The sequence below is a fragment of the Salvia splendens genome, chromosome 2 (assembly GCF_004379255.2).
Source record: "Salvia splendens isolate huo1 chromosome 2, SspV2, whole genome shotgun sequence".
NCBI classification, from domain to species: Eukaryota; Viridiplantae; Streptophyta; class Magnoliopsida; order Lamiales; family Lamiaceae; genus Salvia; species Salvia splendens.
The window spans coordinates 21,217,677-21,289,765 of record NC_056033.1 but is presented as its reverse complement, the minus strand read 5'-3'; the positions used below and the strand labels follow the sequence as shown (position 1 = coordinate 21,289,765).

The 72,089-nt window shown below is 38.4% G+C and overlaps 3 protein-coding genes and 2 long non-coding RNA genes across 5 annotated transcripts; 3 read left to right on the top strand and 2 right to left on the bottom strand.

Moving 5' to 3' along the window:
- The first annotated feature begins 7,059 nt into the window (after nucleotides 1–7,059).
- Nucleotides 7,060–7,743, top strand: LOC121775822. The gene has a single exon (XM_042172891.1). It carries the CDS (start codon nucleotides 7,060–7,062, stop codon nucleotides 7,741–7,743), a length of 684 nt encoding a protein of 227 aa, XP_042028825.1.
- A 9,289-nt stretch (nucleotides 7,744–17,032) lies between these two features.
- LOC121791411 lies at nucleotides 17,033–23,598 on the bottom strand. Its single transcript, XM_042189369.1, has 6 exons — nucleotides 23,111–23,598; nucleotides 21,428–21,607; nucleotides 21,175–21,300; nucleotides 20,799–21,002; nucleotides 19,829–19,993; nucleotides 17,033–17,739 (listed from the first exon to the last, which is right to left on the bottom strand). The coding sequence occupies exons 1-6, from the start codon at nucleotides 23,333–23,335 to the stop codon at nucleotides 17,386–17,388; spliced, it is 1,254 nt and encodes a 417-aa protein (XP_042045303.1). The 5' UTR covers nucleotides 23,336–23,598; the 3' UTR covers nucleotides 17,033–17,385.
- Nucleotides 23,599–27,157: 3,559 nt separating this feature from the next.
- On the bottom strand, nucleotides 27,158–40,379 carry LOC121791399 (E3 ubiquitin-protein ligase listerin-like). The gene is made up of 14 exons (XM_042189364.1): nucleotides 40,175–40,379; nucleotides 39,621–40,055; nucleotides 39,200–39,283; nucleotides 38,958–39,049; nucleotides 38,224–38,326; nucleotides 35,627–36,273; nucleotides 35,024–35,501; nucleotides 33,789–34,243; nucleotides 32,173–32,845; nucleotides 30,168–30,858; nucleotides 28,919–29,925; nucleotides 28,351–28,809; nucleotides 27,947–28,177; nucleotides 27,158–27,765 (listed from the first exon to the last, which is right to left on the bottom strand). Exons 3-14 carry the CDS (start codon nucleotides 39,251–39,253, stop codon nucleotides 27,538–27,540), a joined length of 5,118 nt encoding a protein of 1,705 aa, XP_042045298.1. The 5' UTR covers nucleotides 39,254–39,283; nucleotides 39,621–40,055; nucleotides 40,175–40,379; the 3' UTR covers nucleotides 27,158–27,537.
- A 6,597-nt stretch (nucleotides 40,380–46,976) lies between these two features.
- On the top strand, nucleotides 46,977–48,103 carry LOC121769340. The gene is made up of 2 exons (XR_006043532.1): nucleotides 46,977–47,328; nucleotides 47,403–48,103. It is a non-coding gene; the product is annotated as an uncharacterized LOC121769340 (long non-coding RNA).
- Nucleotides 48,104–55,944: 7,841 nt separating this feature from the next.
- On the top strand, nucleotides 55,945–56,915 carry LOC121770597. Its single transcript, XR_006043770.1, has 2 exons — nucleotides 55,945–56,284; nucleotides 56,359–56,915. It is a non-coding gene; the product is annotated as an uncharacterized LOC121770597 (long non-coding RNA).
- The last annotated feature ends 15,174 nt before the right edge of the window (nucleotides 56,916–72,089 follow it).

Sequence of the window (72,089 nt, the reverse complement as noted above, 5' to 3'; positions counted from 1 at the left end):
GCAGGCCATACCCAATTAGCTTTTATCTAATTAAATTGAACTCTAATTTAATATAAGCTTGAATTGGACTATTATTATCAGCCACTACGGTAATAATATTGATTTACTCGTCCAAATCCGAAATTACAAGTAATCTGGGCTTCCTCGTTTAAATAATTATTTCCCTCATTTAAGATATAAATGTCCATTAATTAATTGAAGTTTGTTATGGACTTAATTAATTAACATCTTATTCATTCCAATAGTAAACTCAACAAGAAACACTTATTTATTATTCATGGAATAATTAAATTCCAATTGGTCAGGTTCCGAATAATAAAACCTTGTTCGAGCTCCTCTTGAGGACATTATCAAACCAGACTCACCAGGCACGTGATTCAACATAATAGCAATCCTAGCACAACTAAATATTAATATCACTACCCAAGATATCAGGATTATTGGGTTATGAAAAACCTGCACCATTTGATAAGTCAAAGTAATGCATAATTATTAACGTATGCTCAAGGATAAATATATTGATTAAGAAATGTAATTTATCAAGACCTAGTCTTTCAGTAGATATCATAAAGACACGCCTTGCTGTTAGATCCATTCAGTGCTATACCACACCAATGTCATCTTATTTCAGTAAGACTTAGAAATAATCGGACTAACATTGCAACCTTTCACGATAGGTAGCCAAAGCCTATCTATGTTATGAAATTCTTATTTCTCTTTTGCAAAGCATTGCGTAGAATCGACTTTAGTTACTTTAAAGTGGACGACGCTTACAACCAGTCTACTGAGCAAAATACTTAGGCTTTGTTTGCTTCTTATACATTTAAATGTTTGTAAAATATCTTATAAATGCACAAGCAAACACAATGTAATAATAATGCTGATTCTATTCGTGCGAAACAGCTCGAATTATACTGAGTCGGGTTAAAAGTGGATTGTAGAGTTTTTGTATACAAGCAAGATTCTATTCGTGCTCGAAACATGCTTTTCAGTATACCAAACCTAACAAAAGCTAAGGGGCAGACTCTGAAGGATAATAGTCACTTGAGACTCGGGATCAATGATCCCTCCCAAAACCTCAATTTGATTGAGGTGACTCATCATTCGAGGACATGGTCCCTCACAGATGTGAATTCCTTCATAGTCTCTGTCATGATACTCCGAAAGGTCTGAGACTTGGCCGTTTGATTCTGAGTACCAAAGAGATTCGTGAGGTTCTGCATAATCTCGGTAACAGTCACCATGACGGCATACTGATGCTTAAGTACTATTGACATGGAGGCCAACATATAACACTTAGCCATCTCATTTACCTTATGCCACATCCTTTGCGCTCACGCAGTCCCGATGCGGAGTATCGAGCACAAACTTGTACTCTTCAGCTATAGAACGATGTCCAGATTTTGTTTCCATTCTATGTAGTTTTGCCCCTCGAGTTTGTTTTCTTTTAGGATTGCAGAAAGAGAATTGAAAGACATTTTGACGATTTCGGATGCACTGTAAAACATAAGATTTAAAACATTTGTCATAAACTTATGTAAAAGAATTGAAGAGATTAACCAAAGAACTTTTCAAAATCTTACAACTGTAAAATTAAAATTTTGTACCCTCCATAAGAGGTTAATACGCATTAAAATTTTAACATTTTTCTGGTCACAACACCGACGAATAGTCCAGAGACCACATAATGGCATTGTCGTCTAATGTTGCCTAAGAACGACCATCAGATTTAGGATTATAGAATTTTATTTCTACAACAGACTCCCTTAATGATAAAGCCTATTTCATGTATCGGTTTATGGGTAAAATGTGCACTACTTGATCGGTTTATCACGCAAAACAAGCAACTAAGCCAAATTGATCAAGCAAGTACAATCGGCAGAAAAGGCCAATAAATCAGGGGAGTTGATCAAGGGGAGTAATCAAGCAGTTAGGCAGGGACCACTGGCTTCCAGAAGAAGGGCACGTGAGGAAATGAGCTGGATGTGGCGCACCATTCTGTTATCAAGGACAACGTTCTAGAAGGGGACACGTGCTGGCATATGAGACGCAAGGACAGAGCAGAGTCATGAATCTGTTACTCAAAAGCGTCGACATTCTAGAAGGAAAAGCACGTCGCAATCAATGAGTCGCTCATCCTCAGCGTGAGTGAATATTCCCTGTCAAGATCGTTATCCAGCTGGAGGGCGAGTAGAGCTTATAAATAGAGGATGTGTCATCACAAGAAAGGAATCTGATCCTTTACTTTCCATCTAGTTTAGCTTAGTTCAGTTCTCTAGATAGCTTAGCATAGCTTAGATAGAGTGTTGCTTAGTTAGAAAGGGCGATTGAAGAAGCGCTACAGAATACTTGTTATCTGTCAGCGTATTCTGAAGTTTCCCGCCGAGATTCTTCTTGGTTTTACTTGCTTTCGTAGTTTCCCAAAGTGTTAGCTTAGTTTAAACTTCTCGTTGTACTGTTCTCAGTTTTAGTTTAATCAAAGTTATTTCGTTTTCATCCTCGCATTTACTGTTACGTTTTCGCCTTCAATTCACTTGACCCAGTAGTTAAATTTACCTTGATCAATACAACAAGTTTAATTCTGCCTAGAGTAAAATCAGTAGTCAAAAACTCCTAAGTTAAAGCGTGGCAGCAGCCAACCCCCTGTTCACTACTCACACACTCGACACACTAACTTCTCTGTGGGATCGACCCCGAACTTGCCGCTTTACTGTTAAAGTAGTGCAAAATTGGGAGTTTACAAATTACTATGGTAGGAAACGAGCGAGAGCGAGTTTGCATCGATCAAGTGGCAACGACATTTACTAACTGATCCAATCTGTTCGGTTATCTTCAATATAACTTGGTCTGAATTCGCGCCCCTCTCGTGGTCCTTCCAAAATGGCGCCGTTGCCGGGGAAGCAGGGTGTTACTTCATGTTTGTGCGTAGTACGTAGGAGTAAATAGTTTTTTTTTTGTTTCTCATTTATTTTTTCTGCTGTTGATGAGAAGGTACCACCGCGGCGGCCACTGGAATCACCCTCTTATATACAGAAGCGGTAACGCTCATTGGAGAGTCCAAGAAGCCGGCGTTGTCATCACCCATTTCAGAGCAGCATTAGAAGCAGCAGCAACAGCCGCTGAACAGAACACACTACCACCACCACCAGAACGAACAGAAGCAGAGATTTAATGACTCTGGAATCGGCTCTCTGCACGCTCATGATGAGAAGGAGCCCACACATGCCATTGCCGCTACTCCTGGGATGCGGACCATCGCGATCAAATCAGGAGTATTGGCCGTTTTGTCCCACTTCTACGGTCTTTCAAAGGAATGTCTGTACGCCTTCCTGAAGGAGTTCTGCCGATACTGTGACATTCAGCCCGTGCCGGCTGGATCCACATCCGAAGATTCCAGGCTCAAAGCTATTCCCTTCGTTTTGAAGGGCGATGCAGGTGTCTGGCTGTCAAGACTGCCAGAAGGATCCATCAGAACATGGGCCGAGTTCCGCATGATATTCCTAGACCGCTTATTTCCAGCATCAAAGACGAGTGCCCTCAAACTGGAGATTACCGAAGCCAGACAGGAGTACGACGAGCCCCTCGGTCAATACTGGGACAGATTCCAAGGGCTGCTTCAAGCATGCCCCAACCACAAGCTGAGGGAGCGGGAGATCTACTCGATCTTCTATGGCGGACTTACGGTGGACAGAAAGAACGACCTCAACCTCGCAGCTCAAGGGAATTTCTCGAAAACCCCGTTTAGCCAAGCCAAAAATATATTGGAGAGGCTGATCGAGGCTAAGCGGTCGTATGAGACATCTCGAGGCCAGTATAGAAGAGGGGTAGTGCACGCAGCAGAGACACGCAATGATGAAAAGTTGGAGGCTCGCTTTGAGCAAATGGAGAAGAAGTTGCTGGAGGCAGTAGAAGAAGACCGCTATTGTCACGCCCGCATTTTCTAAGGATAGAAAACACGGTTTATCGCGACTAGGGGAAGATTAAAGTAGCGGGGAAGAAAGGGGAAAACAACACAACTCAACCATAGCCCAAAACAAATGGGAATAGCTCGAATAAAATCATAGTATCTCAACAATCGACAACTCAAAAGAAACAATATTTAGCGGAAGCATTTCGAGAGTAGAATAATGCTATGTATGAAGACACAACATATTCTAGACATTTGATTGACATTCTTCACTTTTATGCTCAACACCCACCGCGCTCGTCACTGCTCAACCTGCACATTTTTTAAAAAGAAATGCAGGGCTGAGTACTTGATGCACTCAGTGGACTCAAGCCGAAAATATTTTATAAAAAGTATTTATCATGCCACCATTGAGTGACCTTGGGGTTTTAACTTTAGAAATCGCCCAAGACACTAAAATCATTTCCATTGTAAAATTCGGTTGATCAACCATTTTCCCATAGCTATCTCCCATATCTGATCCATTGATGACAAGGAACGTGGCCACATTCCTAGTCACTAGACCGGCCGACCCAAAAGATGGCTCACAATCTCCATAGGTGTACAGTAGCCTGAATAGAGACTCACTCCCTAGACAGACCCGAATTCGATTATCCATTGATGGCAAAAGCCACATCAGATAGGTTCCATAGAATAAAACAAAACACGGCATGACAAATATTCATATCATTTTCACATAAAAATAAACTTAGGGCATTACCCTTATTTAAAAAGAAAGCCCACGTCAAGTTCTTAATCCGAAATTATTTCCTTTCCCTTGATATCACGTCTCTCTTGCAAGGAATCACCTTTAGCATTTAAATAACACATAAATCAATACAATGAATCAAGTAAATAAATAAGATGCATGCACCCTAATTAAAATCGTTTATCTCGTTTCTCGGTTTTTTATTATTCGGCGGCCGCGTTCCTCCGTTGGCTCGGCGTATTTTCCATCATGATATCGAAATAAATTCCCAAAAATTAGAAAAGTGCATAATTAAATTATCACGATCATTTCCCTTCGAAAATATATTTATTTTGGACTTAGGATAAAGATTATTCATCCTTCGAAATATTCTGGGATTAATTAAATAATTCATCACGATTAATTATCGGCTCAAAACTTAATTATTCCCCCACCTTATATCTCCAATTTAATTATGAAGCCCCAAACAAAATAAAAGAGCCAAACAAAACATCCAATTTTAATTAATGAGGCCCAATTCTTTTAAAAACCAAAGGCCCAAAATTTGTAAATGAATTAAATGGCCCAAGCCTTTAAACAAATGAACTAAAGTACTCCAGGCCACCAAACACGTCTCCCAACCTCTTTCTTCTTCATTCAATTTTATTAAAATTCCTCTCTCTCTCAATCTCACGTCTCTCTCTCCCTCCGCCATTCTTCCACAAATTCACCACAACAATTCCTCTCAACAAGCTCAGGTTCTCGTCTCTATATCATCCAAGTATACACAAAAACCCCTAAAACAGATTCTCTCCCTCTCGCTCGCTGCTGTACCAGCAGCCGCTGTCCATAGCCATTGCAATTCACAGCCGTCACCGCTCCTTCGCCGCCGAGCAGCACCGTTCGCACAACAGGTAAGTTCCATCCCCTTTTCCCCATTCTCACCTTTATTAAATTTCTGATTATCCGATTCCAATTTTTAGTAGGTAGGCAGAAATATTTTCCAAGAATTGAATTGAAGGGAAAACAAAAGGGCAGCTTCTAATAGTGTTAAAGATCGAGGCTTTTACACGAATCCATCATTCAACAGTTTCGAGAATTTCAAAAGGGATTTATTCCCGTGTGTGATTATGTGAAACTAAATCATGGAATTGAATGCAGAGACTATCAAGGATTGTGTATATACCATCCGGAAGAGGCAAGACTTGCAGAAGAGAAGATATTGAAAAATTGCAACTCTCTTGGTTTCTCATTCAAACTTCAATGAAAGGAAGAAAACTGTAGGAACGACGGTTTTGCTAGATTGTGGAAGGAGATGTATAAATAGAGTTAACAGAGAGTATTTGGTTGGAGATTTTTAAGGAGAGAAGGAGATATGGAGAAATCGTTAGGTGATGGTGTTTGGAGAAATATATTTGACCAAGTAGATGACTACAAATTTGGAATAAATAATTATTTTTTTTTCTCTTTTTTTTACGGGGTATTACAGCTACCACCACCTGCACCAAAGGAGACACAGTATGTGCCGCAACCGTCCCCACCAGAAGAACATCATTATTATTACTGTGAATTACCCCCTGAGGTAGAGCCGCAAGCCCAAGTGAATGCCGTAGGTCATTGGAACGCAAATGGCAACTGGATCCAGGGGAAGCAGAGAGATGCTCCATGGAGGGACCACCCAAACTTTAGGTGGACTGATCAGAATCAAAGCCAACCACCCCCGACGCAGTCCTTACAACTCACCGAAGGGCAGCCCAACTGTCCTGCTCGGATCCAGGAGATGGCAAACACTGGAGGGAACAGAATGCAGGGAGGTCAGGCAGGATGGTCAAGTGGACCTCAAGGGAACTGGTCAAGTGGAGGACAGCCTAACTGGTCAAGCCGACAACAGGAAGGAGAGTGGGGGTACCAGCACCAAGTCCCTCAGTTTAGCAACCAGGGAAGACAGCCAAATAATCAAACGGTGAACTATGTCCCGCAGTACCAAAGAGGAAACCAGCAGAATCACTTCCAAATAAAGTAGTATGACCCTTCCGGTTACCACCAGCAAGGCAATGGAGGAGGTCGTTTAAATCAAAGATATAACAAGCAACAAAATGAAAGTCCAGGAGATGTGATGATCCCGCATCAGCCCCAAGATACAATGCGAGAAATACAAGAAGCTCAGAAGGAACAAAAGGCTGCACTAGATATGCTTACGAAGCAATTATCTCAGGTCGCCATGTCACTGAGCGAGCTGAGAGGGAATGAAGGAAAACTTCCGGCCACAGTGCAGCCACCTGCGGGGGCGAGAGAATGTCAATACAGTCTCTCTGAAATCAGAAGCAGCTTATCAAAGCTCATCTGCGAGTTTTCCAGCACCGAGACTCAGTCATAACGGAAGCTTTGAGTCTAGCATCCGTGAACAAGACACTGAGAAGGGAGTATGGTCGAAGCAGAAAGTGTGACCGGTTTGGTCCAACCTAGTGACCTTCCGCCCAAAAAGACAGACCCATGGGTATTTACGCTCCCAATTTCCATCAGAGACATTCTAATGGAGCAAGCAATGTGCGACCTAGGGGCTTCCATCAATGTTATGCCCTATTCTATGTATGAAAAGCTGGGGAAAATAAAGCTTGTCGAAACCGATATGGTGATACAACTGGCAAATGGGTCCTGCATTTACCTCGGAGGAATTCTGGAAAATGAAATCGTCAAGGTGAACAAATTTATGTACCTCGCCGACTTCTTTGTCATAAAAATGACGGAGCCAGGAGCGGAGGAGTCCATTGGAATCCTCTTGGGAAGACCTTTCCTATCCACCGCCAGCACAGTCATCGATGTCCGCCATGGGACGATAAATCTGGAGTGTAATGGAGAACGACTTACAGTCGACATTAATGAAACTGCAAGGAAGCCGCAGGATGGCGAATGCATATTATCGGTGGATACTGTCAGACCTCTGGAGCGAAAGTGTCTGGAAAAGGAACTCTTCATTAAGTCCTCCGATTTCACTGATGACGAAAAACTTAAAAAGGAAGCAGCTGACTGGTTCGAAGCAACAATAACTGGCAACTTGGATGACCAGGCCATTGAAAGAGCAATTATGGACTTCTGTAAGCCAACATGACCAGCCAAGACAGAAGAGATCACTCAAGGAGTCGAAAAACCACCTGACCAAGCTGGCCCGTTAAGAAGAGAGCCGAAGGAGAATCCCGCACCTACAAGGTATCCATCCTCGGAGGAAAAAGGAGTGACCATTCCCTCTTCGAGAAAGGAAGAGCGCTTCGGAGAACAAAAAGAGCCACCATCCCAGTGTCAAATCAAACTGATATCTAGGAAGCAGAATTCGGAATGAGCATACCCTCATACCACCATGGCAGCACACACATTGGAGGCAAACATGCACAAAGGAGACCCCCCCAATTCGTTCTCTTTCACCGTGAAGGGTAATAGGGTTGATCCCTATAGAGATAAGGCCAAAGCGGGAATAGTGGAAGAGATTCCAAGAATTAAAAATCAGAAAAATAATCCTTTCATCGATATTTCCTGTTCGAGGTTTGGACGAACGATGAACGATGAAGAACACCTATGAACATATCGTTGGGATGGCGTCACGCCGTCAAGCTTCCGCCGGTAGCCCGCGACAAACGTGGCTGATCTCAGATCCCCTCCGCGATGAATTTTCGCCGAAAACCTTGATGACGCAAAATGCATCGCCAACTCCCTCTGTCGCCGCCGTCAACAGCACAGCCATCACCGCACCGCTCTTGACTACTTCGCTCCTCCGCCGCCAACCTTGCTTCGGCCAGCAGCGACCGCACAAGGCAGCGCTGCTCTCGGACGGGCGTCGCGCGGCTTGGAGCTTCAACTAGGGTTTAGGGTTCCGCGTAGGGTTATGGTTTTCTCATGGTGGCACTGCTCTCGCTGGTCTCGGACGAGCCACAACTCCGCCTCCCGCTCCCACCATCGACCGCAGCTGCCGGAGCTGCTGGGGAATGACAGCCTCGGTCGGTGCCGGCGCTGCGCAAGAGCCCTCGCTCGTTAGCGCGTTGCCCCGTGATCGTTGTCCTCAGCTCCCACTATTTCGACGATCCCTCTTCGAACGCACGTAGCGCGATCCGTCTCGCCGCTAGCGCCGACGGATCGCACATCTCGTGTATTCGAATCATTCAAGTTCTTTAATTCGATTGTTCTTGAGTTCATCATACATAAAATAACAACTATATACAAGAACATGCTTCGAAATAAAAAAACAACATACATACATGAATTTTGCGAAATTTAAATCCAAATAATCAGAGCCAAAAATTGGCTCTGATGCCCATTGTTGGAGGTTCTATACTGGGCCCAGTCCGGGATCTATGGAGGTTTGGATGTGTGGCATTCCCCAATTATCTCTTCTAATTAAATTGAACCCACAATTTACAAGCTTATATTAGAATATTATTATCAGTCACCACAGTATTAATATTGCATTGCCCATCCAAATCCGAAAATACAAGTAACCGGGTTACCTCATTTTAAAAGTTTATTTCCTACGCTTAAAATATAAATGTCTGTTAATTAATAAATGTCTGCTATGGACGTAATTAATTAACATCTTATTAATTCCAAGAGTGGACTCAGCAAGAAACACTTATTATTATTCATGGAATAATTAAATTCCAACTAGCTAGGTTCCGAATAATAAAACCTTGTTTCGAGCTTCTCTTGAGGACATTATCAAATCAGACTCACCAGGCGCGTGATCCAATATAATAGCAATACTAGCACCGCCAGATATTAATCACCACTGCCCAAGATATCAGGATTATTAGGTTACGAAAAACCCGCACCATTTGATAAATCAAAGTAATGCGTAATCAATACCGTATGCTCAGTGCTAAATATATTGGTTAAGAAATGATTATTTATCAAGCCCTCATCTTTCAGTAGATAGCATAAAGACGTGTCTTGCTGTTAGATCCGTTCAGTGCTATATCACACCAATGTCATATTATTTCAGTAAAGCTTAGAAATATGCGGACTGACATTGCAACCTTTCGCGATAGGTAGTCAAAGCAAGTCTATATGAGTTGTGAAATTCTGCTTTTTCTTTGTTCAGAACTAACCGTATTACCTTAAGATGGACGCAGACAACAACTGGTCTACTAAAACAAAGACTTTGACTTGTTATGTTTATTATAACATTTAAATAGATGTAAAAATAACCATTAAATATAAAACATAATATCATTATGACAAAAATAATCTATTTTATTCATTGAAATATAAAATAAGAATTTTTACATTACAAAACTCTAATATAACTCTCTATACAATTAACCAATAAGTAATGTTACATGTATGTTGAAAAATAAAAGGCGAACTATTAGCCGAAATAGAAAGTATCTGGACTTTTGTCAACCGAATATTTTACTTGCTATGAGTGAATTTAATAATATTGATAAGCAACATAGGATTCCTGATAGGTTTATTTGAAAAGTAGATGGCAGTGCACGTTGTGTGGAGACAAAAATTTGTGGTTGGCAACAACCCTTCCAATTATTAATATCACACCCCCTACTCAAAATTAAACTTATTATATTCTCAAATATACCGACATTATGCATGGTTTTCATCGAGGTCGAGATTAAAAATTACTTCAATTAATATGATGTACTTATCGGACTCCCATAATAATGAGACTAACTTTCATTTTCAGCGAAAATTTGCAATATTTATTGATGGTCGTAATTATTTGATAACCAATTCATATAGTAGAACTACAAACAACGAATAATTTACACACTAATAGTGAACATTTTACATATATGTAATGAACTTCCCCCTTGCATTGAACATTATTTATATAATGTTCATTATTGCAATATTTATTGACGGGTCGTAATTATTTGGTATTGATAAAATTCTAAACGCTACAATGCAACATAAATTAGTAGGCGTGGGATTGCATTATTTTGTAGATTGTTTAGTTTTGGATTATAGACAATTTTGTCTCTATGCATAATAAACTGCCTATAAATGCAATCTGTTTATATCTATAATATAAATTAAACAATTTATGTCTACGATGCAAGTCTAAACAATCCATAACGCAGTGTGCTTATGTTTAAAATGTAATATGCGGAAATATTTCTACAACACCTATTAATATATATTGCATTGTTGAGTTTATAATTTTGCATTCTACGTGCCATGTGGCAGTACGAGGTTGGTGGTGCGTTGTCACTTTAAAATTTGTTGTCAAATTATTTTGATAAAATGTGCTAGTCATTGTTTATTTTTAAGCATGAAATTATGGTTTGGACGAATGTAATGTAATACCCATTGAGCGTTTCCTGGCACTTAACCAAATACTTTTTCAAATATTTTCAGGTCATAGAGATCAAGCTGGGTAAAGACGAGCTGATGTTGTGGGTTCAATGGTGACCATGATGTTATGTGGGTTTTTGCTTAAACCATCTTTAAATTTGGGTTTGGATATTAAATATCTTAGCTACAAAACAATTCAGTTTGAAACTTAAACACATAGCTGATGGTGAGTTTTTGATTGTATATATTTTGGTATGTGAAAACGGTTGATTGTTGAACTTTTGAAGTCTTCTAGTTGGGAAGAAATCTTCGTTGTTGGCAGATTTTAATAGGTTTATGGGAGGTAAGGACTTTGAAAAAGCCTTGTTGGAGTTGCATACAACATTAAGCTTTCTAGTTTTAGAACTTTTTCAGTTGAGGTGTGGTCTGTTTCAATTTTTTTTTAAAGTCAACTGAAATTTTCAAAAAATAATTATTATGTAAGCATTTATTTTATGTATGCCTTTTTGGTACTGAAACCGGGCCGGGCCGTTACAGCTTTAACGTCCGCCAAGGACGATCTACGGAAAAATCAAATCTAGCTACGATAATGAAGAAGCGACAAGGAAACTGATGAGGAAATTGCCTAAAATAAGAAAATCTTTTGGGAGAGAAGAAGAGATGAAGAATGAACGTAAGAGCATCCACTACGATGTCCCCCAACCGTCCCTTAAACTACTATTTGAGGGCCCCGCTGTACTTTTTTACTTCATTCCTTAACTAAGGGACGGAACCTGCAACGCTCCGTCCCTTAACCGTCCCTTAAACCGTCTCTTAAATTACTATTCATTCAATTTCATTTTTTATTTTTATTTCCAACCCAATTCAATTTAAAAACACACTGCATTAAAAAACACCCAACATAAAATAAAAATACAACTAAAAAGTTAATAAAATAAAAAAACACACAATTAAAATCCTAAAAAATTAAACGTTGCATAATTTAAAATACAAATTTAAAGAAAATAAAAAACTACTCCGCCGGCGAATCATCCCCCGAAGGCGGTTGGGGTGGAGGGGGAGTCGGAAGGCCAAGTTGTGCTGCCATATGCACAATTCCGTTCCACCAGGCCGCGTATTGGGAGGGAGAGAAGCGGGAAGTGTCGGCCATTGTGGCGGTCATGTACACCGCCATAAGGGTGTCCGAGCCTCCCCCGAGCCCGATCCCGAGCGCGCCTGGCTTGATTCGCCTCGGCCCTTCCTCGCTCTAGCCGCTTTCGCCGCCTTCGTCCCTTGCGGCCGACGGCGCCCACGGCTGGATCCCCAGTCATCGCCGGCCGTACCCGCAAACTCCTGCGGTGCACCCCTCTTGTCCGCCGCTGCCCTCACCGGTGTCACCAGACGAGTATTTGTCACTTGCCGTGTGCTTCGTGCGCTTTGAGGTTGAGCCCAAGCTGGAGCGGACACCGCCGGCCCACCTTTCCTCGTCATTGACAGCCTGCCAAACATCAACATATTTGAATTGTTTGTCGGTGTCCTGGTTGTAGACGCGCAAAGCCTCCCTCAGAATGTCGGCTCCCGTGGCGCCGCTTTGGTAGTGCGCAGCTTCGGTCGAGTAGATGCCGCAGAATGTTTTGACCTGTCTGTCGACTCGGTCAAAGTGAGAGCGGAGCATTTTAAATGTGCGCTTGCGGGAGCCTTTCGGCTTGATCTGGTGGTAGAGCTTGCAGACCTTTTCCTAGAAACACTTCCGGGGGTTGTTGATTCCCGACGATGGGATCGAACGAGACGGTAACCCAGGCGTTGTACACCGCCAGCGTTTCGAGGTTGCTGTACGGATGCCGACCTAGATCCTCCTCCTCCTCCTCGCCCGCTTGGGGTTCCGATCTGGAGCTTCCACCGCCTATTCCCGGCGTGGGATCAACGGGAAAATCCTCCCGAATCTGGGATAATCCCTGCAAATACCGCGGGGCGGGGACAGACATATGCATCCATGTCAAAATTGGGTGATTGGTACCCCCCGGCGTCGCCGAACCATGGGTGCCCGACATCGACGAACCGGAACCACCGAGTGTGTTGATCGTCTCCCAATCGCCGAACGCGTTGAGATCCCACCCGCCGGAGCCTCTACCGCTGGAGTTGCCGTCGCCGGACATCTTGTGATGAGTTGTTAGATGAAAATTGGAGAGGAAATTGAGATGATTTAGGAAGAATAGATGTGTAGTTGTGTGTGAAATGAGGATGAATTAGGAGTATTTATAGAGTAAAAATATTAATTAAAAAATATTTAAAAAAATGGTAATAAATAAACGGTAATATTACTGTTAGAAATTTTTTTATTTATTTTTATTTTTGTAAAAAAATCAATTTTTTGTTTAAAAAAAAGATTTATTGCGTCAGCACGTGACAACGCCCACTCGCTAGCCGGCGAGTGGGCGTCACGCACGACGCAGGGGCGCGCCACGTCGCCAGGGCGCGTGGCGAGACAGCCCGTCGCTTGTCTCGCAGGCACTAGGGGTGTGCATTCGGGTTTCGGTTCGGTTTTTTGTCAAAACCGAACCAAAACCGAAAAACCGAATTTAGTTCAAAATCCAAACCGAACCGAACCCGAAAAACCGAAAAACCAAAACCGAAAAACCAAAAACCGAACTTAAAAAACCGAAAAACCCGAACAAAACCGAAAAAAACCGAAAAAACCCGAAAAAATAAATATAATATTAATATATATATGCGTGTGTAATTTATTTTATTTTATATATACTAATAGAATATTTATATATAATATAAAATTAATAATACATATAATATATATAATATAGTAGAATTTATTAAAAGAATATACTATATATTATATATAATATAATATATTAAATTAATAGAATATATATATAATTCGGTTATTCGGTTTTTTTCTTCGCCCGAACTGAACCGAACCGAAAAACCGAAATTTTTATATTTTCAAAACCGAAATAACCGAACCGAATTTCAAAATTTCGGTTTGGTTTGGTTCGGATATTCGGTTTCCGGTTTTTTTGCTCACCCCTAGCAGGCACGGGGCGCGGGACGCGCTGGCGACGGGCGCGGGACGGAACGGCTTCTCGCAACGCGTCGCGCGCCGGATCCGTCTCTCCGCGACGGCTGCGCTCCGTGTAGTGGATGCTCTAACAAGTTTGCAGAAGCTGAAAGTAATTTAGCATTTGAAAATATCAAAGTATAATTGGAAATGAAATTAAATTGAGAGCGACAAAACAGATTCCACTGCAGCTCTGATAGTTACAAATTCCCCTTCCAATTAAATGTACATTATTTTATATATTTCCGCATTAATGAATTTGCAAATAAACTGTATTTTATATATTTTTGTCACCTCCTTTTATTTTTGTCGTCCCATGAAATGTTTCATATTTTAACTTTTACTACTCCCTCCGTCCCTCTGTAGCTGAGTCGTATTCCTTTTTGGATTATCCAATGTAGCTGAGTCGTTTCCATTTTTGGCAAAAAGCAACAACTTTTCTTCTATCTTACTTTACTCTCTCTTACTTTATTTCTCTTCATCTCTCTACTTTTTTCTTTTTCTACTTTATTATTCATTTACTTAACTCACTTATTACAACTTTTCTTAAATCCCGGGCCGAAAAGAAACACCCCTACTACAGAGGGACGGAGGGAGTACTATTTTTTACAGTATGCCACACATTCCACTAACGTATTCACATTCACATTTTATTATAAAAAACAACTACAAATGTAGTCCTTCAACAAAATTATTGATCAGATACCTTCTTTCTTACCTTACTTTCTAATATCACTTAAAGACTTTTGCAATTTTTTAGATTTTAATAGACCAAAATACATACATACTATAAGAGTTACTCTCTCCATCTCTGATAAATATGAACTTTTGGTGAGGTACAAGTTTTAACATAAAATTATTAAAGGTAAGAGATATGAATATAAGTTGTACTCCCTCCGTCCCATAAGAGTATTGACTCTTTCCTTTTTAGACCGTCCCACAAGACCATGCATTTTCTAATTCTGTAAACTCTTTTATCTCTAATAAGGTGAGACTCAATCTCTACTAACAATACTTTAATTATTTTTTTTTCTAACATATCTTACTTTACCAATTGTGCATTAAAACATATGCCCAACTAAAAATACATACTCTTGTGGGACGGAAGGAGTAATAGAAGTATTGTTAGTAGATAACGGGATACACATTATTAGTAGTATGGTTTATATTTCCTAAATTTGAAAGTTCATAATTTCTAGAGATAGACTAAAAAGGAAATAGTTAATATTTATGAGGGATAAATAGAGTATTATTTATGTCATTTCATGAAAGCGAAAGCACTACTTCCGGCTACATGTGCTTTATTCATTTATGTTGTTTTCCCCAATATGTGGAAAAGACCTACTAGTCACAACACACACTTGAATGAAAATGAATAAACCAAAATGACAATTCCTCTCTCAAAATAAAAGACATAAACCCTATAGCATGATTTGGTAAGAAAAAATACAAGTCAATCAAGTGATATTATTATTATTATTATTATTATTATTATTATTATATCAATATCCAAAGACATTTTGGTGATATTTTTACAAAATAGGGACCGCTTTTGATAGTATTCCATAAACCGATATTTTTACAGAATAGGGACCGCTTTTGATAGTATTCCATAGTTTAGAAACTAAAGTTATACTACTTCTATCAATAGCCAAAGTGCAAAAATGCCCCTTGAGTAAAAAAATATCAAAAAGGCAAATTAACTCTCGAAATAAAGGAAAGAGGACATCAACCGGATATTACATCAAATGTTAGACCCATCTAGCGATATTTTTAAGATTCAACTACGCAAATGATCTCCGGACTTTGCGTTTTGCACGCCAATAGTATTTGACTTTAAAAATATCATGGTCCAAAGCCATTGTTATAGCGGCATACATTATTGTATGAGGTGCCGAGTTCGAGTCTTCTTAACATCAGTTGTAATTTCCCCCTTTCTATAGGAGTTTATTTGTAATTTCCTCCTTCATACAGGAGTTATTAAAAAATGACTTTAAGAATATCATGGGTAATCTATGGACTAAGGTGCAGTCACATTTGTGATAAATTTTCACTATTCATTACAATTTTGCACCAAAAATGCCTATAAGGCATATTTGACATTTTTGGACTTTTATAAAAATGAGATATAACTAGGTACTGGATATAATATTTTCTCTATCTCTCTCTTTAGTATTGAATATGATATATTTTTTTTAAGTTTGAGTGTCTGAAATGATATTTTTCACTTTACTTTTTCAATCCCTTATGTCAAAATGAGTCTCATTTCATTAAAGAGAAAGAAAATTCCTTAAATAGAAAGTTTTTATTTTTTTGAGACGGACCAAAAAGGAAAGAGTTTCTATTTTTAGGAGACGGATGGAGTATTTAATTCGTAAAAACTACTTTGAAATTCTTAAATGTATTAATTATAATTATTAAAATTATAAATTTTATTATCAAAATAACTTAGTAGTTAATTTAATTTTGATTATGATGCGATTATTTTTTGAAACTTTTGAAAAGACACAGGTTTTAAAGCACAATTGGTAAAGTAATAAAGAAAAATTGGTAAAGTTAGAGATGATGAAGAGAACAATTGATTAAGTAAGAGACAGGGAGAGAGAATGTAGTGGAAGTAGTGTTAGTTGATTGTGGAGTCCATGTCTCAAAATATAAAGTTTAGAAAGTTTCTATTTTTAAGGGGCGAAGATAGTATATAAAATTAGGACTCACCTTCCACTAACTTTTTCGCATCCACTTTTTACCACCCCCTCCGTCCCTAAAGAATATGCATTATTTCATTTTTTGTCAGTCCCCAAATAGTATGAACTTTTCAATTTTGGAAACTCTCTTCTCTCTAATGAGGCATGACTCATTCTCCACTAACAATACATAAAAAACACTCTATCTATCTCTGTCTTACTTTACCGAACCCAAAGTTCATACTCTTTGGGAACGGAAAGATATATTTTCTTAAAACCCGTATCATGTCAAATGTGGACTTATAATCGTGGGTGGAGTGAGTATCATTTCAGTACAGAATGCAAGATAAGTAGAGTAGGCAGAATTAGAGTTCATAAAGACGAAGATATAAATTTACAGTTCTCAATCGCCAATTTCACAATGTCATAAAAAAGCAGACACGCTTACAAGTGTTGGACCAGTTTCTCTCTATATAGGAAAAAGAAGAAACAAAACAAAGTATTAAATCATCGGAGCATATTAGGCTCTTCATCTTCAAATGAGAGAGGACTGAGAGTGGAAGATCATCAGAAATACAATAATTTACAGAAATAAAACCCCACAAAAAAAATTTCCAAATTCACAAAAATGAGAGACTGAGATCAACTCAACTACATTTATAAATGGATACGATGAGAACGCGTAGCTGAGACCCATTCAACTTTTTCTAACATCTTCTCATGGCATCTGGACATACGGGTTGGTCGCCCCAATAGTGTTTGGAGCCTCTTGGAGCTCTTCAGATGGGGCAGTTTTGAGAGAGACATGCTGCTGTGGTTTGGACATTGCCCCGTGGGGAACTGTTGGAGTTGGAGAGACTGAAGAGGGTTGTGTATTTGTGGCTGTGGTTAACTTGATGGGGTACACTTCCGTGACCTCTTCACTACCTTCATCAAAATACACAACATCCTGCATTGTAAGCTGATGGTATTCGACAATCTCCCTCAGGAAACGGTTCTCCCGTGCGTAGACTGAATTCTCTTGGGCAAGTCGAGCTTTCTCAGCCAAAAGGGACTCGAGTTGGAGCCTTATCTGATAAACAATATTGCAACACACTTGTTAATTATGTATTTATAAATCCAGAAAAAATCTGTACTAGCAGTTGAATGAACCTCCCCTTTTAATATATGATGGATAAGGGGAATGTAAAGTGTAGAAACACCTAAGCATGCTGTGAATATTGTAGTTAAAACTTAACAAGGCATATAAACTAAGCACCTTTTTCAGTGCTGAAAACACATATATGTAATAATACATCACTGATTTTCAAGTAAAACAAAAATATCACCATCACTTTTAAATGATGAAATTTCTGGCAACAGTAACTAGACTCTCAGATACATAATTGTGTAAGGAATTAAGAAACTTCAGTTTTGGGCCAACAAATGATATTTCTAGTTCTGGTAAGCAAATGACTTTCATTTTTCTCCCAGAGGATCTCAAGGATATTCTGTTTATCTAATAAAATTTCTATGTTCAACCAAGTCACATTTTCCAGTAACATGCATAACTGTACCATTGACCCTCCGTCCCATAGAAATAGGCTGAATTTCCTTTTTTGTCCGTCCCATAGAAATAGTCCATATCCATTTATGAAAACCTTCTCTCCTTTTTTTTTTACTTTATCATTTATGGTCCCACACTCCCACCATCCACTACATTATTTCGACTACTTTTTCTCCTCTCTTATTTTAGCAATTACGCATCAAAACCGTGCCATCCTAATCAGCCTATTTCTATGGGACCGAGGGAATATATACAAAAGGTGACTGGCAAAAACATTTAAACTAAGTAGCAAGTGTATAATACTCCCATAAAACATATACATGTAACATAATTATCGAGGTTTTGAGATGGAGGAACATATTCAAGAATTTTCTTCTTGGAAACAAGCATAGTTAGAAAGGATATATTTACTCATAACAGTGACTAACTGCTGCATTAATTAAATTTGCATGCGTCCCGCCATAAGCGAGCCACTTCTTATGGCACAAGATTTAAGGAATTGATATTAAAGAGTTAATAAAGTGGAGAGGGTAAAGTATGAGAGAGGGAAAAAGCAGACGGGTGAAGAAAACAAAGTAGGTGGGAAAATAAAGTAACTAAGTAAGAGAGATGATTTTTTGCTTAAAATGGAAATGGCTCACTTATAGTTAGCCATCCCAAAAAGGAAAGTGACTCTCTTATGGTGGGACAGAGGGAGTATAAAGTGTTTATATTTAAACCAAAAATGTACTCCATCCGTCAGCGAATCCGTCTGCAAATAGGAGTCTCATTTCTTTCTGGCACGGGTTTTAAGAAATGTTAAGAAAAGTGGATACGAAAAAGTTAGTGGTAAATGGGTCCCACTTGAATTTATTAGTTTCAAATTAAATGTGAGGGGAATGAGTTAGTGGATGTGGGGGGCCTATTACCATTTAGAGTATAAATGAACCGGGACTCCTATTCGCGGACGGACTAAAATGGAAAAACGGGACTCCTATTTGCGAACGGAGGGAGTATATTGTAACTTGATACTGGAATATGAAGTCTAATAATGCAAGCATTTAAAGATGCACACTTAGTGCTGAACCCTTCATCGAAGGGTAACATTCATATGCCTACAGACAAACAGACAAAGCAAATTGTTGTGCAGAGTTTTACTTACGCAACTTACCACAATATTCAACAAAAGGTAGAGGACCCACAAGTTACAAATATGTTGCGGAATTTTACTTATTTTTGAGCTCCAACAAGAGTTTATTATAGTTGTTTATGGTTCAAGAACTTTGAGTCTTTGACAAATTGTCCTCAAAACATCAAATATACTGGATACAACACATATTGGAACATAAAATATACACATTCTTTGATATCTTCAAACATCAGACTTCGAAATAAAATAAAGGATGATAGCTCCGTCGATCATGATGTTTGGGAAACGGATAGGCACTTGATAAAATGATTTTGATACGAAAAAAAGAGGAGGATTTCAAAAACAGTGAAAAATGACACTGGACCAAGGTCAGGGTTTTTCAAATTTAAAATCTTCATTATTTAAGTTTCAAACCTCCCTCCCCCTCCCAAAGAAAAAAACAAAAGAGAGGGTGGATATCCTTCTTTTGGGTGAGAGATTACTTACCAAGTCATCATTATCTGTGTCGTCTCCTTTTTCACGGCTTTCCCTAAGCATCCTGTTTTCTTCTTCTAGCTGGGCACATCTGTCCTTTGCAAAAGAAAGATCAGCTTTGACTGTCTTCAGCTCTCTCATTAGAAGTTTTGCTTTAGCAGCCATTGCACTTGCAACCTGAGAGTTTGGAACAGAGACTATCATGCATCTAATAAATATTACCAAAATTCTGATTTCCATGAAGTTAGATGGATCAGATGCTTCCAGTGACAAACAATATCTACTGTATACTTCACATTACCACCAAAATGTGTGGAAGACCTAACAAGCATAAAGGCAAGCAACCAATGACACACGCACAAATGCGTGCAGATGAATTTCTGATCAGAAATTTCAAAAAAAAAGAGAGAGAGAAGCAATCTGACATGATAGAGCCAGACACAAGATTAGAAAGAAAATGAGAAGATGCTGATTACTCATCTCGTGACCAAGTTCCAAAAGAGAATTTTTTTAAACCCCATTTTATATTGCAGGGTTGCCTTGAACTTGCCAGTTTCACCAGTAGGAATGGTATAATCAATTAAGAGTTCACATTGAGGCTATTTGAGAATACAAGTCTCTTTAAATGCATTTTTTCTCTATTTTGTTTCCTTTAATCAAGCATGACTTGTTTACGATTTATTGTATTACATAATACCAAGCAATCATCTCTACAAATCTTTCTATGCATTCTAACTGAATAAGCATCCAATGTATCTTGAACACAATTATAAGTTTTGATACAAGTTATTGAATACAGTATAATCAATATAATTCCATTAATATTAGACACCGCTGTAAAAGTTGTATTCATATGCCAGATATTATAGTGTGCATCATTGGTTCAAAATGCTGGACTAGAAAAAATAGCATAAAGAAAAAATTATGTTAGCTTAAAAATTTCTTGTGTTCTAAAACTAACACTACAAAGTTGCAACCTTACGTCGCGAGATGCCTTCAGCTGTATTTCCACTGTACTGTGATTTTCAGGTTGCACATGACTCTGTTGCAAAGGTTGTCGTCTCAGGCTGTCAAAATTTGACACCTGGTTTTGTGATCCAGAGCTATTATTCTTTTTTCGTATCTGAATCTTACGAGTCTCTTGAATTAAGCCTGCAGTACGGTTCTCAACGGCTGTGATACCCTCCTGCAACCGAGTAGAGCGAATGTTTGAGATACCAGCAGCTGCTGTCTGATTAACTATGTAGAACAGTTATCAATAAAATCTCCACCAAGGCATAAAACTAGAGTTACAAGACATAACATGACAAAGCATACTCGTGTCCCAGTGAATCAGAAACAAGAGAATGAAAGTCTACCTCAAGAGATTTTCCAATAGTGCCACCAATATAATTAAGGGATGAAGCAATAGCATCTAGTCCCTTCTGTATCCCAGGACCTTCAGTCTTCCGACGGTTGTCAGCGGAATTGTATGTGCTATGGTACTGAAGAAAGGGTAACAGAAATAAGATGAGTAAAAGAGTCATGTGAAAAAGTAAAAAATTCCATAAAACAAGGTTAGGGAATTCACAGTCTTCCATAAAGTTAAATTTTAAAGCAAAATTTCCGCACCTGACCCTTTTTGCTTCTATCGGATGACTCAAATGTAGTCTCTGTGGGTGTCTCATGTTGCTGAGCTGTATCATCATCCTCATCAATAATTGATTTAGCTTTACGAGCAAGGGCCCCCCAGAATCCTTGTTTAGATTCATTTATGCTCTTCTTTGGTGCATGGTCATAGATGTATGGATCCTATATTTAATACTGACAATATTACTTCAACAAGTATAAGATGATCGTAGAGATCTGCGCCATCAATCTGGTACTCAAACCACATATTATCAAATCAATATAGATTTTTGTTACATCAAAATTCACTAACCTATATAAATGAAGCGGATGCAAGAACAAGTCAATAGCTTTTTATTCAATCGATATCCAGTATTAACTAATACTACCTCCGTCCCGCTCTAAGTGGAGCATTTATTATTCAGCACAGGATATTGTGCAATGTTGTTTTGTGAGTTAAGTGGAGAGAGAATAAAGTAGAGAGTGTGATGTTTCAATTTTAAGAAATGTGTCATTTAGAGTGGGTCATCCTAAAAAGGAAAATGTATCACCTAGAGTAGGACGGAGGGAGTATATAATTCTGTAATTATAAAACTGAATGTAATGATGTATCATGCATTGAAGTGAGACACACACACACATAAGTTAGAGAGAGGTTTTAGGTGGGGAGAGACAGTGCTACAGAAAGCCAAGGAGAAGGCAACTGGTTCAGGTATGGGTGGAAGAGTGTGTTCAGATAGATCATTCACTCTCGTAAATTAAGCCACCAAGCTGTTAACAAAGTTTCTACTGCCCAATATTAAGAGCAATATGCACCTTGTGATATGGAAGTGTTAGAATTTGTTACTTATAAAGTATTGATGTATTACTATCACAAAAGGTGGTTTAGTATGTTTACGAAGTATAGAGTGCTTTTGGGAACCACAGCGGGGTCTGCCTCTATAAGACTATATAACTATAGAGCATAGGGATGAAAAGTGGACATATTTGGCTAGAACCCAAACTACCACCAAATCCAAGGCATCCTTGCACCAAAACCCTTAAACCCATCAACTGACTTATGTAATCAAGAGCTATAAGCATGTCAAATATTTCATCTAGAGTCCATGCACCAAACTTAAGTTATCAAATGATAAAAGTTTCTAGCTTATTCCAAGATTCACACATTTTTATAAGTGTACCCTTGCATTTCCAACTACAACCAAGGCTGTAAAATTTCAATGGAATTCCCAATCCAACATGTATTCTCCATGCGTGTCCCAATTCAGATCATTCTATAAAAATTCAACCAAGTTTCGATTGGAAACGAGATTACTTGCTTGAATCTATCATGAATGCATAAGTCATACCCACTCACTTCATCCATCTATAGCATCACTACAATTATTATCCAGCGGAAATATCTAACCTAGAGCAAATCCTACGTTCCACACACAACATATTGGAAATGCAAACCCTGCAGATGCAATTCCACCAGGGGGGGAGGTTGTCGATTGATCTCACATTCATCATTCCAGAAGCACAAAACATCAAACCTCAAGGAACATTGCACCGTACAGTCACATTAGGGAACAGAAAAACACATTTGCTATTATAAAACAATATACATAAAATAAAAAGAAGAAGAGAGAGAACAGGGAACAACTTCAGTTCAAAAAATGAGAAGACCAAAAACCAAAATCGCACCTTAGCAGCGGAAGGAGCAGAGCCGCGCGGAGAAGAGAGAGCCGACTGTTCGTAGACGGAAGACAGCGACGACTCCCTGTACGCCGAAGATGCTCGAATAGCTTTAGTGGCGAGCGAGGAGGCGGAAGAAGAAGAGGAAGAACTGTCGGCGGAGGGCGGAGAATCGTAAGTGAAGGAGAAGCCGCCGTCTGGCTTCCCGAGTTGCTGCCTCCTTCTAAGAGCCATGGATAAAGATCTTCTCCTTTTGGATCTTGTGAGGAAATAGAGGGTTTTTCTTCTTGGAAAATTGAGGAGAAATCAACTGAATTGGAAGGAATCAGAATCTGACTGATGATAAGTTGAAACTCAATTGCAATCCAGTTGGAGAGAAATAGGAGAGAACAAAAAGAAGTGAGTGTCAACGCGGAGAAGACGAACAGTAGAGTTCACGTTGGGGACTGGGCATGGAATCTGGATCTGATTCCTTTAATTGCAGTTGCAGACGCATTGTTTTTTTGTTTTTCAACAAATCCATTATCCATTTTTTTTTATCGCTTCATATGTTACGTGTACTGTACGTTACTCTATGGTCAATTTGTTTATCTCCACAATAGTTATAGCCCAGCCATAACACGGCCACAAACTCCTCCTGCCACATCATCAATATTAAAAATCCTCCTGTCACATCAGAAATAGCCCAGCCATAACCTAGCCATATCATAAATAGTCCAGCCACATCAATAGCCACATCACTAATAACACAATATACGGAATTTAATTTACGAGACATATACGAGAAACATTAATAATACTATTTTAATTTTTTAAAAAAGTACAATAAATTAAAAAAAAGTACAATAAATTAAAAAAAAGTACAATAAATTAAAAAAAGTACATTAATAAAAAAAAATTACATTCATAATCGAAAAAGTACATTGCTTAAAAAAATCACACGTCGGCTCCCTCGCCTCCGTCGTCGCCGTCGCCACCGCCACCGCCACCGCCGCCTCCGTCGCCACTGTCACCGCCGCTGCCGCCTCCACGCAGATCGTCATTCATGCTCTCGAGCAATGTGAAGAGAAATCTCTTCTCCTGGGGGTCCGTCGCCGCTCGCCATTCGGCTAACGTCTTCACCATCATCTGGCGCGTTTGTTGACGCGCGAAGTACTTGAGATCCTCTGTAGACTGGCGGTCAAAGGGGGATGCCGACTGGACCTCCTGGGAACCCCCGGCGACCCCCCTCGCCTCTCGTTGCGCCCGCTTTTCCCAGCGGGGCGAGGTCGGCTGCCGAACGAACGAGGGTTGGGGAGCACCTGGTCCGTCTAATGAGGTCGTGGGAACCACCGCTGCTGCCGCTGTAATCCCCGGTATAGTTCAATCGTTGCTTCTTCGGCCAGCCAGCGTCGACACCTACTCGGAATTTCTCGGAGTCGTTCAGCACAAGATAGCAGTTCCAGTAGGTGAAGTCCTTATACAACCCGGGCTGGGGGAAGGCTTTCTCCGCTATCCTCCTGCAGTCGTCCTCCGTTTGGCCACTACTCTGCATGCGGAGGGCGTTGGCGTACAAACCCGAAAATCCGGAGACGGCAGCTCTGATTCGGTTCCATGCCTTCCGGCAATCCTCCCCGTTGTGTGGCCTCCCCTCCGGGCAAAATAGCTGGTAGGCTGCTGCTACCTTGCCCCACACGTTGACGATCCTCTGGTTATTAGAAACAAGAGGATCGTCGCAAACACTCACCCACGCCTTTGACAGCGCAACATTCTCCTCGTCCGTCCACCTTCTCCGTACCGTGGGGTCATCCCCACCCGGCTGCGACGACTCCCCGACCTTCTTTCCCTTGCCCTTCTTCTTTGGGGCGCCACTACCCTGCACTGCTCCCCCGTTTGAACGGGAGTTTCCGGAACTCCGAGACTATCAAACCCCAAATCCGACAACGCAAAATCATCAAAACCGCTCGGCGTGAACTGCGCATCCGTTGGGGTCGATGTGTGCGACGAAGCAGTCAAAAAATCAAAACTGGGGCGATAGACGTCCCCCAGCGTCACCTGCGTCGCCGGTACGCCCCCCCGGCGTCCCCTGCGTCGCCGAACCTCCCCCGGGTATCATCTGCATATTGGGTGCCCACCCCGGCATCATCTGCATATTGGGTGCCCAACCCCGCATCGCCGGGAACCCCCCCAGCGGACTCCCTCCGGTCGGCATCCCGGGTAGCATCTGCTGCCACTTGTACATGTTGTAGTACCCGGGCATCTGATTCCATCCGCCTCCAACGGGGATTGGGGGAGTTTGAGAACCGCTCGTCCCTGAACTAGGCTCGTTGTTCAGATCCATTTCTCGGTGTTGATCTTGTACAGAAATTAAGATAGAGAGAGTACTCGTTAATACAAGTGGTGCGAATGAAAATAAAGTGCAAATCGCGTATATATAGTGTTTCGAAAATTTTAAAAAAAAAATCCGTTAGGCTATGCGCTGGGCGATCCGGGTGCTGCAATGGAGCCGAGCGGATCGCCCAGCGCATAGCCCAGCGGTTTTCGACCGCCTAGCGCTAGGCGAAATTGATTTCCGAAAAACCGCTCGGCGGTTTTCGGATTTTCCAATGGTTCGCCTAGCGCCGGCGCTCGGCTAGGCGGTGCGCTAGGCGCCATTGTGGATGCTCTAAACGTTCGATGACTGAATACTGTCTTTATTAAAATAAATACTATACATTCCTTCTTTAAAAATAATTACTTCCTACGTTCCATTGGCATTCACACATTTATTTTTCGCACTCATTTTGAAATAGTTATACTCCCCCAATCCCATAAAAATGTGGCATTTGAAATGACACAAGAATTAATACACAATTGGTAAAATAAAAGAGATAAAAAAATAATAATTAAAGTAGTGTTAGTGGATAATGAAACTCACATTATTCTTATGGGACATATGGAAATGAAAGTTCATATATTCTTATGGGACGGATTGAGTAATAAATAGTTAAAGTGGAGAGAGTAAAGTAAGAGAAAAAAATAATACAGAGAAGAGTCCTAACTATATTATTCTTTCTTCACTTTAACATTCAAACAAACATTGCAACATTTCATGATACATAGTCAGTGTACAGTTTTACTTCCGCAAATAACCAATTGTGTCACCTATTCCACGACCACTCTACAATGCCTAAGACCTCAACTGATTTGTTTATAAATGAGTGAATAAACAAAACAAAACAAAAGAAAATTATTTCTTCTAATAAATGAATTAAAGTGAGTATAGAGTTATTCATTTAGAAACATGCTGTTTAAGAATATAATCAAATTGAGAACAAATTGAAATTGAAACAGTGATGATTAAAATAAGATCAAATTTACCAAAAATTGATCAAGATTGGTAATTCAAATAACTAGTTGTCCTCATTAACATATGTTGTATCTTGCCAATGAAATATGAGGCAAAACTGAAACATCTAAAGATTGTCTTGGTTTGCATGTGGTGGTACCACCGTATATATTCCTATATTATGATTCTATAATAATCCCGCTGATATGCAATATCAAATTTACAATTGTAATGTATCGCATTCTACATAAATTATAGTAGTACTACTAAATTTAGTTGTACCGGTAATATTGAGCATTAGGAGTGAGTATAACTAAATTAGGTGGACGAAATGCATTACGTCATACAATAATAATTTTCAACTTTAATTATTCAAATTGAAATATAAATACTTCCTCCGGACTAACTAAGTTAAGTCATTTCTTTTTTTCTTTTTTACCAAAAAACAAAACATGCATATTCACTTTTATTTTTACTCCATCACCTACTTTACTATTTCTTTATCATATTTTATTCATCTATCTTTTAATATAATTTTTTAATTTTCATATCCAAAAGTTTTGATTGAGGAATGTAGTAGTAGTAAATAACTAATAAAACCGCCAAAACAGCCGTGTAGGCGTTTTATAACTAATGAACTACTAACGCCTTTGCTGGCATACATTTAATATCCAATTGTGTTGGACTAAAAGTTTGTCAATCCTGAAGATTTAAATATTGGAGGTCGAATTCAGCCAAAAAAACTCTAAATCAAATACGTTACAATTTACAAGTTGGGGAAGGGAAGGTATAAATTCCATGTAAAATTTAAAAAATTTAGCATGCACCTATTGTCTGTCACATCTAATTACTTCTTCGTCTCTTCACATACAAAATGGGGGATTCCTCGTGATTTTATAAAAGTGGGTGGTTTCAGATACTGAATCAAATCATTGCTTCTAGGCACAACAAAAGGAGTTAAGAGACTTACCATGCCATTAAGAAACGGGAAAGACTCCGAGGACGAGTTTGCTCAAGGATCAGAAACATAAGAGCGATCCCGTGATCATCACAACTCGACTTTCAGAAGCACAGTTCTGTACTTGAGCATTGCAGGGCGAAAGGGCTCTCATTGGAGATATATGATGCATCAGAAGGGAGACTGGCACAATGGACAAGTTGATTTGTGAGAAGTCGAGAACCACTTGTAAAGACAAGCCGAATGGAATTTATGCTTGCAGGTCTTGCATGCAAGACGTGGAAAACTATGGCTGACGGTATGGATGACACTGTAACAAATGGGGCACTCCTCGACTCCTTCGAATTCCTTGTCGAAATTGTTTTTCCATATCCTTATTGCCTCAGCTAAGGCCCCATTCTGCACACATTATCAGCATGTGATGTTCAAGTTCGACGTTTTAAAAGTCCCAAGTGTTATCAATAAGCATCAACGGAATGATGTACATACTATATACTAGTAAGTTAATACCGTGAGGATTTAATAAAAAAGTAGGGGAAGCTCTCAAGAAGGTACAAGTAACTGAGTCTGCCGGAAATACCTGATTGCGGATAAATGTCATCAAAGACATTAACCATTTTCTTCGCTTGACCTCACTTATGCCAAGGCTCCTGGTACAATCTACATCAACGGGTCTCAGGGGATATGACGGAGGAAGGTGAATCACTAGATCCATCCCTGTTTCATCCTTCTTATAGGTGGCCACAACCTCATTAGCTGACTTGCTCACGACAATGGAGAAATTCTCATCCGCAAAACTAGCTTTCTTAATCTGAAAAAAAACAAGACTCTCCAGTCAAACAAAAATGTTAACTCAACGCACAAGGACAATACCACTGGAGTAAAAGACAGAAGAAAGCTAAAAATATTATTCTTTCTTGGCCTATATAATAATAGCCACAATCATGTGAAAAAAAATGAAAATCTAGAACAAGCAACGCAAACCTGAGATAGTTCATTTGAGATCAATGTTGGGCTACACAATGCTTTTGTGAAAGATTCAATAGCAGATAATGCTGAGCGGTCACGTATATCACTAAACCACCCTCGGACGTATGCTGGAAGATTATGAAGCATCAAACCATATATTGCACCAGCAAGTGAAGCCATTTTTGCAGGTGCAATGGGCCAAAGCAACTCTACAGAAAACAAAACCGAACTCGATGTGACAGCTCGTCTTGCAGCATTAGCTGCTTCAGAGACTTCTGCAGGAAGCTCTATATCTTTTCTCTTTGAACTGGTGCCCATGTATGGGTCCAAGGGAATGTGCTGGAAAAGACAGTCCAGTATTGCTGGGTTCGTAGAATTTTGCACATATTGGATCAGTCTCTCCCTTTCAGGTGATGACGAGGGCAAGGATACTATATGTGATAGCAGTAAAGACCAAGCAACAAATACATTTACCTGAGAATTCAACATAAAACCAATGATCGTTACGAATAACAGTATAGGATAACACAAAAGTAAGAAAGCATACAATCAAATGCTATTGCCTGAACAAGATATTACTCACCCGTTCATGTGCCACCAAATCCATTTCGTGAACTTCATGAGGTAATTTTTCTAGTTTGTGTGAAATTTCTTCCCTTAAACGAGCATTTTCTGATGGTGTATCAAGAGAATCCTCATTATTAGTTGTACCATCATCCCTACAGTACGTAATAGCCGATTGAGCCACAGGCTCAGTCGATAGAAGAATAAAAGCCGCATATTGCAGAGGTGGGAAAGGTTTGCATGAAAATACTAAAGCATACAAAGAGCTTATAGCTCCTTCATTTATCCCCCAAACCTCTAATGATTTAACAGCTTTGTCTCTTGCGTGTGGACTCGACTGAACAGAACATGAAGCAACCAACTCCCAGAACCTATGATGATCAAGTCTAGACAATGCAATAATAGAGGAAGCCTCAGGACAATGTGAATTCGCCAATGCCTCTGTGACAGCAGTGCAGAAAAACAAACGTAGAACACCTTCGAATATACGATCAATGATGAATTCCCATTTATCATCCCCCAAAGGATTTACATTTCCATCTTGTAACTTGTCCCATGGTTTGATGAGGGAACAAAGCAAAGAAAACCCAACATGTGCATTTCTTGCAAGTTCTATGGCAAAAGAATCAATACTCACTACATTTATTTTAATCTTATCTAATGAAGCATTGGAATCATTAGGTCCATCCGTTAAAGTTTGATTGATATTTTCAACAATTTCTTCTATCATGACTACTGCTGCTTCAATCCAAAATCTTAGCTGATGCATAACAAATTTCCAGTCATCTTCGTCAAAATCTTCCCAGCAATAACCAACTGAAATAACAACCAACTCCGACATCAGCTTCTGCACTAAAGGTAGCTTATTTATAACAGCCGAGGCCCCCTGCCTCTGCTTCAGAAACAGCTCATACAACGTGGTTCTCTCCACGTGGGAGGCATACCTCCCTGGTTTTACCCCACCTATTAACTCTGTTATTTTGACAGGGAAACAAGAAATAACCAAATGAAGCCAGTCCTTCATATCTGCAGAAATGATAGCAATCGGTGCAATTAGTTATTACTGATAATGATTGGTGAAACAATTATAGCTATTCGGCCCTTGTTAAACAAATAACTGGGTATTACCATACACAACTAGAACTCGGAAAAAGACAAGCCTTAAAATATAATAGATGAACTGCATTTGTTAAAGAAGCTGATTCCTTTTAATTCAAAACTTATAATTATTCATGCTGTAAATGATGTATTAAAAAATTAAGGACTACCTTCTCCAGTATGCCATGTATTCAGTGGGGGGAACGATATGGCTTTCTTGATCCAGTCAACTGTTGCACTATGGAATTCACTTAGTCTATACAGATCATGCTGATTGTTCATAGAATCTCCATATCCAATGACCAAAGGGGCAATAAGTATGTTAACAACAGATGGTAAAACCTCCAAGCAATTTGAATTCACAGCATCACCGATGTAGAGTTTCTCCAGTAATAATTTGAAGAGTGATGCAGCCTTGTCATTTCCCCACACATCTTCTTGGAACAATGTAGAGAGCAAAGATGCTAGCGCTCTCAGAAAGGGTTCCTCAACAGCCTCTAACTCATCAGCTGAAGCATGCCATAAGAGATTTAACCCATTTCCAGCTCCATGGACAAGGGCACCATCAAGCAGAATTCTCAAAATTGAATCTGACAAACCATGATCTCTACTCTTCACATAGCTGATTAAAGAAGGTAAAAAGGAACTGAAAATGCTGCTGCCTAGCCATTTCCATGTGCACAAAATTTCAGCGGCAAGCCAAGGCCGATAATAATGTGATTGACTGATTGCCAAGTTACCCACAGAACACTCAGCAGAAGAAGGTGATGCTTCAAATACAGAACCAGCTATTATTCTATCAAATCCAAGTTTAGATATTAGTTTGTCAACCAGAGCAACAAATTTGGAATTTTTGGGTACCTACAAAACAAATTGTTGTTGTAAACTTCCATTGCCTATATTTAAGAGACTAAAGTCCAAAACTGGTCATGTACATTTGCTCAATTAACCTTTTTGGTCCTACACATTAAGTGTGTTAGCTTTTGGTCCTAAACAATATAGCATGTTTTATCCATAGTTAATGGTTCAATAAAAAATTAACGATCAACTGCACTTTGACCTGATTGATTAGTTAAATATGGACCAAAATATATTGTCTAGGACCAAAAGCTAACACTTAAAATGTGTAGGCCCAAATAGGTTTTATGCTTAAATGTACGGGACCAATTTAGAAATTTAAAACGCAGTTAACCGTTAATTTTTTACAGAACCATTAAATATTGACCAAAACATATTATTTAGGACCAAAAGCTCTTTTTTTAAGAAAATGTACAGGACCAATTTTGGACTTTTGTCTATTTGAGAAATAAAACTGCAAAGCATCTAGGATATGACTATATAAGCATTTATGGGCAATATGAAATATTTCCTAAATAAATTACTCAAGCAAACAACTAAATAGACGACTTTTACTAACACAGACTGTTACAGCAAGCTGAGAATCACTGTCATCTAGTTGATAAATAAACTAATAAAAATTGGGAGCAAGTTTAAGTGGGTATAGACTTTATGAAGTCGAAATCTATGAAGAAATAAGAAAACCAAAGCAAAATAATACTCCCTCCGTCCCCCATTATGTGTCCCAGTTTTCCATTTTGGTCTGTCCCATATCAAATTTCACCACTTTTGATAGTGGACCCTACATTCCACTAACTCATTCTCACTCACATTTTATTATAAAAGGACCACATTCACTAACTTTTTCAACTAACTTTCTATTACATTTCTTAAAACCTGTGCCGGGTCAAAATGGAATGCATATTGATTATTGGGGGACGAAAGGAGTATTGGTCAACTACAGCTCAGGGGAAGGAAATACAAACTTTGCTATGATAGTAATCCAGACATGACATTTGAAAGTTTGAAACTTCCAATCACGTAATTCAGCCTTGAATGCCTACTACCTCTTCAGAAATTTCCTGAATGAAACATGGATATAAAATTTCCTGAATGAAACATTCTTCAGAAATATCAACCAAGGACATTCAGGCTAGAGCACTATATAGTGAATGAAAATTTATTAGAAGCTACAATAGTTTGCAAGGTCTCTTATATCTTGTAATACAGAGATAGTAAGTTCAAATAAAATGTTTAGTCTGGCCTAACTAGATAAGGGGCGTAAGTAAGTGCAATTTGATAAAGCAAACAAGAATAACAGAGCACAACACAACTCACTTGAGTAGGAACATTGTCAGTTCTCAATCTGGCTCCAGTCTTATCTGGTACGACCCACAATGGCCACAACTCATTCTTACTCAATAACTGGTCCAACAATTGTTGTTCCTCAACTTGGTCTTGACAGAAAAGTTCAAAAATATCAAGTGCCCAACGGCAGCAGGAAGAAATAAAATTCTCTGAACAATATATACTATCCATAAACAACATGCATTTTATTGCCTGAGTCAAAGTAGTTGCCAAAACCTTCTGGCTATTTACGGCAAACACTTTCAATAACTGTCCGCATGCTTTGCACCGGAAGTCATGGACAGCCTCATAAAATGTCAACCTGGTCCCAGTCTTTCCTGAATGCTCTTCATCAAACTTGTGCTCAGAAACATTGACCCAGTTAAATTCCCAGTCAATTATGAAAATAGCAGCCAATATGTCTTGAAGAAGCTCGCTTTCAGCCTCAACTGTACTGAGAGAAAAAGAACTACCACGGAGAACATCCAGGGCAAAATGAGTTTTCTCCAAAACAGTATCAGAAGATCCCATACTCCGGTGTGAAAGATTTCTCCCGTTAAACAAAAAAGAACCTAGGACAGTGCTGTATAGAAATATCCGAACCGATGTGTTCCATGAGACAAACGAAATATTATCATCCTTTGATCCTCCACCGAGGACAGTGCTGTATAGAAAAATTGGAACGTATGGATTAAGAAATCAATATTCTACTACTCAAAGATAAGGAAAAAAATAGACCCTCTATCTCACATCCCACCAAAGAACAGGCCTGTTCAGAGTCAACAATTCTACGAAGTACATAAAAAATGGTAACTTCTAAAATTTTCAAAACACAATTAGCAAAACCAAATTAATTGAACAATTAATTATATTGTTCTGCAGAAAGAAAGTTACTGGTCAGCAGTCACTGCAATTATAAGGGAGAATATGGTTTCCACAAACTAATATGCTATAATGATAGTGTAACAGTAACAGGAAAAGAGTCATGAATTTACAAGATCCTCACAGCAAAATATATTGTAAATATATTACTAGAGTTTACTAGAGCAATTTTTTTCTGGGATAGGACATGAGTAACTATTTTAGATTAGTTTTTACAAAGGGATAAATTATCCCAATATAATAGATAACACCATAACAAGAAATCCAACTGTCTGTAGCTACATCTGAAATAAAGAAGTGCCTTGAATTCTTTATGATTTAAAAGTAATGCTAAATTTACCTACAAAAGAATCATTAGAGGATCATTGAAAATAATTGGTTGATAGTCTCACACCCAAAAGATGCTGGAGCTTTAAATTCTTAAAGCTTTCCCACATGCTCAGTAATTGTTTAATCGTTTAAATTAAAAGGTTCTATATGCATGAACCTGCTTTCAACCTATAAACAGCTTTCAACCAATGCACTATAGCTGATATATGAATTGCCATTTTGCAGTTGTCAATAGAAATAGTAAATGAAGAATGTATTCACATCTCAGTCTACTCAAGTAAAAGAATTATCAACATCTTAAAATGCAGGTAGGGGAACAAGAGACCAAACACCATTTCTTAATGCAATTGCAAGCAATGTAAAGGATGAAATATATTTGAGAGAGATCAGCCTACCACAAAAATTGAGCATCAGAATTTCCGACCGGGGGATAGGCTTGTGCAACATGAACAGCAACCAAATCCAGAAGTTCATGATGCCAGTTGTCTTGACACAATGCAGTCTTCCTAGTTCTCTCCCTTACCTTCTCCATTAGAATAGCCAAGACAGATATGCAGTTTCTATCCACAGCCGCAGGATCAACACCAACCTTTTCTCTGTCCACTATATATGAAACAATTGCATCCCACTGCTCTGAGAAGCACTCATCATCAACTAAGGCAAGCAAGAGATCCAATCTAGCAGCAGTAGTTGGACTAAATATTTTTAAGCACCAAGGAACAATTATCTCATTGAATGATTTCAGAAACTGTTCTTCTCCCAGTTCACTACATGTAAGCTCTTGAGTTATCTTGCGAGGTCCAAATACAGATACAGAAACCAAAATTATCTGAACTGCGTCCGGTGAGTCCTGATTTAAAGCAAATATGTACAATGATGTTATGAATGACTAGAAAATTCGTTAGGTGACATAAACAGAGTTTTGTTTTTGAATGGGTACATAACATGGTATATTAAACTAACTGTAACAAAACATCTGTATGAACTAGCACATCATTTCCATAAAAGACAGCACAAATCTCTAATTGTCAACCCAATGAGCCAGAAACCAAATATAGCTGCTCGAAATAACGAACATAACGCTAGTCCTCATTTTGTGGAAAATTAATGGCAAAGTAATACAGTGCAACATCACCTCTCAGATACAGTTAAGAATTTAGGGGTACAATCAGTGGCCTAGCGCTAGCCCATAAGCTCATGTAAATAAGAGGAAATAAAGGTCTTCCCGTTTGTCACATAAAGCACGGGTCTCAATGTTTTTAGTTTCTTATCTTATTTCAAGCTCTAACCTATTTAGCGATCCAGAGCACTCATGCATCTACCAGTAAGGAAGCCTTTCCATTTAATTGAACTTTTATCAAATCTCATAGAAGATGGTTTCTATGATTCTATCTGAAGCTTCCCTTTCTTGGCCATTTAGCACTCGCCACATTTTGACACCCTGACATGACTTTCATAACTCAAGAACTAATCATATGGATTATTAAAAAAACACCTACAGTCTGCCTATTCTTTCCCAAAGGTCAAATTTAAGTTGGATTCAGAGCCTGTCAGGATAAACCACTGTAGAATATGAAAATCCATGCCATATAACTAAACATAGAGAGTAATGTATCCTTCTTTAACTTACGAGTGTCCCAATTAATGGGAAAGACTTTGCCAAAGTGGGTCCGACTAAGTCCAGCAAAGGCCATGTCTCTCCTTTCTGCACCCCATCAAGTAGTAAAATAAATTTGACAATCTTCTGCATTTTTTGAGAAGAATACTCTGTTTTCTGAAACATATCCAGACAACCCGCTTGAAATTTTGAACAAAAAATCAAGAGCAGATCGTGTTTTATGCTGTGAATCCCAGAAATGATCTTAATGATGCATTTCCCAAGACTTTCCTTATGATCCCTCGAATACTTACTGTTCACTACTTCTCTTGACTCCTTATAAATAGGCTGGATGCTACTATTTGAATGGCCCAGAGAGTATGATGAAAAGAGTACATCCTGGTCTTTTGAGCAGGCTGACGATAAATAGTCATGCCAGAATAGGCCTAGCAAAATCTCTTCTACAAGCTTACACTGTAGATGGTAAATGCCATCTTCCCCATCAACATATCTGATACCACATAGGCAGAATTAGCTGTTACCTCTTTAAAAGATAAAAAGGAAAAGAAACTACCAAAACCACAAGTAATTTTATGGATAGTTATGTAGAGTAGATAACTGCTGTATATTCCATACCTGGAAGCATTTCGCAAGCTCCAAATAAAACATTCTTCTGCTGCAAGAAAAAATGCAAGCTGATCTGCTTGTGACGAATAAGACAGGCTTCTCCCTTCCCAGAGGCTTCTAAAAAACTCAATAAGAAATTTCTCCCCATTGATTGCTTCTGAAGGTACTATTTCCAAAAACAGAACCAGAGATGGATATGATACTTGCTGAGATCCAAAACAGCCATTCTTAAGGAAATTTAATAATCGGTTTACTATGGTTTTTTGAACATTCACAGAGGCCCAACTGTTTGGAAAGCTTTTTGTGAAAAGAAACAAAGTTTCCCACATTGATGAATGGCAAGCTGGGTTCTTTTCCTGGAAACAACCAAGTATGGTTCCCGCAAGCACTTTCATATCTCCTCCACCGATTGCATGAGGAATGTTTTTCAAACAACTTCTAATAACTGAATATGCAGCTGACCTAATAACTGGGCTTTGAGACTTTAAAAAATCTAGAAAATAATTATGATTTGAGAACCACTTTTCTGCAAATGTAAGAGCTACACTCCGGGATTTCACTCCATACTTCGATTCACCAATTACATATTCTGAACCAGACCGAGCGAAGAAAATATCGTAAAGAGCTGCTACTGCCAGTAATGATGAAGAAAGCACCTGCCATTCAGTATAATATAAGAGACCTTGGAAGACGAAAACATAACAAGAGTCAACAATATGACAAGAACACCAAATTCACAGAAGACTATCAAAGTCAGTGTTGAAGCATCAAGAATATAAGAAACATAGATTTTTTCAGAGCTCAAAAGATAAGACCATTATGAAACGATTGTTACATGTAAAGAAAACAACAGCGGTGATTTGGTATCTTCCCCCTATCTAGGTGGTAGATTGATTTTATGGTCATGCAAATATATGCACTTGTGAACCTGCTTAGCACCAGTTAACCACTCAGCTGAATTCGCAGGAGGAATGAGAGGAGGACATGAGAGATGATCAATTGATAGTATATATCAAGTTTATCTTTGCATATTCTGCCTCCAGATCATGTGCCAGTTTCAGATGACAGTTATAATGGATGCACAGTTCAAGTCAAAATATGATAAATGAAGAGCTGAGATAATTGCTACTTGGAGTGCTTAAATTCCTGAATTGCATAACACAGACTCAAATGCAGACAGCACGAAGAGAAACAGCAGCTTCTGTTTTCATGTGAAGGTCAGACAGTTTATTTCCTATAGCATTCTTTTGTCAAAAAGGTAAAAACATTACTTCTTTTTCCTTGTTAGGGCATAAATTCACAGATATCTGGAGTAATGCAGAGTCCTTGAAGTGGATAGAGTGGAAAGGAATAAGCAGAAATAGTCTCCTCAAACAGATTGAACAATATAAAATTTACTCCTCCGTCCCCAAAGAATATGCACTTTGGGGTCGTCACGGGTTTTAATGTTAAATTGGTAAAATAAGAGAGAGGTAGAGAGAAAAGGTAAATAAAGTATTGTTAGTGGAGAATGGGTCCCACCTCATTAGAGAGAAAAGACTTTCCAAAAGTAGAAAATGCATATTCTTGTGGGACGGACTAAAAAGGAAAGAGTGCATATTCTTGAGGGACGGAGGGAGTATGAATTTTCACCCAGTTTAAAAAATATATATGCATCATAACATTCAAAAAACAAATCGAGGGGTAATTACATGTTTCATACAAAATGTTTTACCGTTGTTTCAATTTAGTACAAAAAGTATTTACATATTTCATACAAAAAGTTACATTAGTGTTTTAAATTAATACATTCCGTTAAATATTTTAAACACCTTTAGTTAGGTTATAATTTATCCAACTTATCATCATAATAAAAGAATAATTAGAGATTTAATACAATTATCACTCTAAAAAAATAACAGTCAATATCAATTCTTCCAGCAATTGATCGTGGTTTAAAAAAATTATGTTTCTCAATATACTCTATTTTTTTTATTGTATTCTTTATAGAACACAGCATAAAATAAGTCCATATTTCATATTTACAAAATGACTAATCTAAGCTCCAAACAGTCAATAAGTCAATATTTAATTTTTACAAAAAAGATTCAATATCTTTTTAGTTGTATTCTCCATTATTACATGAGAAAGCTTCGACAATAAAATACAATTCGCTAATTTGATGGTGAAGAGTGATGTTTTTTTTCTATGTGTTTTTCAATTTTGTGAGTAATAAAAATAACTGTGTTTGAAATAATTAATGGAAAGTTTTAATTTAAAACTTTTTGTACAAATTTGAAACATTTATAAAACTTTTTGTATGTATGATGTAATTGGAAGTAACGGTGTTAGTAGGGACTTAACGGAATGTATTATTTTGGTACACTAATGTAACTTTTTGTATGAAATATGTAAACTTAATACTTTTTTTTACTAAATTGAAACAAAGGTAAAATATTTTGTATAAACATGTAATTACCCCAACGTTCAACATTTTGGGAAACATTTTGTATGAAACAAAGGCATTTCATCTGGCTAATGTTTGGAAAGTAATACAACGTTCAACAGGTTTCAAAAACCAAGTTTATATATAGTATAGCAACAACATGCTCCAACCATATATACACCTGAAATGACCGCTTGGCAGCTTGGGAAACTTCATATATTGAATCAAACTGCGAAAACCACCATGGTCCTATCAAAGGCTTTAGGTGTGGAGCCAAGTCTCTTCTGGAAATGGAAAAAGGAAAAGATGAACATAGTAGATGCACCACAAATAACGTTAAAAAATAACTTGAATTCATATTAAACTGCATGCAAATTGATAACCGGTGTTACTTTTATTCTGTCATCCGTGGTCTGATCAAAACCAAGTTTTTGCCCAAATTGGAAGTGTATATTTTCATCATATTTTTCTCACTCTAAAATGTTTTTGTAGTCTTAAAACATACTAAAATGTCCAGTTAAATAGAAAAACAAATTGTGTACTGAAACCATGCTTCTTAGCTGCTGAATAATTATACCAGTTTGAAGTATAAATAAGGAGAAAGTGAGGTGAGTCTGAACATTTTTATTATTGATAATCTTCTAAATTTACAATAAAAAAATAGCATTGAATTCAAAATATATTCTAAACAAGTTTTTGTATGAAGTTACATGATCCGGTTGGATTACCAATGACTGGGCTGATAGGAATTGCAAGATTTCTAGATTGTAACTGACTAGATCTACAAAGCAGCATCTCCATATAGGCATATACATAAAAATATATAGCAACTTTAAATTTTGTTAAATTCTTAAATTACAAACATCTATGACATCATAAAATTATATCAGTAAATAAAATTAATCAAGCACAAACCCCACAACAGTAACAAGATTAGTCATGGTATCATGCGTTGCTCGTCGAACTTCTCTGTTGTAGTCGAGCAACAGCTTCTTGTACTCAAATGCCTGTGGAAGAGAAAATGAGCATTAATGTGTGAGAATTTTCAGCAGCATACTGATGAGCCCTTCAGTACGAACTGGTGAATGAAGATGGACCTAGTCTTTGAAAGTCCAGGTTTACAAATCAACGAGAAAATTTATCGACATGAGCTTTACCTTTACCCACTGAGGAATGATCACTACTAATTCCTTTGCAGATTTCTCTTCCATAAGTTGAGAAAGCGATGTCAAAGCTTTAAGCTGTGTAACAATCAAAAGTAAGCAATCCAGAGCAATATTATATGTTCTACACAGTTGAAAAAACATTAACAATTCAATATTCTGATCAGCATATTCAATGATTCACAACAAGGTAACCTATCCGACATTAACTTAATATGCACAAACTAGGACCTATATGGAAGTAACTATATTTCATCCAACGGAGTAATTTCTCTTTATCACTAGCTATGAATTTATCTTAACAAACACCCAAGATTCCATCATCAACACAACAAACAACAATCAACAAAGCATAAAGGCTCACAAAATCCAAAAAAAATAACAAGCTCAAATTGCAAGAGGCGTTACATTTTACCTTGGTTGTGGGATCTTTCCGCGACAGCCGCTTCAAATGCAGCGCCAGGTCACCATCAATATCCTGCTCAATCAACAAAATTCAAACGTAATACTCCCTCCGTCCCGGGCTACTCGCTCATTTCCTTTTCGGCTCGGAGATTAAGGAATGAGTGTATAGGAAAGTCAAAAATGACGGCTGTAGGTGAATTTTTTTTACTAAAAATGGAAAGAGTGCAAGTAACTTGGGACGCCCAAAAAGGAAATAAGTGCGACTAGTGCGGGACGGAGGGAGTACTTTATAATTGAGCTCTCGAAAATAGAAACTGAATTAAAACTGACTGTTACAGGAACAGCATCTGGCGTCGATGCGAGTCATGAGTCCAGACGTGAACTCCCGACGTAGCCTCCGAACCCTACCACGGTGGCGCCCGACGGCAACAGCGAAGCAGCCATGCTGCAAAGTTTTGAATTTTTAATTTCCAAACCAGTTAATTATTCTTTAATAACCATAGAGGGTTCAGACAAATCAAAAATTATTTATTCTATAAATTTGGGGTGGGGGGGGGGGGGGACCTGCTGCTGGAGGGGCGAGATTTGGTTCTTGTAGCATCTCCCTTCGCTTTTCCCATTTTCTGCAACTCGAATTGAATCAGATCAAAAGCACTGAGCTAATTAAAATACTACTGTATAAGTTCAATTTGAACTGAGAAATCAGCTGCTTGGGGTTTTGGGTTTGATGGAATGAATGGAGACGAAGGGATTTTCGATTGAAGACTGAAGAATTTCTGAATTACAATATTGCCCTTATTTTCCATGGACTTATTTATATTTGAGCGACACTTTACAAACATTTTAAATATAATTGGTTAGGATTACAAAAATTAATTTGATAAAATTTATTTAGATTATTTTATGCTAATTAGCTTTCAACTCCAATAGGATTTACCCATAATTTTATGAGGCATTATTTATAATTATTTGTTATTTTTCTAATTATTTGGCAAGTTATTCGACACTGCAATATAATTTTGCAAAATAAATAATTACATACAAATAAATTGTAATTTATATATTTATATATATATGTTAGGAAAAATGATTAATACAAAAATTGATTTCATTACAAAATCCAGACCAAATCAAGACTATGCAATTTGTCATCTGATGGTCAATAACTAACTAAAAACAAGGAAGATCATTATTAAGCAGGTTTGTGTCATATTATAAAATTCGGTTTGAGGCATGTTAAAATCATTTTAGGTCATCCTTACTATAATGCCTAAAATAAACTAACAATAACTTTAAAATGTCGTTCATATGCTTAATTCCATATTTTTATATTAAGATTGAGTTTTGCATAAATCAAAATTATGTATGTTAGATTTTGATAAATGTAATATAATAGTAAAAAAAATGGAATTTCAAGTTAAAATATATTCTGAATTATAAAATATATTTTAAAATGATCAAAACGTGTTTAAGTAATTTTATAGATTTTAAATTAATTATACGTATAACTATTCGAATATATTAAATGATATATTATCCAGCGTCATGTTTTTTGTTATTATTAAATACTCGTATTAATATTCATTTATAAATTTAAATTTCAGTAGGATTTGCAAAATTCTCGATGGCACGTGGAAAATGCACAAATTTATTTAATTTATATTATTACAAATAGCTACTAATTTTCCCAAATAGTTGGTGCTCTTTTTTTCGGAAGCTCAATTTCCCCGAGGCATGCTCCTGCAAATAATTAGGCAAGTAAATACTCCCTCCGTCCCCTAATAGGAGTCGCTCTTTGACCGGGCACGAGTTTGAAGAAATGTAGAGAAAAGTTGGTTGAAAAAGTTAGTGGAATATGAGACCCACAATTTTATATTAGTTTTATAATAAAATGTGAGTGGAGTGAGTTAGTGGAATGTGGGGCCTACTACCATTTATGGTAAAAATAAAGAATGACTCTTAATAGGGGACGGCCCAAAATGGAAATTAGCGACTCTTATTCGGGGACGGAGGGAGTAATAATTTGTACTCGGTAAAAAGGTACATACGAAATAGTATGAATAGTGTTATGAATAATATCAACAATGTTGTGAATAATGTATATAATATTGTGAATAGTATGAATAGTACCATGATGAGTGTGAGTAGTATAAATAGTGCTAGTGTAGTGTAATTGTGTTGGAAATTAGAAACTGTGTTAAATAATGTTTATGAATCTTAAGGATCCACCATGAAAGATTACATAAAAAATTCAACAGTTGCTACATTTAATATGTAATACCCTCTCCTTTAAAAAGCCCTTTTCTTATGTTTTGTCGAACTAAAGAAATGTCGCTTTTTGTTAGTTGAAAAAAATAGAACTCTTTTTACTTAGCGTTGGTAATTCACAAAATAAATATTGAAGAAATATTCGAACAAACTAGAACCATCTAATGAAGAAATGTTGAAGTTGTACAAAGATGCGAAGTGGTTCTCCCCAAACGAAAGCGTTCGCACACCCCGGGAATGACACTTTAATTTACATAAATGAAAGAGAAGGAAAATGCGTAGTACTACTCTATTACAAAAAATGTCACCAATGGGCCAAAGAGAAACTCAAGAAGCGAAACCCTATTTTGCTTGAACCTTGGGCCTTCTTTTCCCAAGCCCAAGTCGTGGCCCATCCACCCGGCTGTCGGGCCCAAACCCTCCCGATCAGCAGCAGAACAACAGCTGTGCAGCCCAAGTCCTCAGACAAAAAAAAGAAACAAAACAAATCTTAATTACTAAGGAAGAAAGGAATTAAAGAAAGCTTGTAATAGGGAATGGGGACAACCCTCTTTAACTTTGGAGGACCAAAGACACACCAAGATGGGAAAGTCAATGCCTGCAAGTTCACTCCTCAAACCAGCACCTATGGATTAATATACCTCCAATACCACCCCTGCAACAAATTGGAGTAATAGCCAAGTACCAAGTACAACCAAATAACACCAAACATTTTAAATTAAAGTGTGCAAGAGAATCAAACACAGAGATATGCCACAAATGAAAACAAAACTGCTGCAACAGCCATTTAAATCCTCCTAAGTACACTACAATGTGCCTATAAGAACCCCTACTTATCACCCTCAATCTTCCCTTCCACACACTTGAATTTTCAGCCACCAAGCAGGCTTGAGAACGAGACACAAACTAGCTGCAGAGTTCCTGCAGGCAGCCCTATTTCCCATAGGTAACAATCCTCTCTTCTTTCCCCTCCCACAAATATTTCATACTCCACCCATACTCACCCCCTTTTCGTTTCACTGCAACTCGAAAATTTTAGGAGAAACAAGTGAACCTTAAGAATCTTAGAAGCTGAAATTCAAGCTTCTGCCACCTTCAAGAGGTAACACACCATTTTCCCTTATGACTCCCTTTCATTCATGTAGAGACACCTCAACTTCGAAATCTCAAATGATATGCTAAATCTAAAGTAAAATCAGTAGCAACACCATATGAAACTTTACCACTGTGTTCAAACCTAAGAATTATATTTCACAAGCTACTGCCTAAACCTTGTAGATAGCTTGTTAAATGATAACTGGAATTTAGGCACATAGTAGAATCACTCCAAATCGAACTCAAATCACCAAATACCAGCCAAACGTAGTACTGCCCAAAATTTTAAGTGGCCAAAGAGGAACGGAAAGGAGGGCTTAGCTTGAGGCCGAGGGGGCTGTCGCAAAAGCTTGTTGCATGCATGATTATAATAAGTGATACATACATGCATGCAACGTAGGCGAGCAACACATGCATGCATACGATCATATTAAGTGGGAGGTGATGTGGGGTTAGTTAGAGTTAGTTATGAACTCTGATACCATTTGTTACGATTTTTCTTCGCAACTTCCCTATCTTAGCTCGCACACCCGATCTCAACGATAAAACGCAGCCTCCACTCGTGAATGATCAAAAGAAAGAACGTTTTATTGAATCAACAACAAGATTACACGATAGGAAGGAATGAACGAAGAAGAACTCTCGGTCCACGACCTAAGCTCACGATTACACAGCAATTTTATCGACAATCCAAAGAAACAGCAATTACACTATTTATACTAAGCTTCTTAGCTCGCCTCGGTCATCTTCCACGTCAGCTCGTTTTACACGTCATAGCTCTCTTTATATTGGTTGATAACACGTGTTGCCTTCCTCTCATTGGTTAATCAGAGTTCATAACTAACTCTAACTAACGCCACATCACCTCCCACTTAATATGATCGTATGCATGCATGTGTTGCTCGCCTACGTTGCATGCATGTATGTATCACTTATTATAATCATGCATGCAACAATACCCCCTCTTAGGGTTCCTTGTCCACAAGGAACCACATACCTTTGCCATAATCATGTCGGCAAACTCCCACGAAGCGTCGGCCGGCGATCTTCCTTCTACAATTTGTGATCGTAACAAAGCTACCAGCGGCGGCGCTGAGTCGCTGTGAAGGGCGAGGGGCGACAGCGGCGGAAACCGTCGCCTGTGCGGGTCGAGTGACGGCGGCTATGGCGCGACGGTGGAACCAGCGGCAGACTGAAGCGGAGGTGGGAGACGCTGCTTCTCGATCCCCGCGACCTAGGGTTACGGAAGAAGTTAAATGGAGAGGAGAGCCGGCGGGTCCCGACCGAACGACGGTTTCGCCGGAGAAAAAAAAAGAGAACGACGGGCGCTCGAATTGGAAATCTCCAATTTAGGGTTCCTAATTTAGGGATTGTTGCTTGAGAGAACGAATTTGAGGAGAAGGGAGGTGACGGATTGGGAGTATGTAGAATTTGGGCCTCCCCAAATTAAATTCTAAATTGGGCCTCTCATTTAGCATTCTGGACTAAGAAATGTAATGAGGGAAATGGACCGTTTTCTTTAAAATTTATATAAGGAGATTGGGCCACAAATAAAGAAAAAATCATAATAATAAAAGAATGGGTAATGAAATTTAATTAAATCAGTGTTTGCCCGATCAAGATAATGATAGCCCACTTTCTAATCCCACGATGATAAATTTAATTCCCGGACTTTAGTTTAAGTACTCGAATAATTAATGGTACGCTAATTAATTACAAAATAATGAATAGACATCAGATTATTTTAATGCTTGAATAATTTTCATAGGAGGTAACGCTCTTTCGTTAAACGAATAATTGATAGACCTCCACATAAAATTAAATCGCATGATTTAATTAGTGCTCAAGGACTTCTCATGAATTAAGGAAAAAGGAATAAAATGATCATGCATTTAGGATGCATTCACATTAAGTTATTTGGCTTCTTAAGCCTTTATGTTGCTAAAGGGGCGTCTTCGCACGTCATTTAAAGACCAAATAAAGAAAACTCTTCGGCTAAGGAAATAGCTTGAGGTGGGCATTCTTTTCGAAACGTGATTTCAGTATGAAAATGTGAATCTTTTCCCAAACATGTTTGTCATGCCATGTTTTACTTTTACGATGACCTATCTGCTTAGATATGCCATTTATGTTAAATCGAATTCGGGTCCCACTAGGGCCGCAAACCCTACTCGGACTAGTGTACACATATGAGGATCGTGAGCTAACCTTCGAGTTGGTCGGTCCAGTGACCGTTGTGGAATGTGGCCACATTCCCGGTTCACATACGTTCAGATATGGTATGTATGTTTATGTGATTGCGCAATCAATTTTATGAAATTAAAGGGAATTTAGTGAATGGGGCTTTTAAATGAAAACCTCGTGTTCACTCAGCTGTGGCTGACAAATTTAAATGAAACTTATATTTTGGCACTATATCCACTGAGTATATTAAGTACTCAACCCTGCATATTTCTTTTCTAACGTGCAGGTTGAGCGTGTACGAGAAGGCGAAGGTGTTGGGTAATGATTGTTAATAAGTTGCAATAGGTAGCCCAAAGTAGTGTGTCTTCACACATGCTGCTTTGCCTGGGACTCTTCATGTCACGACCGCCCTTTCTAGGGTCAATAAATGCGGAAGGTCGCGACCAAAGGGACTTTATGAAAGGAAAATTTTCTAGGGTTTCAATAAAGAGTTTGACCAAAATATTTAATATTCAATAATTAGGGAAAATCAAAGTAAACTCTTAACATTTGAATCCGAAGTCAACAATTATCAAAACTAATAGTCCAAGAATGGAAGAGGGTTCACTAACATAATTGAGGAAGAAACAGTCATAATTCAGCGGAAGCATTCAAGAGTAAGAGTGACGCCATGTATGAAGACACGACGCCCCTCGGAGTTAGACACGACGCCCCTCGGAGTTCAAAATAAATCCAACGAGACTTCAATATAAGCTCAACACCACCCAGCCCGACATCGCTCAACATGCACATAGGAAAAACACATGCAGGCTGAGTACTATAAAATACTCAGTGGACTTATGCCGAAAACAAGTTATCAAAAATATTTATATTTTATCATGCCATTGTTAGGTAACCATCGGGCTTTTAGCTTTTGCTTTCCCGTGGCACCAAAATATCCATTGTTCAAAAATCACGACTGTGCAGTCATTTTCCCATAGACGTCAACCATAGCTGCTCATACGTGACTTGGAATGTGGCCACAAACCAAGTCACTAGACCGGCCAACCCGTACGCTGACACACGGTCTACCATAGGTGTACACCAATCCAAGTAGGGTTTGCGGCCCTACAAGGACCCGAATTCGATTTAAATAATAATGGCAAAGCCATTTCAGATAGGCACTTTAAAACCAAAATCTCGGCATGATAACATATTCACATTTCATTCCCATCGATAAAATAGTTAGGACATTGTCCTTATTTAAAAGAAAGCCCACCTCGAGTGCTTAACACATAAATCAACACACTTTCAAATTAAATAAATAAGATGCATGCATCCTATGTCTTCAATTATTTTCCTCGTTCAAGATTATGAACTTTCTGAATCAAAACTTAAATATTTCGATTAATTCCAGTCGGCCGCTTACATCCCCAACAATTTTGCAAAAAGATATCTCAATCCATGGTGATTTAATTAACTCCATAACCCAAAACAAAACATCCACATGCCCATAAGCAATTTAAATTAGAAAAGAGCCTAACTCCCGATTAACATAACACACACTCTAATTAGGCTAAATATCAAATTCCATAATCAAATTCCAAATATGTATTAAAAGGGATTTCATAAGAATACAAATTATACTCTCAATTTTCATCATACCACACGTATACTCCCAATCTTCATTTTTTTGTGAGATTTACACGCACACTCCCTCAACTAGATTTTAAATCAAACTCAATATATTAAAGTAATATATAATAAAATAAGAAGTCAAATATTAAAGGATTTCATAAGGATCTTATAAGAATACAGTTTATACTCCCGATTTAAATTCGTCGGCTCCCTTTCTCCCTCAAAACTCTCTCTCTCTCTCTCTACTGTAAATTCAAACAAAGAACACACACACACACACACACCACATTTCGTCTCTCTTTCTCACTCGATTTCTCTCACAAAGTGAAAATAACAAGATCCCCAAATTCAATTCTCTCTCTCTATCCCACAGCACCTCGGCACTTCTATTCTCCACTGTTCACAGATCAGCCGCTACCGGCTCCAATTCGCCGCCCGACGTACACCGTCGTTGGGTTCGTACCGCCGTTGCCGCCGCGCTGTTGTCTGCCGAGACCGCGCCTGCTCCGGCAGCCGCGAATCCACCCTGAACCAGCCCCGTTTTCCCATTAAAGGTTCGTTCTTGATTTAGTTATGTCCGGTTCTTAATTCGGTTGCTTCGATTTACTCGATTAGAGATTTATTTCAGATTTCATGAGATGCACAAGAATGAAATAAGAATGGGGTGGAAGAAGGGTATACTTTCAATTTGCAGATTTGCAACTGAACAAAACAGGAACTCTCTCACTTTAGTTCTCGGTTTCTGACAGGAAGAATGAATGAGTTGATTTTCCAAAACATTGTAGAATAGCAGGCGAGGAAATTCTGTGTATGGGATTACCTTGAATCTGTTTCGATTGAGATAAGAAGAATGTCAGCCTTGTTCTTGAAATTTATTGCTGATTTTAGTGGAGCAACTTGTGGGGATGGAACTTGATTGCGAATGAAATTTTATGGAGGAGTGGCGGTAGAAAAAGAGGAGATTAGGGTTGTTAGTATGGAAAGAGGTGTGTGATTTGGGAGAGATTTACGGAGTGGGGAGAGATGACGGTTTCAATCGTGAGTTGAGGGGAGTGAAATTCAAATTTTTTCTTTTTTTTTGATTCACGGAGGAGGAATATCTCTGCAGAATCTTTATTTAATATTTGAATTAATGCAGCTTGGTGACCACGTCAACAGGTCAGAACTAATTAGATAAGTTTAATTCACGGTCCTTTGTATTTTATTTAAATTGTGCGGCCCACAATTTATTCTCCACCAGACAGGATTTTTGTATTATCTATTCAATTTATCGGATCCAACACGAAATTGAGTCTAATAAATATTCCTCACGGAAAGGAATTATTTAAATTCGCTTTGTGATTTACTTCACAAATTTCTAGCTCTCATAACAAATTATCAATTATACAAAAATATTTAATTTCACCCCACATCAATTATTCAAAGCAGCCACGTCACATATTCAACAAAGTTGACCCAGTCAAATTCTAACTCAAAATTAGGCCATGAAAGTAACCAACAAAAATTCCACTCGACAATTAATCCACGGACTTCGCGACATTAAATGCATTAAATGCAAGTACTTTAGGTTCAAAAATTAGGGTTCAAAAAAAGTGGGGCGTTACATCCTACCAACCTTAACAGAAATTTCATCCCGAAATTTGTTACCATCAAGTAGAGAGTTCTGGGTACAATTCCATCATCTTGTCCTCATTCTCTCACGTGGCTTCTTCATGCCCATGATTTTCCCATAGTACTTTCACACAAGCAACATGTTTATTTCTCACATTCTGGATCTTTCGGTCCAAAATAGATTGGGGTCTCTCCTCGTAACTCAAGTCCGGATTCAAGGTGACTTATTCGTAATGGATCACGTGCTTCGGGTCGAACACATATTTTCGTAACTGCGACACAAGAGAAGAGTTGTGCACATTTCCAAGGTTTGGTGGTAGCGCCAATCGATAGGCAACGGGGCCCACTCCTTCAAGAATTCGTAAGGCCCAATAAATCGCGGCTTCAATTTGCCCTTGACGCCAAATCGTGTTATCCCTTTTGACGGAGATACCTTCAGGAAAACTTTGTCGCCAACTTGGAATTGTAAGTCAGTTCGTCGGACATCCGCGTATGATTTCTGTCTATCTTGAGCTTCTTTTATCCTTTCACGAATTTGTCGGACAATTTCAACCATCTCTTCAACTGCATCGGGTCCTAGTATTCTTCTCTCGCCAACTTCATCCCAGTATAGCGGCGATCTACACTTTCTTCCGTATAATGCCTTATACGACGCCATGTTTATCGTTGCCTGAAAACTGTTGTTATAGGCAAACTCATTCAGTGGTAGTGCTGCCTCCCAACTTCCCCCTCGGTCGAGTACCTTGGCTCTCAACATATCCTCGAGAGTTTGGATCGTTCTTTCGGACTGTCCATCGGTTTGCGGGTGAAACGCTGTGCTGAAGTTCAATTTGGTTCCAAGCTCTTTCTGTAGACTTATCCAAAATCTTGAGGTGAATTTTGGGTCGCAGTCAGACGTGATAGTCCCTGGGACTCCATGTAGTCGAATTATCTCTTTTGTGTAGATTGGAGCCAGCTTGTTCAATCCATAGATTATGGAAACCAGAATGAAGTGTGCACTCTTGGCGAGTCGGTCTAAATTCACCCAAATGGCAGTGTTCCCTCTTGAGAATCTCGGCAATACCGTAACAAAATCTATGGCAAAGTGCTCTCATTTCCACTCAAGAATGTCCAGTGGTTGCAACTTTCCATACGATCGTTGATGCAAAGCCTTCACTTGTTGGCACGCTAAGCATCTTTCAACAAATAATACTATATCCCTCTTCCTACCATTCAACATAATTGACTTCTTCAAGTATTGATACATCTTTGTACTTTCTAGGTGAGCGGTGTAAAGAGTTTCATGTGCTTCTCTCATGATTTTATTTTTGAGTTCCTCGTCATTCGCTATGCATAGTCTTCCTTCGAATGTGGGAGCATTATCAGCTTCTTCACTGAAATTCCCAGGTTCGCCAGTTCTCACTTCTACATGAATTTCCTCCTATTCTGCATCTCTCCTTTGTGCTTCCACAATTCTTTTTCTTAGACCAGGGTTAACCACTAAGGTGGCGATTTGGCCTTCCACTGTTTCAGGTGCTCTTACCACTTCCAACCACATCTTACTAAACTCGCATATTAGACTTCCCTCTTCGGTGAGAAAAGTGGCTAGTTAGGGTTGGTTCTTCCTGCTCAAAGCATCTGCCACTATATTTGCTTTGTCGGGGTGGTAGTTGATTCCACAATCGTAGTCCTTCACCAATTCGATCCATCTCTGTTGTTGAATGAAAAAAAAGGACTCCAAGCTTTTGTGATCCATAAAGATTTCACATCGGACTCCTTAGAGATGATGTCTCCAAATCTTTAAGGCGTGTACTACCGCTGCTAACTCCAAGTCGTGGGTTGGATAGTTCAACTCTTGTGGCCTCAATTGTCGGGATGCGTAAGCAATCACTTTGTTGTTTTGCATCAACACACATCCAAGTCCCACCTTCGCAGCGTCCGTGTATACCACGTAGTTTACTCCAGGCTCTGACACGGCTAGAATCGTTGCACTAGTTAGCTTCTCCTTCAAGATTTGAAAACTTGCCTCACACTCAGGGGTCCAATTTACTTTTGCCCATTTCTTGAGTTGTTGGGTCATGGATCTCCCTATCTTGAAGAATCCCTCTATAAACCTTCGGTAGTATCCTGCCAAGCCTAGGAATCTCCGAATCTCGTTTGGTGTTGAAGGTGCTTTCCACTGTTGTACCACCTCAACCTTGGCAGGATCCACTTGGATTCCTTCTGCCTACACAATGTGACCAAGGAAGTTTACTTCCTTAAGCCAAAACTCACACTTGCTGAATTTGGCGTACGATTTCTCACTCCTTAACGTATCCAAAGTGATTCGCAGGTGTTCCTCGTGTTCTTTCCCATTCTTCGAGTAGACGAGTACATCATCTATGATGACCAAAATGAATTTATCCAAGTATGGGTGAAATACTCGATTTACCAAATCCATGAATACTGCAGGTGCATTCGTCAATCCAAACGGCATTACCGTAAACTTATAGTGACCATATCTTGTGCGGAAAGCGGTCTTTGGTATGTCTTCTCTTCGGACACTCAATTGATGGTATCCGGACCTTAAGTCAATCTTTGAGAACACACCGGCTCCTCGTAGTTGATCGAATATGTCATCTATCCTCGACAGTGGATATATGTTCTTGAGGGTCATTTTGTTCAACTCTTTATAGTCGATACACATCCTCATCGATCCATCCTCCTTCACAAATAGCACAGGCGCGCCCCACGGTGAAACACTAGGTCTAATGAACCCAAGTCCATAAGCTCTTGAAGTTGTATCTTGAGTTCTTCCAACTCTTTAGGCGCCATTCAGTATGTGGCCTTAGACACATGTGGCGACCTTGGCTCTAGGTCGATTGTGAACTCCAATTGTCGATCTGGCGGTGGCCAGGCAAAGCTTCAGGAAAAACGTCTGAAAATTCTCATACCACAACAACATCCTCCATTTTCCTTTCTTTCTTCTCATCTCCTTGTAGATAGACAAGATAGGCAGGATGCTCTTTTCTCAACATCGTAGTGGCTTGGGGTGCGGAGATGATAGACGTTTTTTTTTCGGTTCGTCGTGATTCCATGATACACAATTGGTTCATTTCCCAGGGCTTGTAATGATATTTATTTCTCCTGACAACGATTAGTAGCAAAATACAAGGGTAACCAAGTTATTCCCAAAATTATATCAATATCCTCTCTTAACTGCTAACGGGGTCCTTGATTGTTCTCCCTTAACTCCGTCCCCACATTTTTTCTTGGACACTCTATAGAAAAGTGGTTATATCTACTACAGTTAAAAAAACTTGATAGTATTATGAATCCTACACTTCCCAAAATGATAGTACGAGCAAACGATGCATTGAGGGGGGTTTGGGTCGGAAATCACCCATCTGACTCGGTGCAGCCTGTACTCCCCTATACTTTGGTTGGTTTTGGGTGGGCTGGTATCCCTTGTTTTCATAGGGAGCCTTATTCTCATCCCACTTTCTCCTCTCTCGAGAAGAATGTGGTGGAGGAAGTGCCAGTGTAGTGTTTCACATCGCCCTCTCCTTGGGCATAGCTTCCTCCACGTCTAGTACGCGGGTCAACGATCCAGCGCATGTAAGTCTTCCAAGGTTGGCAAATGCTATCCTTATCTCATGCCTTAAGCCCGAACGGAACTTTTCAGCCATCTTCTTATTGGTATCCCTTGTTCGGGTGCATGCCGAGCCATGTCGCAAGTGTGCGGCCATATTCTGTCACTGACATGCGCCCTTGTTTGAGATTGTAAAACTCGGTTGTCTTCGCCTTTCGGTATAATGTCCTCCCATGTCATTGTATCCATTTGCTCATGGCCGAATCCGTGAGTTGGTAGGTTACACAAATCAAACGCTCTTCCTCAGTGCACTTGAAGAATTCGAAGCTGATCTCCAATGCGCGTATCTAAGTCTCGGCCTTTGCTGGCTCTCCTATCCCATCGAAGATAGGAGGATTTTGCCTTAGCAAAATTATTCAATATGTCATTCCGACTTAGGTGGAGGAGGTGATGGTGATGGTACTAGTACCCGTTCCTCCTTTCGATTGTTTCCCATTTTAGTTGATTCGATTTCGCCACTTGCTGGATGATTTCCTCTCGTCGACGACCTTCATTCGTATATCTTAATCTATCAGGGGTACTCGTATTTTCATTCCAATACTATCGTACAGTGACGATCTTAGGTGACGATCGTAAATACTCTGACTCACAACTTTCTGTTGTTATCCGTATATCCCTTGATCAACCACTTACATAAATTTTAAGCCGCAAAACGTGATCATTTGGTGTACACGGCTTCTCTCAGCTTTTTGTTTCTCAAGACCTAATATCTAGGTATGGCATAACGTTTGATTCTTCGGCCGCTTGCTACAATTAAGCATAGAAGCAAAAATATTTGACTCCTCGTGTTGTTGATGTATCCTTTTTTTGTATGTGTCTCTTGAAACTTATTCCTCAAATGTGTTTGCAGAGATTGAGCCATCGTCTTTCTTGAGAGTCTTGTATCAAGAATTTAGAAATTATTTAACAATCTTACTTGGATCAGAACGGGTTTCAACATGAGGAGCACTATTGAAATTGTCCTTGATTTAGAATGGCACCGAAATTGACTCAAGAGGAACAAGAATGAGTCACTACCTTCATTAAGGAAACAGTGATGCATCACTTGCAAATTGCGGGTCAATCAAAAGTTTTAAGTGCACGAAAAAATACCATTGTCAAGGAGCTTCATAGAAAGAAATTTCTAAGAATCCAAGTAAGTACTGTTAATTAAATTCATCCATTCTAGCTACAAAGGTGACACTCCGTCGTTTCCCGAAGATAATAGAGGCGTTCTCGAAAACTGTAGATTCGAAGTCAAGATTCTTGGTGTCTTTACATCAATTAACTGTCCTTGCATGTCACATCTTCATAATGTTTTTGGCACGCTATAGCGGTCATTCTCATTAAAACATGCTAACAACCCTCCTGGCCTTAACGTGTCATAAGTGTTGTCATATTTGTAACGCGTCGTAGCATTAACATGTTATGCACGATTGCATTCACTTTATTTGATTGCAAGCACAATTTCTTGACGTTGTAAGGATACATCACCTAACATTTCTTCTTGTCTTGATCTCGTTAGAAACTTCCTTTCGTTTTGTTCTTCTCATCCAGGGAAAACAATAGGCAATTATAATAATCCGTATAGTTCGAAGTACAAGTTTTCGTTTGTCCCATCACTCAGGAAAGTGATATTGCAGTTATCAATTTACAACTATGTTTGAGCACGTTCAGCCTAGCATACTTCTTAGGCACTCTATGTTTTTCGGACATAGTTCATAGTCCCATACTTCAACACATATTCGATTGTTGCTTAATTCAAGCTTCATATGGATTCTACGTTTGCAACAAAGTTCAAAATTCCACATTTCACTTTCATAATGATTCTATACGATACCTCGTACTTCATCAATCATGAATTATCATCACATGAAAGGTCATTCATACACTGCGCAGCCAAACATATTTATCCATATAAACCATTTGGCATTCCATAGCATTTCATCCAACGTGTATTAATATTTAAAAATAGTAACTCAGTCAATCCATCGTCCATGGAATCACATTTCATAAATCATACAGTTCATGGACATCTGTATCACAATCACAAAATTGCAACTATGCACTCATCATGCTTTGAATTCACAGTTTCGTAATCATGCAATTTCGACCACATAGGCATAAAAAAATTGCCGCTCAAGTAATCAACATGTATGTCCTTCAAGTTAAATTCGCAGTTCAAACATATGTAATAACAAGTCTCCGCCTCAAGCATGCGATTCATATTCACACTTCAATATTTATCACATTCAACACCTTCAATCACATACTCCATAGTGTCTCACGTCTCATATGACCACATCATTTTCCAAAAGCCATAGCATTTACTTTAAATTTCCAATAGGCCCAAAATTGTCATTTTCACAAGGAACCATTTTTCCATTGCATTTCAAAAATTTCAGTAATTCATTTCAAAAGTGGCCAAAATATTCTTACCTCTTCCTTCGTGGTTGGGCGTGACGAGTTGTGGTGTTGAGCCTTCGATGTTTAGCACTTAGTCTATCAATACACGGGTAGACTACAACTCAAAGAGACTCTTGAATCCAGAGCGGAAAGAACCTGGCTCTGATACCAAACTGTCACGACCGCCCTTTCTAGGGTTAATAAATGCGGGAAGTCACGACCTAAGGGACTTTATGAAAGAAAAATTTTCTAGGGTTTCAATAAAGAGTTTGACCAAAATATTTAATATTCAATAACTAGGGAAAATCAAAGTAAACTCTTAACATTTGAATCCGAAGTCAACAATTATCAAAACTAATAGTCCAAGAATGGAAGAGGGTTCACTAACATAATTGAGGAAGAAACAGTCATAATTCAGCGGAAGCATTCAAGAGTAAGAGTGACGCCATGTATGAAGACACGACGCCCCTCGGAGTTCAAAATAAATCCAACGAGACTTCAATTTAAGCTCAACACCACCCAGCCCGACATCGCTCAACATGCACATAGGGAAAATACATGCAGGCTGAGTACTATAAAATGCTCAGTGGACTTATGCCGAAAACAAGTTATCAAAAATATTTATATTTTATCATGCCATTGTTAGGTAACCATCGGGCTTTTAGCTTTTGAAAGGCCCGTGGCACCAAAATATTCTATTGTTCAAAAATCACGACTGCGCAGTCATTTTCCCATAGACGTCAACCATAGCTGCTCATACGTGACTTGGAATGTGGCCACAAACCAAGTCACTAGACCGGCCAACCCGTACGCTGGCACACGGTCTACCATAGGTGTACATTAATCCAAGTAGGGTTTGCGGCCATACAAAGACCCGAATTCGATTTAAATAATAATGGCAAAGCCATTTCAGATAGGCACGTTAAAACCAAAATCTTGGCATGATAACATATTCACATTTCATTCCCATCGATAAAATAGTTAGGACATTGTCCTTATGTAAAAGAAAGCCCACCTCGAGTGCTTAACACATATCAACACACTTTCAAATTAAATAAATAAGATGCATGCATCATATGTCTTCAATTATTTTCCTCGTTCAAGATTATGAACTTTCCGAATCAAAACTTAAATATTTCGATTAATTCCAGTCGGCCGCTCACATCCCCAACAATTTTGCAAAAAGATATCTCAATCCATGGTGATTTAATTAACTCCATAACCCAAAACAAAACATCCACATGCCCATAAGCAATTTAAATTAGAAAAGAGCCTGACTCCCGATTAACATAACACACACTCTCAAATTCCATAATCAAATTCCAAATATGTATTAAAAGGGATTTCATAAGAATACAAATTATACTCTCAATTTTCATCATACCACACGTATACTCCCAATCTTCATTTTTTTGTGAGATTTACACGTAAACTCCCTCAACTAGATTTTAAATCAAACTCAATATATTAAAGTAATATATAATAAAATAAGAAGTCAAATATTAAAGGATTTCATAAGGATCTTATAAGAATACAGTTTATACTCCCGATTTAAATTCGTCGGCTCCCTTTCTCCCTCAAAACTCTCTCTCTCTCTCTACTGTAAATTCAAACAAAGAACACACACACACCACATTTCGTCTCTCTTTCTCACTCGATTTCTCTCACAAAAAGAAAATAACAAGATCCCCAAATTCAATTCTCTCTCTCTATCCCACAGCACCTCGGCGCTTCTATTCTCCACTGTTCACAGATCAGCCGCTACCGGCTCCAATTCGCCGCCCAGAGTACACCGTCGTCGTTGGGTTCGTACCGCCGTTGCCGCCACGCTGTTGTCTGCCGAGACCGCGCCTGCTCCGGCAGCCCTGAATCCACCCCGAACCAGCCCCGTTTTCCCATTAAAGGTTCGTTCTTGATTTAGTTATGTCCGGTTCTTAATTCGGTTGCTTCGATTTACTCGATTAGAGATTTATTTCAGATTTCATGAGATGCACAAGAATGGAATAGGAATGGGGTGGAAGAAGGGTATACTTTCAATTTGCAGATTTGCAACTGAACAAAACAGGAACTCCCTCACTTTAGTTCTCGGTTTCTGACAGGAAGAATGAATGAGTTGATTTTCCAAAACATTGTAGCATAGCAGGCGGGGAAATTCTGTGTATGGGATTACCTTGAATCTGTTTCGATTGAGATAAGAAGAATGTCAGCCTTGTTCTTGAAATTTATTGCTGATTTTAGTGGAGCAACTTGTGGGGATGGAACTTGATTGCGAATGAAATTTTATGGAGGAGTGGCGGTAGAAAAAGATGAGATTAAGGTTGTTAGATATGGAAAGAGGCGTGTGATTTGGGAGAGATTTACGGAGTGGGGAGAGATGACGGTTTCAATCGTGAGTTGAGGGGAGTGAAATTCAAATTCTTTCTTTTTTTTTTGATTCACGGAGGAGGAATATCTCTGCAGAATCTTTATTTAATATTTGAATTAATGCAGCTTGGTGACCACGTCAATAGGTCAGAACTAATTAGATAAGTTTAATTCACGGTCCTTTGTATTTTATTTAAATTGTGCAGCCCACAATTTATTCTCCACCAGACTGAATTTTGGTATTATCTATTCAATTTATCGGATCCAACACGAAATTGAGTCCAGTAAATATTCCTCACGGAAAGGAATTATTTAAATTCGCTTTGTGATTTACTTCACAAATTTCTAGCTCTCATAACAAATTATCAATTATTCAAAAACATTTAATTTCATCCCACATCAATTATTCAAAGCAGCCACGTCACATATTAAACAAAGTTGACCCAGTCAAATTCCAACTCAAAATTAGGCCACGAAAGTAACCAACAAAAATTCCACTCGACAATTAATCTACGGACTTCGCGACATTAAATGCATTAAATGCAAGTACTTTAGGTTCAAAAATTAGGGTTCAAAAGAAGTGGGGCGTTACACTTCCGCTGCAATAGGACTATGTACTAGGAGTTATGAACCCGGTTATTATACTCTGGTTTTATTTTGACTATGCACCATCTTCGCCTTCGAAGTTAATGTTTTGAGTTTGTTTTATGCCTTACGATTATCTTTTTTATGTTGAGACTTTTTTTTAGTCACGATATAGTTGCGCTCACTAGTACTAGGGAGATGTGGTCATGACATAACATTTATGCGTACATGTCCGGAAAATTTTAGCATAAAAAGGAGGCGATTCCTTGCCATCTATCATCCCTCAGACGCCTTAAATCACAAATAAAATGTTTTCAAGCACAAAGGAAAGCAAACAACAATTTTTATTTCATTCAGTCAAAATGAAGATAGATGAGTGTTTTACGTGCCTTATAATGTTATAGCGATAGGACAACGTCTTGGCCCCCAACTTTGAAGAAAACCAAGACTGTTGCTGTTAAAAAGTTTGTTGGTTTTTTTCTTTTCTCCTTTTTGCTGTTAATAAAATTTCTACAAATTAAATCTTCCGAAGCGAAAGGGGTTAACGCTTGAAAGAACAATAAGATAGGATGTATCTCATCTGCTTTTTTGTATTTCTTGAAGCTAAATGTATTATTATCTTCTATTGGAGATAATTCTTTTTTTAAAAAAAAATTAACTCCTATCGGAGATAATTCAACGCAAGGAATTAACCTCCAAGTTGGTTAATATTGTTTCATGGAGTTTGGAAGCGTACGAGGTGAATTTTTCTATCTTGCATACCACAAATGAATAAAAATATGAAATATTTTCAAGATAATATTTATTTATGTAAATGATGTTGTCTTTTCATAAACTTATTAATGTACAGGTGGACTAGTGTACATTAATGGAATCATGTCCTAGCGAGGGTAGAATCCCTACTCGGATTGTGTCATCGTAAGGGTTGGCCAGTCAGGTGACGAATTACAGAAAAAACTTAAAATTGCGCAGTTGAACTTTAATTCACAAAGAACTTAGTAAGCTTGTGTCTTTTAAGAACCCTCCCCCCATGTATTGGAGTGGAGGGTGCTAGTTCAAGTGGGCTTACTCTTATACGCAATACTCACGTAGGTTCATGTCTTTATACATGTAATCGTGGTTTAGATGTTTCCACTTAGTTGTTTTCAGTTGTATATGCAATAAGGATTAAAAAGTACTCCATCCGTCCTCCATCACAAGATAAGCGAAGCGCTTATTTTTTGCACTCGTTTTAAAAAATAATATAAAATTGTTAGAATGGAGAGAAAGTAAAGTAAGATAGAGAATAATGTAGAGAAGAGTCTTCTCTACATTATTCTCTATCTAATTTTACTTTTCCTCCGCTTTAACTATTTTATATCATTTTTCCAAAAAATAAGTGCATAAAAGAAGTTCGCTTATCTTGGAACGGAAGACGTATCACCATTTTACCATCACATTTGTTACTTAACCCAAAAAAAAGTTAAAATATTAAGCATTAGATAAACAACTAACATGTGAGAATTGGGCATTGCTACAGTACTGCATACTACTAGCTAAAATGAGTGCTAGTATTTAATACTCCTATTTATTCATTATATAAAATAATTAAGTAGGTCTAAATGATTGTATATTATTTATCATGTCGTTATAATGTTATATATATGCTATTGATTTTCTTTTAGGTTTTAAAATTTAATCAAATAGAGAATCTATATATCTATACATATATAAAACAAAGGGAAATTTTGAAATTAATAACAAAAATTCCATCATAATTATTTTAATAAAAATTTTAAGCATAAATGGGTTTATTTCTCTTACAATAATTGGGAGAAGTTGAAATGAAAGATTTCGGAAAAGAAGATTTTTTGTTTTTAAGTGATGGAAGTGAAATTTTTTTAAAAAGGAAAAAGTGAAAAATGTTTTGAAAAATATCCGAACACACAAATCAAATTAATCTAAGATTTCGTTCTATCTATTTAATTTTCATTAATTTTGTTTTATGTTTTCTAATGGTTTGAAACTCTAAACAATGAAAGGAAAAGCAAGCTCAAAGTTATACCAATATCAAATGTGGTGTTAGGTCTGTTGGAGGTAATTGTTTGTACATCAAATTAAAACTATTTCATGTAAGTACGGGATTTGTAGTTTATTTTGAGAATTGATATTGAGTTGTCAACATTTCTTTCATTTCATTTATCGATCTAAAAATAAAATAATTTTCCTTCTAAGATAAAGAAATTCGATGTTGAATTGTCAGTTGATCGAGAATTAAGGAGTAAATAGGGTAGAGGCGTAAGCTGTGGCGAAAATAGATTGCAGAATAGATGAACAGATGAGTGAAAGAAGAAGAAATGTGATGTTGTATTTGTTAGAGTTTGTATACTAAAAATCACATTTCGAGTGGTTGAATACTGTAAAACTCTATGTTCTATTTTCCAATGGAGGCAACAGATTATTTTTGTCATAATGTTGTTATGTTTTACATTTAATGAATGTTTATTCCATATTTAAATGTATGAGCAAAGTAACAAAGTCTAAGTCTTTGTTTTAGTAGACCGGTTGTGGGCGTCGTCCACTTTAAGGTAACACGGTCAGTTCTGAACAAAGAAAAAATAAGAATTTCACAACCTAGATAGGCCTAGACTACCTATCGTGAAATGTTGCAATGTCAGTCCGCATATTTCTAAGCCTTACTGAAATAAGATGACATTGGTGTGGTATAGCACTGAATTGGATCTAATAGCAAGACGAGACTTTATACTATCTACTGAAAGACGAGGTCTTGATAATTAATTTCTTAATCAATGTATGCTAGCATTGAGCATACGATATTGATTATGCATTACTTTGACTTACCAAATGGTGCGGATTTTTTGCAACCCAAGAATCCTGGTATATTAGATAATGGTGATTAATATCTAGCGGTGCTAGGATTGCTATTATATTGAATCGTGCGCGAGGTGAGTCTCGTTTGATAACGTCCACAAGAGGAGCTCGAAACAAGGTTTTATTATTCGGAACCTAGCTAGTTGGAGTTTGATTACTCTATGAATAATAAATAAGCGTTTCTTGCTAAGTCCACTCTTGGAGATAATGATATGTTAATTAATTAAGTTCATAGCAGACATTAATTACTTAATGGACGTTTCTATCTTAAGCACGAGAAATAAATGACAAACAAATGGAAACCCTTAATACTTGTAATTTCGGATTTGGATGGGCAGTGCAATATTACTTCTGTAGTGGCTGCTCGTAATATTCCAATATAAGCTTATATTAAATTGTGAGTTCAATTTAATTAGTAAGAAGCTGATTGGGGGATGCTATATCCAAGTTCTTCCACAGATCTCTGTCTGGGCCCAATATGTGACTTAATATAAATAGGAGAATAAATGAGACAAAAAAGAGAGATTTTTCATCATCAAATTTTCGTCCCCCTTTTGTCTTGAAGAGGGACGATTTTCAGCTCTCCCCTGTGAGCAGTTTCCGTCTTCTTTATTTGAGTCCTAGTATTCTGGTGAGATCATCCCATACTGATATCAGTTCACAGTCCGGGAACCAAGCAAAAGATCCGTGGTTTAGTACTCAAGATCTTCACGTGGAGAAGACGCTAGCTATCTTCGATTCTTTGGAGAATCAACCAGGTAAATTGGCTAACTCCGTAGTAAGCATGTTTTAGGTGTTAATTGCGCTAAAGCATGTTTGAATTCAAGTTATGAGCATGATACATGTCAGAATTACGCGAATAGATTTTGTCAAAATAATCTGCTAAATAGATCAGAATTATTATGTGTTCAATTCCATGCACGCTTCCACTGCCAGCCCCTTCAGTATTTATGTTTGATTAAGGTTTTTTTTCATTTATTTAATTTGTCTATTTTTAGGATTTAACTTCTAGTTTTAAGTGTTGCGCTTGGCCATATATAGAAATATTTTTTATGCACTATTTTATACGACCATGGAAGCCGTGCATCAAAGTTTATATCTGCAGCTAGGTTCAATCTGTATTTTGGCTATCGATATGGGGTCCAAAAGCACTGAAACTTCCACCAATCTCTTCGCCTTCGAAAGAGTTTCACGTAGATACCTTGCACGCCTCCATCGGAATCCAGACGAGGGAGATATGACCATTTTAAGGAAGCAGCGCGTTGCAGAAAAGTCCCACCCGGACGGGTGGATTTCGGCTGACAAAATCCACCCGGTCGGGTACAACTCTCTGGAGGAGTCCCGTTCAAGTTGTTCCACTGGGGCAAACAGCCTTTGTCATGACCGCCCTTACTAGGGATAGTAAAGACGGAGAAATCGTGACTAGGGGAAGGAACTAAGAAGCGTGGAAGAAATGGGGAAACAATAAAAGACAACATTTAACACGAAACTCAACTAAACTTCAAAAGAAATATGTTAATCTATTAAATAGTTAAACAACGGATTAATGTCTCAAGGTATTTAATGTCATAAAAACAGTATGGAGTAAAAACGGAAGACTTTTAGAAAAACAATTCCAAACAAGGCAGCGGAAATAAGGTATCTAGAGAGAGTCATAAGATGACGCCCATGTATGATGACACGACGCATCCGGAAATCCTTAAGGCTCGACTCAACATCCGCCGCAACATCACCACTCAACCTGCACATAGGGAAAACACATGCAGGGCTGAGTACTTAATATACTCAGTGGACACACGCCAAAAAATAGTTGATAAATGTTATGTCATCTATACCATAGTGAACTCGAGTTTTACATTTAGAAAAGAAATATCATCGAGTATCACAAAACAATTTCATAGACTGGCCAGTCAAAACAATCTCCCCACTTTCTCAACAATCAATCAATCACATCCTCTTACCATAGTGCGACGAAAGTGTGGCCATACTATTCGCCCACGAGACTGGCCGACTAGCAAGGACGGCTCACGATCCCACCTGTGTACACTAGCTTGATAGGATTTGCGGCTCTACTCAGACCCGAATTCGTTTTACATAGCCCTATAGACTAATGGAGCGAACTCACAATCTAGGCATCAAGCATAATCTCATCATCAGTACAAACATGATATGACATAACACTTTAAACCACCCTTATTACACCATAATCATACTTTTGAAAGCGTAAAAGAGTTTAGTAAAAGAAAGCCCACCTCTCTCGCTTACAAATCACAGTTCACAACTTTAATGCAACCCTTGCTTCTTCGTACTTACGTACTACAATAACCCTTGCCAACACCATAAACACATAATACAATCAGTTTTCTACCGACACATTAATCATGCATGCCCTATCGTTCCTTTCATCGTTTTCTCACATTGCCCATCCTAATCGTTCACCATCATAAATGAAACGATCCCTTTAGCATACATCAACGTGCAACACATAACCACATCATAGGATAAGTTCCTTACTCACACATGTATCATGTACTTCATTCAAAACTTGTCAACAAAGATTATTTCAACAAAACATGAATCTGGCAGAACAGCGCAGTCTTTTTGTAAAAATCATTAAAATTCCATCCGATATCATTTGAAGCTAAAATTCAGTCACCACACAGTAGACACATAAGGGTTTTTCCAGTTAAAATTTCACACAAAAATCATATCTTTTGATCAGTCAAAACAAAGACGAAACTCACTGGACGAAAACACAATTCTGGCAGGACTGCGTAGTTCAATTGAAAAATTCGTTAAAAATTCATCCGTCATCAATTGAAGCTGAAATTTTGACACAACACAGAAGACATCTAAAACTTCATCCAGTTAAAAATTCATGTCAAAATAAGATCGTTTGATTGTTCTAATAGACGTCGGAACCTACTGCCTGCACAGAACAGTTTTCATACACAACACACACAAACACAATCTTGTACAAAACTTCCTTCCCAACCATTAAATTCTTAGATTTACCATTCTCCACTCAACTATATGCATGAGGGTTCAAAATATTATGGATTAAACGGTGTGAATGAGAAAGATGGATCAAAATATACCTTTCCCTTGAAAAACAATCGTAGAAGAGACGAGTGGTTTGATTCTTCAACGGATCTTTGAGTTTCCAACTCCAAATCAAATCAAGAATGAAGAATTTGTGAAGAATTGGTTTGAAGCACTTGAGAGGGGGAAGGGGGCGTGTGGGAGGAGAGAGAGAGATGGAGGAGACGTGTGAATGTGGGGATTAGGGTTAGGGTTTTCTTTTTATATTCAAGGATTAATCCCACACTTAAATAAAACAATTAAAATTGGTGGAGAAAAATATAGAGGTCAATGAATAAATTCCCCAATTTACAAACAAAATAGGCGTGTAGTGAGGAAAGGAGATTTCGAAAATTATGCTATTTAATTAGCCTAGAAATTGATTGGTATCTACTTGGAGAGGAATATACTCACAAAATAGGTAAAAAGATATTGCGTATCCCATAAATAAGGTAACAAGACAATTCAAGAATCTCCAAGTAGGAAGGGAGGGAGGGGGCGTGTAATATGGGGAGTAATCAAGGAAAAATATTTAAATCCTCAATGAATTAGGCATAGGAATTAGTTTGATATTTATTTGGATAGAAGGGATCCCGCAAAATAGGAACAAAATATTAATTCCTTTAAAAACAAGGGGTGGATCGAAAATTGGGGATTATTTCCACAAGGAAATAATTTAAATCCTAATTCAAATAGGGTGAGGAAAGATTTGGCAAGATATGGTAAGATTTAATCGAATTTTAAATTCAATGAAAGGAAATAAACACAGTACCAATTAAATCTACAAAATAATTCCTTCTCCTAATTAATAGGAAAATTTCGATATTTGCAAGGGATGGACAATGGGTCGAAGATCATGTAGAATAACATAAGGACAATTTGGTTTGGATTTAATTTGGATAAATATCCCAAAACAATTAATTAAATCCAAGAGAGATAATATTATTTCCAATAAATAGGAGGGCCGAAAATTCCAATAAAATGGCTAGAATAATTATGCATGATCCCATTTAATTTAATTCACACATTGGAAAATAAATCACATTATTCCACATAACTCACAACAACTAATTTCACATAATTAACTCCATCACATAGAAATCAAATTCCACAAATGAATCTTCCCAATCAACATCCCCATTAATAAAATAAAATAAGTCACAATTTTTCGGGGTGCTGCAGCCTCAATGCCACCCGACCGGGTGCGTCGTCGAAGGCATGAAGAGTCCAGGAGGTTTCACCTGATCGGGTGAATTTTGGGTCACTTTTGTCCACCCGGTCGGGTGACTCACAGAAGGCACAGCGGGTCCAGAGACTTTCACCCGGCCGAGTGGTTTAGCACCCTAATATCCATCCGGCCGAGCAGAGTTACGCAGGATAGATTTTGTGAGCCTTTTTCTTGGGATTTGGGCCTAAACTGTATATACCCTTTTTCCTATTTTATTCCTAAGTTTTTGATGAAATTAGATGCTTGAGAGATTTGTTCCTCTTGAAGAGGGTTTTCTATCCAATTCCTAGTTTCTATGTTGCTTTTCCCATCAATTGCTAGTTTCTAGGTTGCTTTTCCCATCAATTCCTAAGTTTTTGATGAAATTAGACGCTTGAGAGATTTTGGGTAAAATTCCACATCTTCTTATCAAACTTGTAGAACGGTGCATCCATCCAAGTTGATGGTACTTGTGATACCACCGTCAAAATTGCTTGTAAATTTTTATCCAAAACTTATGAACTAATATGTCATTCTCATCTTATATAAATATTTTTATGTCATACATATTTAGCTACTCTATATTTATATTTTAATGACCTTTAAGTATTGATGACTATTGTTATGCACTCATATTAATTTTTTATGTGAATAATATTGAAGTGTTTCTGTAGATGTAAATGGAATTGAATGATACTCCCCCATCCTTAAAAAATAGATTACTCAAAATGATACGAGTTTTAATGTATAATTGAATAATTTATAAATAATGCAAATTTCACACAATTATCTAAAATATGTGTATGTGATTGGTTTATTTCTAAAGCAGTTTAATATTATGTTTGGGGATTGTACATTTAAATTGTTTACACTTGTGATTTTTAACCATTAGATAATATAGTTGTATTTGACTTTAGGTAATTCATTCAAAATATGAATTTACCACAATGCAATTAAATTGATCCTTACATCGCACGAGTGTGACACCAATCTATAATTTATAATCTATAACTATATAAAAGAGAGTTTTAGCTGAAATTATAAATTTTGGGTGCCAATGCAATTAATTTAAATTTATATAATAATCTTAGATACAATTTTGAAATCCTATAAGGCAGTTTCACATGTATAAATGCAATCCACTACGTAACATAATTAATTTTTCCAATCATGCATTTAGAAATTTTTAGGGTTATTATGTAGTACTCCATCCGTCCTATTTTAGCAGTCCTGGTTACTTTTGTGCACTCATTTTATAAAAATGATACTGATGAGGCTCGTTTCATGCATGTGTTCCGTGGCAAAATTGCACTCAAATCCATGAACTAACGTCTATTTTTGAGCCAGGTGTGTGTGAAATCCGCCATTTTCAGAAGAAAGAACAAATCAGTTGGGCGGAAGCGCGAAGCAAGAAAAGAAGCAAAAACTGCGGCATTGAGTGGATCAAGTCAAAAATCAAACGGAGCCAGCAGGAGTTCCATATGAAGATAGAGCGAGAGACCCCACTACAAAATGTGAAGGGCAGTAATAACATTTCGGAAAGGACGGTACCCTAGGGATCAGAGCCCTACGTCTCTCTATATAAGGAAAGCCCAACACAAGAGAAAGGGAGTCCCGGAAAGTGGTAAAGGGGGGTCTCACAAGCACTCTTAGAGAGAATATCTTTAGGATTTCAGCTCTCTTCTGGGGTTGAAATCGGAGCTCTTTCACTTCTTGTTCTTGTTTCCGTCGCGCACACACACTTGGTCCTAGTTTTGTTTAGTTAGCTGGTAGTTTGGAGCTGGTTTTCTGCGTTCTTCAGCTTTCGGTTCTGTATTCCGCTCCGAGAAGGGGCGATGAAACAATTTACTACTTTCGTAGTTTGTTTTCAGTTTACTTTGATGTTATCGATCTTTGATGTTTTGATTTAGTAGATTTGAAATTATGATTTCATCTCCATCCGATGTGTTCTGTTTTCATGCATGGTATTTCAGATCTGCTTTTGATTTTTGTTTTGTGATGCATATCTTAGTTTAAAATGTTTGGTTATGTTTTTATTTGGCTAGATCTGATGTTTCATGTCTAAGTTGTCTGCATGATCATGTGTTAGTTTTGTGTTACGTAGCCGCAGTTTAGATTCTAGGAGTAGATTTAATTTCATGGATTGTTACGATGTTTCGTCTTCCTTAACTTTTCAGATCTGTTATTTGCTCTGTTTTCCATGTTGATTTGTTAAAGAACATAAGTTGTTAGAAAGTTTTTACTTTATCGTACACTTTGCAGGGGACTGACAGCCCGGTTTATTCTATTCGTCCATTTATTGAAAGTTCAGTCAAGTTGATCAAGTAGACTAGTTAAGCTTTTATGAGTTGATCAGTTTAATAGTTAAATCTCTCCAGTCCAGTAGTTAACTTAACCCACACCTAGAAGCGTGGCAGCAGCCATTCCCATTTCGTGTCCAGCATGCAAATCTCAAACGCCTCTTCTATGTGGGATCGATCCTTACTTCTCTATACTAATTAATAGTATTAGTGGGTTAAGGTTTTGAAAGAACGCCCCCTTTTGCTATCTTATTCATCTCACTCAAGTCGAATCAATGTCGAGTTGATCAGCCCGAGCTTTTACTTGATCTACTCATTTGCAGTTTGCAGGTAGCAGGCGTATGTAGACAGACTGGCTTGGGTAGTCCACAACGACACAAGTACAAGGACATAAGGAAGATACGAGAGGGCGAGCCAAGCTCCTTTCAAATACTCTCTCTGTCCCTGAAATTTTGTCACATATCATATTCTGCACTCGTTTTAGAAAAAATGATATTAAATAGCTAAAGTGGAGAGATGATAAAGTAAGCGAGAGAATAACGTAGATGAGAGTCTTATCTACATTATTCTCTCTCTTACTTTACCCCATCTCCACTTTAACTATTTTTTATCATTTTTTACAAAATGAGTGTAGAAAATGAAATGTGACAAAATTTCAGGGATGGAGGGAGTAATAAATAGTTAGAGTGGAGAAATGGTAAAGTAAGATAGAGAATAATGTAAAGAAGAATCTTGTCTACATTATACTCTCTTTTACTTTACCATTTCTTCACTTTAACTATTTATTATCATTTTTATAAAACGAGTGCGCAAAAGTATCTGGGACTGCTAAAGCGGGGCGGAGGGAATACATTAATTTTCATGCGTTTAGAACATTCAGTGAAAAAATTAATTTTGATCAGTTTAATGCATTAAATGTACACATGACTAAATGCATGATTGGAAATTTTTATAGTAATTGAAAAGTTCCTGTCATGCTATTCTTATTCAAATGTTATTAGGGGTAGCAAGACAAAATCTATTAGCAATAAAATTGATTTCTATTAATGATTATGGTTTGAAATATCAAAAAATTAAAACTCATTAATTATTAATTTATTTTTACCATGAAAGAATATTGACACCTAATATCATGTAACTTTAAAATGTTGATTTTTTTCCACAAATTTTTAATTTGAGATATAATATCACGAACTTTCACTCTTTCCCACCCACCGCCGAGCTGGAAAAATAAAGCATAGGTGGATCGCCAGAGATTGTCGGAAAGTTGACGTGGAACTCGCTGGAATTTAGACAACACGGTGTCGTTTTATTTAGTAAACTTTGCACTCTTTTCTTTCTTTACAAAACATCGTTGCTTTGTGTTCTTACAATTACCCAGATTTCGTTCCTGAACGATTTTCAGTTCTTCTTTCAATCTCATAATCGATTCCATCCTTCAATTGAAGTTCTCGATTGGTTATGAATAGAAGTTCATCCTTCAATTTACGATTTAGGGTTTGCAATTTGGTAACGATTTGGTTGTGGTTTGGGGATCGATTGGTGAGCAAAATTGTGATTTTGAACTCAATTACTCCATAAGATGTGCTCGCAGCTCGTTTGGTTCTCCATCGACGACATCAGAGGAAGAATCAATGAAAAACTATTCATTTTATTCCTATTGAAGCCCAACAATGTTGCCTTTCTCATCTTGTTTAGATTATTGGAGATTACGTAGATCTCTCATACCGTTGCTTTCTCGCCTTCCGTGTTAGGGACCGCTGTCGGAAAAAGAAAGACGAGAAAAATTAAATGGGGATTGATAAGAGTTCCACGCCTACAACCATTGAGAGAACACCATCACAAAGCCTGCAATATAACCAGGTTGATCAGGTTGATCGAGTTCCAGAGCTCGTCGCACACGGAGGCGTCCAATCCGTGTCCAAGACTAAGTAGAGAGTTAGTTATTTATAGTTAGGTATGCTTGTTTATCTAATGTAATAGATTAGGAAGTCGAGCGTATGTATAAGCTCTATCTCGGGTTTTCTTTGTGGTTCTTTCCCGGGAGATAGGAAGTTGAACCGCCCTAGGATGTAGATATAAAAAGGGAACTTGTCTAACACATTTATTATGAATGATAAGATATTTCCCAAATTTGCTTTCTCTTTATTTTCTTTCAAAAAAACTGACGAACTGTCCGACGGAGAAGACCTTCCCGTGCAGCCTGAATTCGATCGCCGAGCTCCCACGCCGCCGATCCTTATCTCGATACGATCAATATCGTATCATCTGGTGCTCTCATTGACGTTCTCATGGCGACGAATCCGAACAACATTCCCATCATTCCAAGTAGGGAACAAATGGGTTTACAACAGACTGCCGGTGATCAACTTGAATTGGATGTAACAACTTCGGTGGTACCAGGATCAGGTCCAATTCCAACAACTCAAATGGATTGGATTATGTCTACACTTGTGCAATTGGAATCGAAAATGGTTGCATCTGATCGCCTTGTTATCGACCACCGTTTCCCCCCGCGTCCTGACGCCGACCCGCCTTATGCTGTGCCGCTTTCCACTTCGGTTCGAGCTTCAAACCTGCATCAACAACAGTTTCCGACAGCAGTTACAGGGGGTCAGTTTTCACCTCAACTGCAGATAATTCCTCCTACTCACTACACTACTGCCTACGTCCATGATGCAACTGCTTGCAACCGCCAAACACAATTGAGTTCCTACCCATCACAACCGTTTCCTCACGGTTTTCAACCGCCATTCTATGGATCAGACAATCTGGGAGAGTCAAGACCTTATCTGAGTCATGCTCCACCCGATCCTCAAATTCTTCCACAGCCAACTGGATTCGGCTCTCAGTTCGATCGACCGTTCTACACCAATCTACCGGGTCCTCGGCCGATGTCTTGTTGGTACCCGTCTGCTGATCGGCCACCCCGTAATTCTCCATTCCAAGATCAGCATCGTAGCGTCTGAATGGAACCTCCCCGTTTTGACGGCTCTGACGCAACAAATTGGATTTTCAAAATCCAATATTATTTTGATCATATGATGATGCCGGATGCGAACAGACTCCACTATGTCGTACCATTATTCGACCCGCAGGCCTCCGAATGGATCAAGCATTATTGTTCCAATAATGACTATGTTACTTGGCAGGATTTCTTAAACGACGTTCGTTATCATTTCGATCCTGATTGTTATGAGAGCTACATTGGGTTGGTCTCCAAGTTATGTCAAACCGACACTGTCTCGGAGTATCAATTGCAGTTCGAGAAATTGCAGAATAAATTATCCGAAGTTCCTGAGTATATACTTCTTCCAATCTATATAGCCGGTCTCAAACAACCGATTCAACGTGAGGTCAAACTTCATCGACCTACCACCTTAGCAGCAGCTTTTGCCTTGCCGAAGGAATTATCGGCATGTCGGCCGGACCACCAAGAATCAACTTCCATTTATGAGAAAAAGTCATGGATCCCGCGTGAATCGAGATCTCCATACACTACTCCCCCTACATCAGACCCAAATGCAGCGTCTTCTTCCCAAGGTACACGTCATTCGGGTGGCCGATTCCGAGAGTTCAGCAAACTGCCTGTGGTGCGCCTTTCTGCGTCGGAGAAGGCAGATCGCTCTCGTCGGGGATTATGCTGGTATTGTGAGGACAAGTGGACCCCAAGTCATGTGTGTAACCACAGTCTTTTGGCTTACATGGGGCCTGATGTTGAAGAAGATGATGTGGTTGCACTAGAGACTGATTTGCTGCATGATAATGGTAACACAGCGGATCTATCTCACTTGACTGCAGTCGACGGCCGTCAACACCTAAAGTCCTTCAATTTTGAGGGAAAAGTCCACAAATCTGCAGTGAATATTATGGTTGACAACAACAGCTCCCACAATTTTATACATCCGCGCATCGCCGACAAGCTAAGTCTTTCTTTGACTAAGATTAAACCTTTTCGTGTTTATGTCGATAATGGTGCATCCTTAGTTTGTTCTCATGTCAGCAAGGAGACGATGGTCAATCTCCAAGGCCATTTATTTCGAATTGATCTACATATTTTGGACTTCCATGGTCCGGATATCATTCTAGGCATGGAGTGGTTGGAATCACTTGGTCGCGTCACACATGATTATATGGCACGAACTATGGAGTTTTTTCGAGATGACTCATTGGTTGTGTTGTGGGGTTGTTCATCTGTAACGCACAAGATTGTTGTCCACGCCTTGGCCGTTCTACTGTCACATACGCGCCAACATGACATGTTAGAAAGTGCACATGTACCACCAAGTTCAGCCACAACACATTCTGCCCAGCCGTCGGTATTTCAGGCTAATCTGTTGTCACCAATACTTCGGGCTTTTTCAGATTTCGCAGCAGTAATTCGTCAGCCGGAAGGTAAGCCTCTATCCTGCCATTTTGATTATCGGATTCACCTATTCCCATTCCACAGTTGGGCGCTAGTCAGATCTTTGTCTTGCCATTTTCCTTCTCTATTCCTTGAGGACAAGGATGTTTCCATGGAGGGGGGAGTTGATAAGAGTTCCACGCCTACAACCATTGAGAGAACACCATCACAAAGCCTGCAGTATAACCAGGTTGATCAGGTTGATCGAGTTCCAGAGCTCGTCGCACACGGAGGCCTCCAATCTGTGTCCAAGACTAAGTAGAGAGTTAGTTATTTATAATTAGTTATGCTTGTTTATCTAATGTAATAGACTAGGAAGTCGAGCGTATGTATAAGCTCTATCTCGGGTTTTCTTTGTGGTTCTTTCCCGGGAGATAGGAAGTTGAACCGCCCTAGGGTGTAGATATAAAATGGGAACTTGTCTAACACATTTATTATGAATTATTAGATATTTCCCAAATTTGCTTTCTCTTTATTTTCTTTCAAAAAAACTGACGAACTGTCCGACGGAGAAGACCTCCGCGTGCAGCCCGAATTCGATCGCCGAGCTCCCACACCGCCGATCCTTATCTCGATACGATCAATATCGTATCATCTAGCAAATTTGGGAAATATCTTTTCATTCATAATAAATGTGTTTGACAAGTTCCCTTTTTATACCTACACCCTAGGGCGGTTCAACTTCCTATCTCCTGGGAAAGAACCACAAAGAAAACCCGAGATAGAGCTTATACATACGCTCGATTCCTAGTCTATTATATTAGATAAACAAGCATAACTAACTATAAATAACTAACTCTCTACTTAGTCTTGGACACGGATTGGAGGCCTCCGTGTGCGACGAGCTCTTGAACTCGATCAACCTGATCAACCTTGGCTTTGTGATGGTGTTCTCT

What these genes read in the sequence shown, in the direction of transcription:
- LOC121791399 (XM_042189364.1), bottom strand. Translation starts at nt 39,253, where the DNA reads ATGGAAGAGAAATCTGCAAAGGAATTAGTAGTGATCATTCCTCAGTGG. An exon ending in CTGACAATGTTCCTACTCAA is followed by an intron (nt 30,859 to 32,172) that starts GTGAGTTGTGTT and finishes TTTGTTTTGTAG; the next exon opens with GTACCCAAAAATTCCAAATT. An exon ending in TACATGGCATACTGGAGAAG is followed by an intron (nt 29,926 to 30,167) that starts GTAGTCCTTAAT and finishes TCATTTCTGCAG; the next exon opens with ATATGAAGGACTGGCTTCAT.
- LOC121775822 (XM_042172891.1), top strand. Translation starts at nt 7,060, where the DNA reads ATGGTCGAAGCAGAAAGTGTGACCGGTTTGGTCCAACCTAGTGACCTT.
- LOC121791411 (XM_042189369.1), bottom strand. Translation starts at nt 23,335, where the DNA reads ATGGCTCTTAGAAGGAGGCAGCAACTCGGGAAGCCAGACGGCGGCTTC. An exon ending in CTGCTCCTTCCGCTGCTAAG is followed by an intron (nt 21,608 to 23,110) that starts GTGCGATTTTGG and finishes TATTAAATATAG; the next exon opens with GATCCATACATCTATGACCA. An exon ending in ACACAGATAATGATGACTTG is followed by an intron (nt 17,740 to 19,828) that starts GTAAGTAATCTC and finishes ATTGTTTATCAG; the next exon opens with ATAAGGCTCCAACTCGAGTC.